This window comes from Corvus cornix, chromosome 14 (genome assembly GCF_000738735.6).
Source record: "Corvus cornix cornix isolate S_Up_H32 chromosome 14, ASM73873v5, whole genome shotgun sequence".
NCBI lineage: Eukaryota > Metazoa > Chordata > Aves > Passeriformes > Corvidae > Corvus > Corvus cornix.
In genome coordinates, this window is record NC_046344.1 from 16,011,233 (window position 1) to 16,078,892 (window position 67,660).

The following is a 67,660-nucleotide window of genomic DNA, read 5'->3' on the forward strand; positions in this document are numbered from 1 at the left end:
GCCCCCGAACAGCCCTGTGTGAGCTCACACACACTGCCCCTCTGACAGCCCCATGTGAGCTCACACACACTGCCCCCGAACAGCCCTGTGTGAGCTCACACACACTGCCCCTGCACACCCGTGTGAGCTCACACACACTGCCCCTCTGCACACCCTGTGTGAGCTCACACACACTGCCCCCCTGCACACCCTGTGTGAGCTCACACACACTGCCCCTCTGCACACCCTGTGTGAGCTCACACACACTGCCCCTCTGACAGCCCCATGTGAGCTCACACACACTGCCCCTCTGCAGGCAGCTTCCATTGCCCCAGGAGGGCAGCTCGGGGACCGTTCTATTCATCTCCAGAGCACCACCTTGGTGTCTGGGGGAGCCCAGGTAGCTGGAGGGGAGCAGGTCCCATGCTCAGCCACCCGGGTGGCCCGGTGCGGTGCCAGCAGGGCTGGCTCTGCAGTGCCTTTCCGGGCCATGTGGTGCCCAGCATCGCTGCAGTCGCAGGCAGCGCTCTGTGGGAAGCTGGGCTGGGAATCCACGGGAGAGTCTGAAGCCGCTCTGTACCCCAGGCACAGAGATGGCACCACTGCCCTCCCCCAAACAGCAGTACCCCACCACCTCCCTGCAAATATAATCATAGAATCACAGACTGGTTTGGGTGGGAAGGGACCTTGAAAGGTCAACCAGTCCAAAATTCTTCAATGAGCTGGGACACCTTCCACTATTCCAGATTGCTCCAAGCCCTGTCCAACCTGGCCTTGGGCACTTCCAGGGATGGGGCTCCCACAGCTTCTCTAGGAAACCTGTGCCAGGGCCTCACCACTGTCATTGTAAAAAATTCTTCCTAACATCTAATCTAAATCTCCCCACTTTTCATTTAAAGCCATCCCGCCTTGTCCCATCACCACAGACCCTGCTGAAAGGTTTGTCCCATCTTTCCTGCAAGTCTCCTTTACGCACTGGAAGGGACCCTAAGGTCTCTCCAGAGCCTTCTATTCTCCAGGCTGAACAACACCAAACCTCTCAGCTTTTCCCCACAGGAGAGATGTTCCACCCTCTGGCCATTTCTGATCCCAAAGTCTTCATCCATGCAGAAGCCTGGATGTAAAGGCAGGAGTGTAGCCTGGCTTTCTCCTCCAGACAGCCCTGCAGGCACACCTTCCCATTAGGAAGTGCTCCCAGCCAGAAGCACCATACAGGCCAGGACTGTTTCCTTTGGTACTCTGATCACTGTTGCATTTTCCTTTTTTTTTATGTTCTTCTTTTCTTTCCCTTCTGTTTTTTCTTTCTCTTTTCCTTTTTTCTCCTCTTCTTATTTTAGTTATTATTATGTTTTATTTTTCCTTTTCTTACCTTTTTCTTTTCCTTCTTTTCTTTCCCCCTTCCCATTTCCCTTTTTTCCTTTTTCCTTTTCTTTTTCCTCCCCCTTTTCCTTTCTTTCTCTCCCTCTTCTCTGCTCCAGCTGCAGGCAATCCATGCAAAGGCCATTTGACTTTCCCACACCCGTTAATCATTTGCCATCTTGCTCTTTGAGCAGGGCCGGCACATGAGCACAGCAGCACCACAGGGCTGCCGGGGGGGGTAACACAGGCTGAGCCCCCAGTGGGGTGGGAGGACCCACGGCTGGGAAATGCTGGCAGATGAGTAAAAACCCTCCCAAAAATGCTCCTGCAGATTGTATGACAATGGGCTGAATGGAACTGCCTCCTCCAAATATTCCTGCTGGGAGTGGGGCCACCAGCAGCCGTTGCCCTGGCAGAGCAGCCAAAACAGCACCCAGTGGGCAGCTCTGCCCACCCTGCCCTGCTTGGGGCCAGGGACCAGCATCCAGTGGGCAGCTCTGCCCATCTTGCCCCAGCACAGCCCCAGCTTGCTGCTGAAAACCATCCAACCCCTGGGGATAAAATATCAGAGAGAAAGAGGCACCTGGACAAAGTGTGGCCTCAGCTCCAGGGAGAAGGAAAAGGGGTGAGAGTAAATTGAGCTCCTGGGTGCCAAGTGACAGAAGGCTGAGGGTTCTCCCTGCCCAGCTTATCCTAGAGCAGGCAGGAGGCCCCAGGGATGGACAGCCATCAAAGGAATGCTTCTGACAGCAAATGTTGAACAAGAAAGGAACGTAGCAATGGCCAACCAGTATTTTCTAGAGTGTTTCTGCATACAGGCTCTGGGGTTCCTGGTGGAGAGGGCAGATGGCACCCAGGTGGCTGTGCAGGGCACATCCCAAGCCCCATGGCAAAGCAGCTCCAGTGGCTGCAGGGTTTGCACCCAGGAGCTCAACCAACCATTCAGGTACCTTTCCCCCCATTTTCATCAAGCCCCTGGTCCTTGCCCAGCACCCATTAGCACACCCCTCCTGGTCAGGGGCCCCTGGGCTGGCATGATACCACCATTCCAACAGCAAGAAACCCAGAGAGATAAAATGCCCTGAGTTCTCCAGGCTGCTCACAGCAGGCTGAGGACTACACCTCCCAGGCATGAGCATGGATTTCTTGGCCATCCTCCATGCCCCTGGAGGCGTCGCACATCCTGGGGGCATCAAAGGGGCTTTGCTCCCCTGGGAAAATCAAGACTCAGCATAGGACAGGACTGGGAGCGGGGAGCACAGCCATGGGAGCCAGCTCACATGCGAACTTCCCAGGCACTTGAGCCACGCTGCAGCGAGGTGGCCCTATGGGAGCTGACAGCTCTCCAGCCACTGGCATTGCAGCTGATATCAACTGGGGTGAAGGAACACCTCATGGAGCCATGGGGTAAAAGTAACCTCTGGCTGTCCTGAGCATCATCATGGGGACACAGCCAAGAGACAACCTCACACCCTGGGAAATGTCCCCCATCCATGGACCATGGCACTCCTGGTGTGACCTCAGGGATGGGCACAACACTGTCTGTTCCCCTGGGCCTCTGACCCTCCCTGACTTCCACAGCTCCCAGCTCTCTCTCTTCTGGCACAAGGAGTCTTCAGAAAGGATCCTGGGCATCCAGTTTGGAGGGGAGCTAGAGCCAAGTGCCTGGGGCAGGCCACGAGGATGCTGAAGCATTTCAGAGCATGGGGGCAGGCCAGCAGGACCTGGCAGGCAATGAGACGGGAGGACAATACAACGGCCCATTTGTGCTCCTCGCTCCCGGGCCCCCTGCCCTGCCCCATGCCATAGTAAGGCTGGTATTCAGGAATTAATTGATGTAATTAAAGTGTGGCATGACTTTGCCACGGCCTCCGAAGGCGGTGGCTGTGGGCCAGGGTCTGTGGGTGGAGGAGGAGCCCCTCGCGTGCTATTCTCCCCATAGAAAAAGGGCAGATCTTGGGTAGATCTGAGGCATGAAATTGGTATAAAGAGATTGTCAGGGAAGCATAACCGTGCCTGTCTTGCTGTCATCAGCAGCTGCAGGGTGATAATTCATCCCGGGAGGCTGCTGCATTCCATCCCACCACAGCAGCACCTCTGGCAGGAGGTGCCAGACCCAACACCAAGAGGTGTGCGGGCATGTCCCAACCCAGCTGGGGTTCCATGGTTGCTCTTCTCCTGTTCTTCACTGCAGCTCTTGAGCATGGACAGGACTTGGTTGTGGGGCTGGGGGCTGCACTGCCAGGCTGGGGACACCTTCCCTCACCGTGGACCACGCACCAAAGGACAGGGATGTCTCCAGCCTCCCGCTTTCCCTGCCCTGGCTCTCAAAGAAGGTAGAATTCAAGCAGTGACAGCAACAATATCCCAACACTGGGCACACAGGGCGAGGGAACAGAGCCTGGCCCTGGTTTCTGACTGCTTGCCTGGGTGGGAATAATTTTCCCACTGGGGTTCTTGTGTCAGAGGGCAGCCAAGCCTGGGATAGCCATGGCATGCCAGCTGGAGCCCTCCCAGCTCACTGCCAGCCTGGCAAGGCTGTAAGCAACCCCCTGTGCTTCCAACAGCCAGGAAAGAATGAAGCGGTGCAGCCCAGAGAAAACGGGATCCCACACGGGGATTGCCTTGTTAAAGAGGTGCAAAAGAGGACACAGACATCCATCCCCTCACCTCCCCAAGCGTGCTGGCTCCGCAGCCATCCCAGCAGTTCCCTAGGTACAGGAGCAGCAGCAGGCTGGTCCTTGTGCTCCATCACACCTCCCCAGCTAAGCACCGAGCACATCCATGTCTGCTGGAGGGAGCCAGCGGGCCAGTTGGGGTGCTCAGCCAGAGGCAACAGGCAGACCCTGCTAGCACCATGGTCTGGTTACTGCAGGGTAAAGGAGTCCATCCCTGTCCCTACAGCACAGTGACAGCATCAGGACAGATCTCTGCTCCCTCGGAAGAGCTCCACAGCTCCTCACACTGCAGCATCTCCTCCATCCACCCTCCTCAGCACGGTGCAGGTAACAGCCCGACCAGGCCAGGAGGAGGTACAGACCGGTCAGCTGGGACACTAACAGCTCAGTGTCAGAATCTCCCTGGAATCTCCACCCCAGCAACCCCTGCAGCCTCAGACAATGGGCTGTGCTTTGCTTTTTCTGGGGAAAAGGACAAATGAGCATGTGCCAGCTTGTTTCAGACAGCCACAGAGAGGTGATGGGGTAGGGTTAGGGTGAGAATGGCATCATCAGCCAGCCGCTCTATCCCGTGTGGGCTCTGGAATAGTAGAGCAGGCAGGACATCCACACAGCCACAGCTGCTGGGCTTACTGGGCTGGGGACAAGCCAGAAGAGTGGCAGCTGTGGGGAATATCCTAGCTTCAGAGCAACAGGAGCCACTGGGCTCCCACTACTGCTCCACCAGTTTGAAGCAGGACGGAGAGCAAACATGAGATCAACCTTCAGAGCAGCCACTGGAAACCCAAACAAGCCATCCAGCTGCACCACAGAGAGCTGGGACTCTCCCCATCCCTCCTTTCCAAACCCAGGAGCCACTTCTTCTGCAAGACACTGCCAAAGCTGTGGAGCAGCTCCTCTGCCTGCAGACACCACAGCTCCCACGCCTCGCACACTCCGTCCTCTCTCGGTCGCTCACCAGACACTGCAGCTTGGCCCACACCCCACAGACTCAGGCAAGCATGCCCAGAGCCCAGGGTAAACAAACAGCCCTTCCTCCAGGGCTGATGCCCCCAGCCAGCACAGCCACCTTCAGCTGGGCTGGCTGTGCCACCTCACGGCTCAGAGCTTCAGCAAGGTCCAGCCCTGTGGTGGCTGAGGGCTCAGCTGCCAGCACTGTCTCCCACCACAGCTGGCACAGAGCAGTGCTGAAACAACTCACAAACAAGGAACATGCACAGCTTGGCTTGGCCTGCACATTGGAAACAGAGATAAGCTGCTCCAAAAGATGAATCCCAGTGAGGCAGTGGAGCAGGAGGAAGAGGACAGTGGAGCTGCCATGCGTTGGTGGGGAGGAGAGAGCCTTGGCAGATGCCTGATCCCACCTCTGGGTGCTGGGGAGGGGAAGCACGCTGAGATGGAAGTGGAAGTGTCCAACTCCAGCCACAGGAGGCAGGAAGGTCTGCTGGGTTGGAGAGCACTGTGCCATCCCCTTGTGTCACGGCCAGCCCTGCCAGCGGCCACGTGGCCAAGCACACACAGTGATGGCAGCATACAAGGGGCAGTAAATCACCAAGCTGCTCTGACCCTCACTTAGACCCTACACTGGAACGTCTGAGCACCTCACCCTGCCTGTGACTGCATGAGGGCTGGAGTCGGTCTCAGCCTCACCATCCTCTGCCCTGCGCAGATCCTTGTGCTCTGCCCCAGGGAGCAGCTGCCTCACCCCTTCAGCTCCTTAGCATTTTCTAATCAACTGGTCTTGCAAGTGCAGCTTGGAGCAGAGCATCTGCTGGGTTATGTCTGCAGCCCTGATTCTTTGGAAACTGCTGAAGCAAGCAAAGTCCCCTTGAATGCACCCAACCTCCCCGGAGAAGCTGGCTGAGTGAGTGGTTTGAGCAGAAGACTTGTGCTTTATTCCCAGCTCAGCCACTGACTCACTGGGTGGCTTTGAATCACTTCCCTCTGCCTGTACTTCCTTGTGGGAAGTGTCAGCCAGGGCAGCTGCTGCTCCCCTGGCAGCGGGTGGATGTACCTGGCTGGCTGCAGGACAGGCAGCAAGGGCACATGTTGGAAAGGGGCAGCTCTCAGCTCCTTCAGGACCCTGAGGACCAGGACACCCCTGCTAGAGGCCCAAGGTAAAGCAGCCTGCCCCCCAGCAGTACCCAGCCTGCCACTGCAGGCACAGAACAGACCGCACGTGCCACCAAAGCGGTTAACTTCCTCTCTCCCTTGTGTCCCCTTCTGCCATCCCTACATCCTTGGAGCCCATCTTGGCCTTGGACAACCTCACACTCCCTCAGGCCAGGTCAGATGGAGTTCCTTCACCCTCCTTCCTAGTGCCAATTGAAAATACCCAGCACACACAGCAGCAGTATCCCCAGGATTTCAGATCCTTTGAGAAAAAAAGAGTCTTGATGCTAGAAATAAAACTATAAATGTTCTGGACGATCATGATGACTCAATGCTGCTAATGCTGCACAAGCTCTGCATCTTGTGGGCTTGCGCTAGCACAGATGCACAGCACCCGAGGTGTCGGGGTCCCTTCCCCTGCCATGTAGCCCTGGGAGAGGGGCCCTAAGGGGACAGAGATGGGGTTCCCCTGCCCCTGGTCAGCCTCGTTCCCCTTTGGTTGTTTTGTGTTCCCCTGCACGGGCAGGGACCCTCGGGTCCCGTGACTGTCACAGTCCCTCAGCAGATCCCAGCCATGAGGCTGGAGAAATAAACATCTCTGAAACATCTATCAAGAATCAGTCCATATATATTTCTTTTCCACGGGCCTCCTTGTTTGATACACGTGTTGCAGTATCCCCACTGTAACACCGAGGAGCTGCACCTACAGACCTGCAGGGCATTGTTCCCACAGCACTCGGCTGGGCAACTGCATCCATCAGGGGTTTGTGGTAGGGATCACCAGGTTTCTGGAAGAACTTCCAGAAGAGTGGCCTCTGGGATGAGGGGATGAAGTGAAGGTAAGAAATGCAGGAACTGGTCAGAAATGTGGACAGGTGTCCCAGGCCAGGGCTGGTTGGGAGGTGCAGTGGGCAGTATTGCGGTTGCTTTGAGAACAAGGGTCAGTCCATGAACACAAATTGTGCATTTTCCTGAAGAGAAAATTGTGACAGGAAGAGGGAAGTCAGGTGTGGAGATTAGCAAGAGTGTGAACATGCAGAGCAAGCTTGGAGCACCCTGGCCAGCACCTCCACCATGTACAACCTGCCCATGAGGGCACTGTTCCCCTCTGCAGGGCACAGAGGTGCCTCAGGTGCACAGCCAGGTGCCAGACCCTCCACAGCACACAATGAACAGCCACAGAAACAGAGAGAGGAAAAATACATGCACCAGAACACAGGTATCTTCCACAGATAATGCACTACTGGGTCTCGGGGGGGAAACAGGATGGGGAGGGACCTGCCAAAGGTAAGACTCAGTGCTCTCAGCTCTGTCCAGCTCTGTCCCCAGGGCTGCAGAGGTCTGGGATCAGCTCTCCTCTGCCCCAGACTCTGCTGCCCTGGACATATCAGCCACAGTGCCAGTGAGGGCATTCTGCAGACCGTGGCAGCCAAGCTCTCTGCCAGGGAGTCTGCAGGCAGCTCCTGGTGCAGCCGTGTCACAGCAGAGCCCAGTGAAGGCACAGGGGCTCCTCCTGGGGCTCCACAGAAGCCACCTCCAGCCGATCCACTCCTGAACTGAACAGTCTGTTCCCTCCCATTCCCAGCTGGCTCCAGGCAAGGTGGGGTTGAGAGTGCATGGGCAGGCAGCTCTGCCTGCCTGCCTGGGTGGGCAGTGGGCAGGACCAGAGCACTCTCTGTTGCTGCTCCTGACCCAGCACCCAGCTCTCAAACCAGAAAAGGAGAGAAAACCCAAGGCCCTGGCTTGTCACCTGTTTAATAGGCACAGCAAAAGGAAGTTTATAAATCCAGTTCACTTATCTAAATGGATTTGCATTTGGTATCTCTTTCAACAGGGACAATGAAAATAGACTTTTTGATATCATATGCTATCATTTTACTAATAAAAACAGACCACAGTTGCCAAATACATCTGAGCATCTTAAAAGTGCTCTGTGAATTAAAGTGACATTGCCAAATTCGAAGGGCAAGTTCTTAGTTTAGAAGCTAGCCTGCATCAGTTAGACGCAGGACAGCAGCAGAGATGGGGGACACAGGCCGAGTACCCCAGTGTGCTCCTGCACACGGCTCTGCGTGCACACAGCTGCTTGCACACGTCTGGCCTCTGCACTGCTTCTCCAGCAGCAGCACCCCTGGCTGCCGAGCGGATGTCCTGGGCCCGCTCTCTAAGCACACCTGCCTGGGAGAGCTGGGCTCCCACAGGAACCTGGGGCAGGCTGCAGGGAGGGCAGCAGCACCGCGGGCTGCAGGGAGCCATGCAGGGAGAGCAGCAGCACCTCAGGCTGCAGAGAGCCATGCAGGGAGAGCAGCAGCACACAGCAGGCTGCAGAGAGCCATGCAGGGAGAGCAGCAGCACCTCAGGCTGCAGGGAGCCATGCAGGGAGAGCAGCAGCACCTCAGGCTGCAGAGAGCCATGCAGGGAGCAGTGCCTCGCCAGCAGCCAGCGCCTCACTGCACACTCCCACGGCTGCACAGCCTCCCGGGGTGATCCCACCTGCAGAAAAACCTGGTGGGTGAGATCACCTCGGGGATCAGCCAGCCGCTGAGGTGAGTTCACAGCTCAGAGATGAGAGCCCTCGGGTTCAATCAGAGGGACCTGCACTCAGGTGGGAGCCAGCAGCTCTCCAGCTCTGAGCGTCTCCTCCAACATTGCTGCCCACAGCGAGACACCAGCAGAGGAGAGCAGCCCTCAAGCTGCTTCTGCCATCACCAACTGCTCCAGAGCCTGGCCCACAGGGGTGTGGATGAGAGTATCAGGGCCCTGCTTTTGGGAGCAAATGAGGACCCAGCAGCTGGGACAGTTACAAAGCCTGTCCCTGCACATTTCCATCTCTCAGTCACTGGCTGATGCTGGCTAACAATACAGGCAGTTATCAAAAAAGCAGTTGTCGAAAGTGGTAAGTCTGATTGTTCTTGTCACTGTCTGCCTAAACCTGTCTGCATACCTTCACGCCATGCCAACACAGTCCCCAAGGCTTGGAAAGGCTCCCACTGCCCAAAAGTCAGCTGTTTGGAGGGCTGCTTTCAGGAGTCCCAGCCTCCATTCAGCATACAGGAATATGCAGGAGAACAGCCATCACTCCTGCTGGCCTTGTCCCCTGGGGAGTGGGGACCTCTGTGCCGACTAGAGATGCCAAACTCTCTGCATTCCAGTGCTCCCAGTCTCAGCTCCTCACAAAGAGGCCTAAAATTGGGAGAGGTGAATCACCCCCTTCATCGCCCTTAGGGCAAAGCTGGTCAGGAATTTTCTGTCACTGTAATTTTCCTAAAGGAAAATCCACTTGTGCCCAGCCACACTTCTCAGCTCTGTGACCTTTAAGACTGACTGTCTGCTGGGAAAGCAGGAAACAAACAGATTTGTTTGGATCAGTTTGATGCGACTCGAAATATTTTTGGTTGTGGTCCTGATCCAAAGTGTTTCATCTCAGATCAGTTCCACATTAATCTGTAATTCCCTGGCAGGCTCCGCTGCCAGCAGCACTGTGGCTGGGATGCTGCTCCCTCCTGAGGCCCTGCTCCTATGCCAGGGTGGATCTCTGTGGCTGCCCCGACCAGCTCTGGCCAGGTGTGCCGTGAGGGTCTCAGGGAGCTCAGCAGGAGCATTTTTCAGGAGGTGCAGGTCCCCAGCTGTGGGTGCAGGTCTGTGACAGCCACCTCACTATGTCCCTGTGCAGTTCAGTGCCCACATCTTTGCACTGGCTGAGGACTTGGCCTATGGAGCATCAGGCTTCAGAGCTCAGCAGAAGGCTCCTCTGAAGCAGCTCCTCACTGTCTTCTCTGTAACGTTTTTTGCTTCTCTCTGCTTTGGGACCATGCCATTTCTTCCTAGTACTTGCCCCACCCCTAGATCTTTGTCTTTTGACACTGTACCCTGTACACTGGGACAGCCACTGTACACTGGCTGTCTCATTGGTGTAAGGCAGTCAGTGTATCACAACACAGGGAAGAAGGAAAGAAGGGGGAAGAAAAGTGAGGGCACCGTGTCAGGATCGACAGTGAACAGGGGCTGCAGACAACCCCTGGCTGTGTGTGCTTGTCCCACACCAGCTCCCCTGGGCAGGCCCAGCCCCAGGCAGACACACCCCCAGTGCAGGTGGCATTGACGGAGCCACAGGCCTGGGTGGGGTCTGCTCCCAGGCAGCTGCATCTGAGACAGCGCAGAGCTGCTCCAACCAAGGGAAACCTCTGCCTGCAGGTAGAGGCCCCAGGCAGGGTCAGGTCCTGACGTAGCATGAATCTTGGGGTGCCACATGGCACAACTGTGCTGTCCTTCTATTTCAATCCCGGGTGTCCTCAGCCACAAGCAGAAAGAGTCTGCAAAGCATAAAGATCCTGTCCTTCCCCTCGTTGGGATGCACCTGCAGGTGTGCATACTCAGAGAGCTGGCCTGTTGCAGGCTCAGCCACAAGGGTGCCTCTGTTGGACAGGCACACCCTGCTCTGCCCTGGAATCACAAAGGAGGCCTCCAGCATCACTCACCTCACTGCCACTTGCTGCAGAAGTTTGTCCATGCACCAAAACATCCCAGCCAGTCTCAGTGGCATTATCTGGAGGGTGGGAAGGAGCAGCCTGATGAACTTCTATGCCACTAGTTACAGTGTTCCCCTCCCTATTTCAGAGCAACTGCAGAGGATGTTGCAGGAGGCAGCTCATGCATGTCCTCAGGGAAGGGATGCAGAAGGCATGCTGAAGCTGAGGTCAAGTTACAACAGTGGCCTTGGGTGAAGGCAAGGTGTGCAAGGATCCTGCTCAATACCATGAACCTCTGTGGTCCAGCAAAGCATGGAATCCACAGCCAGGGCAGTGCTACCAGAGGGGAACCTGCAACTTACCTCAGCATCTCTGTTTCCAACTGCAAAACAGCTTCATATAAGGATAGTTTTTGCCATGGCCGACTGGTGTACACACAGCCTCCAAGAAAGATTTTCAGGTTGGTTCTGCAGAAAAACCTTATAGTGTCTGAGTGTTTCAGCCTGCTCGACTGAAATAACAGACACACTATCATCTCAGGTAGCTGAGGCTCCCAGGAGCAGCATTAGGAAAGCAAACATTTGGTTGCTTGAGACTGTGCTCCATGGACCCTAGGCACATCTTTGTTGTCTTGTTTCTAAAGTGCTCCTGATTTCCGGGCAGGGTCCCACACAGCGCTACAGGACACACATCTACACACTCCAGAAATTTATCACTTGAGTACCCAGCTCCCTGAGCTCATTTCCTGGTAAAAGGCTTGCTGCACTTCTCCTCTTTGAGTCTGAGTACAGGACTACCTGCCCCAGCAGGGGAGCACCACCCCACACTTACAGACTCTAGGTGCCATGCCACCTCCCTACCAGAGCATCCTCCCCTGCACAGAGGGAATTCTTACTGCATAGAATGCCTGAGGGTGGAAGGGACCTCCAGAGGTCACCCACTCAGGGAGGAGGGAAACCCACATGGAAAACACATGGCTCCAGGGCCAGGCTGTTCTGAAGTGTCCAGGGGCAACTACCACAAGACAATGCTGACATGCGCATGTGTTATTGCTGCTTGGCACATTGCTGCCAGCTGCCATCCATGACTGCACGGGTGCTGCAATCAGTGGGAAATGCATGGAATACTGCAGCCATGAGTTGGCTCCACAAACAGCTGCCTGACCGCAATGCACGGAGCTGACGTGCAGAGACTCGTGCCAGGAACTGCCAAAGGAGGCAGACAGCTCACAGACAGTGTTGGCACGGCAGGAACCGTCTCCATCTACCCCTGGCAGCATATCTGCTCTCATGGCATCACAGCACCAGGGAGGCTGCAGGAGGGACGTGAAGGACGGGGCAGAAGGGCAATGGATGGGTACAGAGGGGTGGAAAAATCAGAACCATAGAATATCATGAGCAGGCAAGGGACCCACAAGGGTCATCAAGTCCAGCTCTTGGCCCTGCACAGGACAACCTCAAGAAACCCATTACGTACCATGGGAAAGGGAGACTGGCAGTACGATTGGCCATGATAGAAAACAAGAAGCTAGAAATAGTATTTTTTGTAATGTAAAAACAAGGTCATTCAGTTACTTATCTTTGCTACCTCTGAGGGCTTCTGTGATGAGGATTGAGAAGTAGGAGACAGTCCAAAGAAACAGCAACTGTACCCAAACTGCAGGACCCAAAAACACATTTCAGCACCAGTATTTTGTGGGAATCAAATTACATCACAGCTCCACAGCAGGAGGATAACAGTCATCCCTCCCACTCGATGCCAAAGTCAGTCAGTCCAGGCAGCAGGAGCTGAGCTGTCAGGCACTGTCCTGGACTTACACACAGCCCTAAGCAGTGCTACGCACTGCCTTTAGCAAGACCTCAAGGTGCTGGGCAGATGTTTGCAGAGCATGAGGAATGTGGAGATGATGTGCTGGGGAACTCTGCCAGGCTCCTCCTTCAGGTTCAGAGGAGGTCACAGCCTGCCCAGTTGTTCATGGTCTCTTTATTCTGGCTCCCTTTTAAAATGTTTGCAGTTCTTTGTCTAGAAACACATTTGCTGTTCTCAGCAGTTGTTCTTCCTAACTCAACAGTAAGTCATTTTGTATTGTTCTGTTTATCTTTCCGAGGATAGTTTGCCTGGTTCTCCTTATCTCTCCTGTTCTTAAAGAGCCTTGAATCACACCAGAGCAGCAACTCCACTCACCATTTTTGTGGTTCAGATATGTTGTCTGTGCTAAACCATCGCTCACACCAGCTGCAGAATCTTTCACCTGCCCTCTCCCTTGCTGAGTTTTGTGGGAAGGAAAGCTGGACACAGAGCCTGGAAGGAAACTGTGACATGCTCTAATCCTGCTGATTAGGCATAATTTATTGACCCATGGTGAAGACCCAAAGCATGAAGCTGTGTCAGGGGAGGTTTAGATCAAATATTAGGAAAAGGTTCTTCACCCACAGGGTGGTCAGGCACTGGAACAGGCTCCCCAGGCAGTGGTCACATCCCCAGGCTTCTCAGAGTTCAAGAAATGTCTGGACAAGGCTCTCAGGCACATGGCGGGATTCTTGAGATTATCCTGTGCAGGGCCAGGAGTTTGACTCAATGATCCTTGTAGGTCCCTTCCAGCTCAGGAGTTTCTAAGATTCTATGATTCTGCTGTGCTGCAGAGGGAGACTGCCCCCCAACTTTTATGTTTGTGCCACAAACAAAAGTCCCAAGCTGTGAGTAAAATAAGACCAAAAACTACTTGAGTCACCTCTCCCAGCATCTTCACCTCCTGCTTGTTGAAGTCCGGTGGGAAGGACCTGTCTGGAGCAAGCCCCCCCCACCAGGGCCAGCATACGCACTTTGAAAGGCCCCAGCACTTGAGAGCATGACTGGTCTTACTTCTGTGTCACCATTGTGTCAGCAGGTCTTGCCCTCAGTTGGCAGAAGCCCAAGAGCAAGCATTTCCTCACCCAGTTTTCTCCTCTGGTTGCCTGTTCTTTGAAACCCCAGTGCAGCAGGATCTGCCATGTCAGGCCGGCTGTTGCACATCAGCATCTGCCAGCTGGTTCCAAAGGCATAGAATGAGTTTACACCAACGAAAGATCCCATGCAGGTACCAGGAAGCATGATGTCTGCAGTGGTTTTGGTCAAAAGCAATCCCATAGGGAATAGTGGAGCTGGCTCCTTCAGCCTGGTTTCCAATGGAAATAAAACTTAAGCAATCATGCTGTTTGGGTTTGTTCATCCATCCCCAACAGCTCGGAACCCACCAGCAAATTTCACCCAGATGAGACTGAGGCATCAAGAAGCCAATGGTCTGACTTGACCTGTGACATGGGATTCTTCTCTTTACCAGTTGCATAGGAGGAGTCCATACAGAAAGCTGCTGTAAGAGCTCAACTTCTATCAGACACCAGAAAAGAGTACACAGAGCTTCCCCAAACACCTCTTCATGCAGAAACCTTAGGTGGGACTCACATTTTCCAGGACACCAGAGGATCCACCAGAGAAAAGAGAGCCCTGGGAGGTGAGGTTTCCTTGAACAGGCTGCCCAGGCTTGCTGCCTCTGGTTTTGCACTGAGGATGTCACCACCATAAAACAGCAAATTTAACATTGATAAACAGAATGACCGAGAACACCTGTACCTGATGGGCAGAAGCAGCCCCCCACCTTGTGAGACCAGCACCCAAAAATGTCAGGCAGCATCAGCCACAACCAGGCCCCAGAACAGCATAAGGGTCATGATTTTCTCACCCTTTCAGATAGTTTCAAAGATAATGGTGTTTTTTCTCCAGGCTTCACCAAACACTCAGAACAAAATCCAGGGGAAACAATTGATGTCAGTGACTGATGTGCCCACTACAGTGCTTAAGCTGGTCATAGGAAGAAGCACAAAAATAATACAATTTCACTGTTTATCTAACACCAGCTAAAGGCAAAGTCAACAAACAGTCTTGGTATCTCTCAGGAGACACAAAGCTGACAGCTCCAGCCTACCCTCAACAGACACAGGACACATTGACTTTGGCAGCGCTGACTGCTGCATGCTGTCATGTCAATAAACATACCCATACAGATATCCAGGGGAGGTGAAGAGTCCTGGAACGTGGAGAGGAACAGTGTTTGCTATAAAAAGACAAGGCAGAAAGAAAAATCAGTCTTATTAATAATAACACCTCCCTTTATGATATGCCCATGATTAAGGAAAAGTAGGAACACTGCTGGGGGAGGCTGTCCCAGAAACAGTTCAGAAGACACAGTATTGCCTATACTGCTGTACAGCTGCACGCAGCTAGGGAGGTGGTGATGCTGCTGCTTTCCTGTGTGCTTCCAGAAACACCTTTACCTCACCACACAGAGTGAACCACTCAGGTAACTCCTCTCCAAGAACACAGTCCCCATGTGCCAGTTTGCATGGAGAGGGAAGCAGCTCTGTGCCAGGCTGTGGCTGGAGAGCTAACCTGGAGCAGGGTTCCTTCAAGCCCATACCTCCTCTCATACCCAGGCTCTTTCCCACCTGACTGCCCAGAGGCAAGTCCTTGGCAAAAGTGCATTGGGCTGATGCAGTAGCTTACATGTGACAATGCTGTGAATACATCCTGGTGATACTGTGGGAAACACACAAGCATAGAACTATGGCTCACGGTGCAAATTTCACTCACTGGGGTGTGACTAGTCTAACACAGTCCCTTCAGCTGCTTACTTGGAGAAGGAATGCTTGTTTCCACCATCTTCAAAGAAAGAGGGCTGCCTGAAATGGAAGCAAGAAGCAAACAAGCAATGCAGGCAGCAGAGAAAGCCAGGCCATCAGCCCTGAAATGCACATCACAGCACAGCACAGACAACAGCTTGTTAAGTGCCCTTTGACTAGCAGCTGTGCCCTCAGGGGTATCAACTGGTTGTCCCTAATATCGCTGAGAGTGCACTCTAAGCCATTAAAAAAGGCATTAAACATTATTGCTCCCAGTATCAAAAAAGTATTGAATATCTGCCTTTTTCATGCCCTTTGTTTCTAGGTCCTCTGCCCCAGTATACAGCAAGCCCACGCTTTTCCATAGCCTTCATTTTGCATCTGGCACAGTTGAAAGAGGCTCCTCTGGGTGTCTTTCATATCTGCTGGCCCAGCACTTTGGCTTTGCTCATTCCATTCCTGAAAGTTCATACAATGCCTCAATGCCCACTGCTGGCAACCTGTCCCTGTGTCTGCCACCTGTCTTGTGTACACTCTTGGATTCCCTACCAAACATTACTCTTACATCAGGGAAGCTGGTCCTTGTACAAGATGCTGCTATTTCAGTGGATCCAGGATGAAAAGAAAGGTAAAGTTTCAGTCCAGTCTATCCATGGGGAATCAAAAGTGAAATTCCACTCTTCCTAAAACATCGAAGCTGCGCATACAATATAGGACCATTTTAAGAGCAACAATGCCCCCTGCCTGTCTCCATTCCTGTGCTCTCTTCCCATTCCTTTGAATTTTCCACCTACAAATCAGTTGATTTAGATCTGTCCCTTCTGTCATAACACAGCTAAGATAGTACAACTCCAGGTTTAGGGAAAATGGATCTTCCTGGACTGAATTCTGTTTCGACATGGTGTAGAGTAAGTGTGGCTTCACCGAAGTCTCTGCTCTTCAGCCTGAACCAGTGCTTGGTCAAGGATGAGACATCCTCAGGAGCACCCAGAAACTCAGCTCCTTCTATTTTCAGCTTCATATTACACACTTCATCCTGCCCTGTCCTTTCAACTCCATCACCTTTTCCAAAATCCCACTGTGCCAGAGAGAAGATACTCTCCACCGACCTCACTGGAGTGCTCTACATCTTCTTGCTCTCTAAGGGTAGAGCCATATCCGGACTTACTGCTTTCTCCAGGTGGGGAACACAAGTAAAGATGGTGGAAAGGGAGGTCCTGGTTCCCAAGGAGGCCTGCTGGGTTGGAAAGGGTTTGTGGAGTGAGGGGATACCCTCTGAGCCATGACCTGGCCTTCCACAGTGAGCTGGCTGGCTGAGTACCATCAGAAGAGGACTAGGAGAGCCTGAACCTGGAGCAGATCATTGAGACTCCATGGAGCAGAGCAGGAGAGGTGCCAAAACTACTCTCTGGACAGACAAGGGGCTGTGGTAGGATCACAGACTTCCCTGACGCAGAGGAAACCAGGCGCTGGGAACCTGGAACAAGGGACTGAGAAGCACAGCAAGGGAAGAGTTTGGGGTGATGAGTCAGAGGCTGAGCGCAAACACAGGAACCGGCTATCACGCGGTAACTGGTTACTGCGTGTCAGCCTTACAGTCCATGTGCATTTGCTTAGTCCTTGCAAATAAGGTCACCTCAGCCAGCTTAGTGCGGTTCTGTCGCGTTGGCTAACTTGAACTGACTCGCATGTGCCATGGATTAGGCATGTGCACACACAGCTGCCCCCCACCGCCAGCTGAGGTACAGCAGTGTATTCCTCTGTGACAACTTGTCCAGTCTGTCCACACCTCAGCTTCAGAACAGCTCCATCAGTGGGACAGGGGAAGCTCAAGAAGAAGTACCCGGAATATGGTAAGATAGCTAAGAAGGTCACACAAACAAGGCGGTGGGTGGGGTTGTGCTGAAGCACAGTGAGGACCTATCCCATGCCATTTCAGCCTTCCATCTTGGGCATGCCTTCTCCAGGACCACAGCCTCCCATGTCCCTCTCCTAGGCAGGAGCCTACTGGGCTTGGATGGCTGCTTGACAGAACTGCCTCGTTAGGAGGTTTCGCAATCAGCTCCCTGTGACCATATTAAGCGGCCCGCATCATCTGTTTTGACTTTGCTGGATTTGTCTGTGTTCAATATATTTCTCGCAAGGGTCCCAGTTCAGCCCTCATTGACGTCAATGGGAGTCGGTCCATTCCCTTCAGTGAGAGCGAGAGCTGTCCCTTGGTGCTTGTATCTCGGCTGTTCCATTTCTGTGCCCAGCTCCACACACCCTCCTACCTTTCCCATCCCTTCCACATGGCTGGCTGCTCTACCCTCTCCCGTCTGGCTGAACAGTCCCAAACTCTCTCCTGTTCCCTGAAACTATTTTCCACCACAAATCTTGATTTTTTGGGCACCTTCAGTATCGTATTTCCTCAGCTGGACCCTCAGCAATGTTTCCATTTCCTAATCCTTGACAAAGCAGGTCTTGTTGATTGGCTTCTCCACCTGGCGATGTTCTCCTTCTACAGTACAGCCATGCAGCTGGACAATAAGGAAGGCTTTCCCTTCAGTAAGGTTTATTTCTGCATTAGCTCGAGGGTAAGTTCCAATCCTAACTTAGATCTCTGCGTGGGTGATTATCAAAGATGAAAGCTGAACAGTCACAGGAGTCTGAGAATCTGGTTTCAACACCACACTCTGGTAAGGATTCCCACTGAAATTTCGGATAAGTCATTTAAATTCTTCACTCCCTCCTGTAAAACCGGGAATCATGCTCCCCTCTCTCCAGTGTTTTTTGATGGCGAGATGTCCTCACAGTACTTTTGAGACCACTACTAAAGCTCATGCAGAGAACTTTACATCCCCAAGCCTTTCTGAGTTAGCACCATCTAAGACACTTCAAAAATGGACAAACAAAGATACGAAATATTTGCTGATCACCCACTAGATAAACCTTTCACCACATCCATGGACCATCAGAGAAGAGGCAAGACAACACATGCCATGCACGCATTGTTTCCAGCCCTTTCCTACAGCACTCACTCCATTGATGCTGTGGAGAGGATCCTGTACTCGACAGCTCCATGGCGTGACCCACTCCAGCCTTGCTTACGTTTGCACGTTCGTCCTGGAGCCAAACTGTCTGTCTGATTTATGTTATCCTAAGGAAGATCTTGAGTTAATGGCAATAAATTTCTCTAGAGAAGACCCATCTCATGGCAGAGGGAAAAAGAAAAGGAAAGAGGGAACCACGGGAATTCTTCTCCGTTCACATCCCAGCTGGGCTTGGCTGGAGCTGGCTCCAATTATGCTGGTGGAGCCCAGCACTGCGTGCACTTCTGAGGCTGCCACAATGACTCCCAGTGCCAGAGATGTGCTCTCAGGCAAAGTGGGAAGCAGATGGGCCAAACACATCACCCCCAGCTTGTGCGGCAGGCACGGTTTGAGAGAAGGGGATTGTTTTTATCAATCAAGAGATTCTGCTGGAAGGGGAAGGCTTCCTGTGGGCTTCAGCAGCAAGGAGGGAATGGTGAAGCACTCAAAGAGCAGTCAGCCATGGTTCCAGGGGAACGTTTTCAAGATGTGGTCTGTCACACTGATACACAATCCCAGACAATTCAGCCTCAGGAGCAACCCTATATCTCACCAGATATAAAGAGGAGAAGGAGGAGAGACAACTCCTCAAGGCTGATGGTGTCCAGGGTACTCCTGAACATCATCTCCCTGAGGATCTGCTGAGGTCTGTCAACTCTGTCGTAGGGAAAGCCACTCAGACTGAGGTGATCACTCCCAGCTCCCATCTCACAGGCAAATCCTGGGAAATGAACTGCCAAAGACAAGGCCAGCCAGCTCTGCATTCCCCCAGAAATTCACCTGCACAGCACCTGTACCAGAAAATGGGCGGGGAATGGGGACATGTGGTGACATTGCTGTCAGACTAAGAAGGAACTAGGGATGTGAGGAAGGTGAAGGAGGAAGGATGGAAAAGGGGAACATGGGCTGCCAGAGCCGCACTCAGGTGGGAGCTGGGTAGAAATGGCAGTGAACCCACTATTTATGAGGAGTAAAGTGCTACAGAGCACAGCTGGGCCTGGACTACCTTCACCAACACCACCGCCTGCCAAGCTCCTAGTAAAACCCAACACAGGTTGACTTGGGTTCTCATGCTGTTCCAGAGCAGCAACTTCCCCCTCCCCACCTGGGGCCCACATGCACTGTGAAGCAAGTGCTTCCCAAGCATCTCACCACATCCAGGGTCTCCAGGGCTTACTCACCCACAGCTACAGGCAAGCAGAGCAGCCCAGGAGTAGTGGGTCCATGCCCTCACTGCTTAACCCACCCTCCGCAGCCCCACCTTGCCACACAAGCCTCCCCTCTCCACGCAGGGATGGAGTACGCCCACGGTCTGTTGTTGTTGGTTTTGGCTCAGCAGTAGCAGGCTGCTTCCAGCAAGAGTGGTATGAATAATTGCCCAATTAACTGGAGGAACTTCCAGATGTGTGTTTGCTTTCATACCCATCCAGCCCCCCTCAATCCCACGTGCCTAACGCCATGGAGAGTGGTGGGGGTGGGAGAGCCACGGCTCTGCTAACTCGTGCAGCAGTGTGGGCAGGGCTTGCCCACTGCCTGGCTCAGCTCCCCCTTCCATCCCCACCTCCCTCCCACTCTTTAAATGGGGAAATGGTCTTTTTTAACGACCCCAGGGAGAAGGAAATTTGCCCTGCCTGCCAGAACTTGGTTACACGTGCCAAAAGCCAAGAAAGCAGAGAAGAAAGCTGATCCCATGTTATGATTTTTATCAGGTGCACATACAGTGAACTCTCTTAAGACAGGTTGCCATTTTTTGCCATTTCCCCCCACCTTTTCCCATTGAATAATCTTGCACTCAGCAGAGGTTTTATTGTCAGCTAAATGCTTTCACCCTGCAGGACACTGGGAAACCTTTCAAGATTGTGGTTCTTCCCTGTTTTCAGCAGGATCCAGCACCACCCATCTGCTTCTCACCATCTGAAAAAGGGAACCCTTTCTAGGATCCAGATAGAGATTTAACCTGGGCATGGGGTGTCTGGAACTCAGTCAACAGAAAAAGGCCAAAAGGTGCCTCAGACCCCACAGATAATGAGTGTTTCCCACCATCCCTCCCTCATACACAAAGTGAAGGGGGGGGGAAGGGGGGGGAGGGGTGAGTTTCACTTCTGATTTTAGCGCCCAGTTTGGCACCTAAATGTCTAAGCTCCAGTGAGAAGAAACAGAATCAGCTCCAGAGCAACCTGGTCCACCCAACAGTGCTTAAGACAAAATGAGCTGATTCACTCACAGGAGGCTTCAGTCTCTCCCCACTGCACAGGACAAATGGAGCTCAGAGGACAAAATGACACCAGATGGCAAACTTCTACATAGCTACTGTTTGGGGAAATAAACGCCATCCAAAACACACATTCTGTCCAACCACAGCAGGAATGAAGCAACTCTGGCTCAAGGCATTCTCCCAGACCAAACCCTCAGCCTTGGGACCCTTTGGACAAGATATCCAGAAATAACAGCAGCTAGAGATGATGACTCTGGAAGCAACATTAGCTTGGCATTGTGGGCTTTGCATATCTCCGTATGTCATCCAGCTCCCAAGGCTTCATCTTGCAAACCTTCAGACACCAAGTAGCAGAGAGCATCCAGGACTCAACCCCAGCCAGAGCATCTCCTTTAGCTCCAGCACATGGATGCGCACATGGATGCACACATGGCAGTGTTGAAGCAGAAGGCTGCAGAGACCTGCTTCTCACCCAGCAGCTGGCAAAGCCTGAACCAAAGAAAGAGGACAAACTGCCACGTGATCCTTCCCCCCAGTGTACAGAGAGCCTGGCTCACTGCAGGCCTGCTCCTTCTAACTAGCAGCTTCAGGGAAAGTGTGCTTTTGAAGCTGGGAAATGTTTTGGATGATCTCTGCTCCCATCCTTTGAATCACGACAAGTGGACAGGGCAGACAGCCAAGCTCCAAATACCTCTGAAAGATGAATGATGATGTTTTCCTGAGAGGAGCTCAATAGTCAACATTAACTTTTCAGTAACCAGCAAATAGCCCAGTGTAAAAAACTCTTTCCCATGCTAGATTTCCATACCACTCATCTCAAGACTGGGATATAAAGTCCCATTTCTCACAAATCTCTCTTCAGTCACTGAAAAAGTCACTGCTGCCAGGACTTTCCCTTGCCCCTTAGATTGCTATTCAAATCTAGCCCACCTACAGCAATGACAATTCATTTGCCCCCGTCTCTCCACAGCACATTTTCAGGTCAAATCCAGACATTGAGAATCAAACCATCAGGTTGTTTCTTTCAGACAGGGCATGAACCTGGTTGCTGGAGGGCAGCTGTCCTGCTGTAGTGCCTGCCTTTCAGAGGAGTTATTCACAGCGCCTGTGCTTGGCCTGCTGCACATGGGGCAGCTTCTGCAGACCCTCCCATGAGAGAACAGGGACTTGAAGCAAGGGGAGGAAAGAGGAGGTGACACTTGTATGAGGAACATGAGGAAGGTAGGATCTGAGATCCTGCATGAAGGGTAAGATTGTACAGGACTAAAAGCAATAAAAATGGGGAATTCAATAAATTCCCAAAGGGAGACACTGTGTGTTTCCTAAGGACAGAAAAACCTGGCATCTTTTCTGGGCACTGGTGTTTCAACCCACTCTGACATCGGCAGAGCAGGGTGCTGAGCCCACTGCCCACAGTGCTGCTGTCAGAAGGTAGAGGAAGCCTTTGGACTGTGCAGTATTTTGCAACTGGCTTCCCCTTCCCAGCCATTGCTCTCCCCACCACCCCACAGGCCTCGAAGAGGGCCATAAATGTTTTCAGCATGGCACTTTACCAAGCATATGTCATAAATTACAGTCCCGTGCCGATAATAAGTCAGGTAATAGCGACACTTTTTTGTCCTGCCAACTGCAGAAAAGGTGGTAAAGGGGAGGGAGGAAGGTGGGGGGAGACGCCTATTAGCACCAAACTGGATTTTACACGCGATGGAAAGTGTTTGTTCAGCTGGAAGTGAGAAGGGTCCTTAACCAAAGAGCACACACTAATGAAAACAGAGTGTGCAGAGGGGTGAGGGGCACCAGCACAGAGTAGCAATTCATGCTCTGGCACAGGTGTGAAGGCTGCAAGGACCAGGCCTGGGCCAGAGCACCACCGAGCCTGCTTTTGCTCCAGCTCCATTTCACACCTTCTGGAAACACTAATTGCAGGTTCTGCTTTGCCTTAGAGGAGAACACAGGCAGGCCCGAGAGCACCCAGTGCCATGGATTTTGGTGTAAAGCCCTCTTGAGAGCTAAGTCTGCCCAGGCTGTTTGCCTGGGACAGACAGGAACCCTCTTCAGGCAGAGGCCCTCTGGGCACCATACCCTCTTATCCTTCACCCAGGCAGGTTCAGCCTATTCTCAGGTCTCTAAAAAGGAGATCCATGGGATTGCAGCCTGGTGTGAACTTATTTGTCCAGCCACCTCTGCTGTGAGCTCTGCAGGTCCCTCACTGCTCCAGCTCAATCACAGTATGAGGTAAATGAAGACCCAGAGCCAGCAGCCCAGATAGAGACATAATGCTATGAGGGACCCCAATTCCCCAAAAAAAGGTCCTGCTTTGCCTGATGAAAGCCAGTGAGCCCCCTGAGAAAAGGCAGTGCTGTGTTTGAACTGGTGCAGAGGAGTGCAGGGAGAAGAAAGGGACCAAGCCAACATCAAAGGCAGTGCAGGGCATAAATAAAGCAACATTTAGTTATTCATCCATGTAGCATGTGACTGACTAACAGTCCCTGGAGCTTATAGGATACACCTGCACTTGGAATAAACCAAACTCCTTCAGAATCACCTTCCCAGGAAAAGCCCTTGGATTATGAGTCATTCCCTAAGATCCCAGGTCTTCAGGCAGGTACCCCATGGCAGGAAGGCAAACTGTTGTGTGCCAGATCCTTCTGCAATGAACTGTCCTCCTCCAGAGTCAGAAGTTGGTAAGAGTGCCCCAAAGATGCCCAACAGCGAGAGGAATCTCTGTGGGCTGGACCCTACCAGGTATGGAACACTACAGCAGGACTTGCAGCTGAAGCTGGATCCTAACAAGCAACATCACACTCCAGAATACCTGGTGTGATATGCTGGGAGTGTACCACACACCACCACAGCCTCATGGAGGAGGGGGATTAAAGTCATCCTAAAAGGAAGCTGCTAATTCCCTTCTCACAAATCCTCTCTCCACACCAAGAGGATCACCCAGTACCAGAAGTCAACCTTTCACATTCATGGTACAATGCGACTGCTCAGCCCTAAAAGGCAGGAGCTGCCATAGCTGGGGCAAGGGAAGGGACAAAGAAACAGGAAAAGGTGGCTGCAACCCATCCAACCAAATGGAAAACACAGCGTCCACAGAGCTCTTCTTCCAGTCACAGAGAAATGCTTGGCTGCCTTCATGACCACATTCCGTGTCAGTAAAACATCCACCAGCACTCTCCCAGTTTTGAGACCTTCAGCCCGCCTCATTGCCAGGAGTAACATCAGCAGCTCATCTAGAGGGGCAGAACCACGTCTGGCTGCTGCAAGTGGAAGAGAAGTGATCCACACCATTGAGCAAACCTCTCATTAAGATGCTGGCACGTGATAGGAAAAAGATTTGCTTAATTATCCCCTGGTAATTCCCAGTTTTACCCACAGGAGGTCAGACTTTGCCGAGGCTTATCAGCTTTCCATGCAAGCAGCCCAGGGCAAACCCCATTGCTGTGGGACCAACAAAGCCACTGTTTTACTAGCCCAGCTTAGGTTTTGGCCTAAGACCCTTCTGTGCTTCCTGGCGTTCCCTGATGATCCTCCAGATGCTCCTCTGCCCACCTTACCAGTGCAAACCACCTCTCCAAGGCTTTTGGACACCCACGAGGACAGTTCTCATGTGATGGATCATTCCATCCACTTAGCCATTCCTCACTTGCTTTTCTTTTCTTGCTTTCATGTGGTTTCCCAATCCAGCCTTCCAGTCCCTCCACTGCCCCTGCCAAAAAGCCTCCATTACGTCCAGTGCCTAGTCCATAACACCAGCCTGGTTTCATAAGGAAATGTGAGATATATAACAGTATACACAGAGAAATTTCTGTTCCTGTAGGTTCTGGAAAACGTATGTTCAGGGGGAATAGCATTCCCACACAAAGGAATGGCTCAGTATGAGCTCACTTGCTCTTGTTCTTCAGAGAACAGAGAGAGAAGCCACCATCAAGACACAAACCCAAAGGTCACAGGCTTCACCCAAGACTGCACTTGCGGAACTACTTTATTTCATGTTACGTGAAAGTGTTCCAAAACTCTGGGAACTAGTTTGGTATAAACAAAGATCCTTCTTTCATCCCTAGAAAGCCTTTGTAGACTCACTGCCCTCCATGCCCAGGGGCTCCCCGGGTCTTGCTCTTTATTTGAACCACTGCAGGGTTTAGGACTTAGAGAGCCTTGGCATTCCTTGGCTTCTGTAAAGCTGTCAGCAATGAACATCTTCCTCCAGGAAGAGGAGTAGATGCATTCAAACGTGTTTTCCACCAGCCATCAGACAGCTACTCAAGCAAGGTCTTCACCCTCTCTCACAGTCACAAACAGTCCAACAGCCTGAACACAGGCTGGTGGAGATTACTCATACAGCCATGCAGGCTCCAAAGTTTTACAGCACACAGCATCCACTCTGCCCATATCATCTGCCATTTTCACTGCCCACTGCTGTCTCCTTTTATCCTGCATTCACACAGGCCCCTCTCCTGAAGGATCTCCCCACACTGATCTTATCTCTGTGCCCTTTATCTTATCTCTGCCTCCTTGAACTCTATCCCCCTACAGCACCCAGAATACTGGAATTAGGTAAAACCATCAGGCAATGCAGAGGCTTTAGTCACCATTATACTCCTAAAATATCTCTTGATAGTGCACCACTGAGCATCAGGACAGAAGTTTGGGGAAAGCCTTCAATTATTCCAACTTTCAGAACACTGAGAACAACTGTCTGGCTAAAGAGTATGTTCAGCTCCAATCATGGTTCACATTTCAGCAGAGAAACTCTGGGAGTCTGTTCCCTCTCCCTGTGCCTGCTCTTGCTTTTCCAAAGCATGTCAATCCCCAGCTTTTTTTTCCCCACATGAACACGTTCTCTCTGCCGCAGTTTCCTGGGAGGGACATGAGAATACCAGCACTGCTTTACCTCAGAGGGGCACCATGAGCCCAAGTATACAAAATACATACGTCCCACATATTACAGTGAAAGGATCTATAAATGTTGAAGGCAGATGAAAGTTTTTCATCCTCCTACAAAATCTTAGCAAATGCTGCCCACACTTATCTCTGTCCTCACACCTCTCCCTCTGCTTTCATCCTCTTTTAAACCTGCTTTCCTTGCTAGCTCAGTTTCATTTAGCACAAGGAACATAATGCTTTACATGTGTGGAAGTGCCCTTTAGGACCCTGCAGAATCAAACACCAGTGAACATAAAATAATGTATTATATTTCCAATTTATATTTGGATAAACAAATGATTTCTCAGCACAGCTTTTGGAAATGGCTCTCATGCTCCATGACACGAGTTCATTGGTGTCCACAGTAGCATTAGCCAGTCACAAGGAAGCCTTAAAGGAAGCACATTACCAGGACTGCTTACTGCTTCCCCCCCAGTTTGGAGCTTAGGGCTCCTCTGGAGCAGTGGGACTGCCCTGCCTGACCACCAGCAGAGGATAGGGCCCAGCACTGCCCAAGACCCCACTGACCATTTGTGACAGCACACTGGCTGCTGTGTCTGTCTGCAGGACTTAACAGGGGTCTGTAAGAAAGGTGAGGACAGGCTTTTCAGCAGGGCCTGTAGTGACAGGACAAGGGGGTATGGTTTTAAACTGAAAGAAGGGAGATTAGACTAGGTATTAGGAAAAGATTTATACAATGAGGTGCTGAGGCCCTGGCACAGGTTGCCCAGAGAAGCAGTGTTCAAGATCAGGCTGGACAGGGCTTGGAGCAACCCAGTCTAATGGAAGGTGTCCCTGCCCATGGCAGAGGGTGGGACTGGATGGGCTTTAAGGTCCCTTCCAACCCAAACCACTCTAGGATTTTATTTTGCCTCTAATCACTGCCCAGTAGCTTTAACGTAAATACAAAAAACCCTCTTAAGACCCCGTTTAAAATGCAGCTGCAAATGGCTCCAAGTCCTCTGTGTGTTTAATGTTTCATTATCATGTTTCATACTTTCCTTGTGGTCCTTTGTGGTTTCCTTTAGATTGTAAACCTTCCGGGTAAGGGATGTGTTATCTCTTTGGCAAGATCCTGCCGTACCAAGCTGTGTACATGTACAACACCATATAAAAGATTATGCTTTATTGGCCACTGAAGCATTGCTAGTTAATAATCTTTAATGTGGCAGTTATTTATCCAGTCGTAAACAGAACACTGCTGCCAAGCCAAGTTAAATAAACACTATAGAAATCCTTCATCTTTAAAATGAGCCGATTTCTGTCCTGGACATCACAGGCTTTGCAAAAAAAACTCAATCATATTGTTACTGAGCACAAAAGTAGTCATATTTTAAAGCTTTCCTGAAGCAACAATTGTTTCTAGTATTTGCGCTGAGCTTTTCCCAGCCCCCAGGGCAGAAGCACAGCCCAAGTTCTCCTCACCCTGCACTACTGTCTGTGGGATGATGACCAAGGAGCCAAGCAATATCTAGAGCCTATGCTGTGTATCCTCTGTGGTATCTCTGTGGATGGAGAGCTGATGTCAGGAAAGGCCCTGAAGGAGTAGGTCCTGTGGAGATGGGATGACCCTGCTCTGGCTCTGAAGAATGGAACAAAAGAGAACAAAGTTGTATGACCAGAACTTTGAAGGACACCATAAAAAAAAACCCAAAAAAACCAAAAAAAAACCCACCACCTTTTCCCTGATTAGGAGTCATTTAGATATTAAAACGCACAACCCTGCATATGCTAATAGGCTTAATTAAGTACGTAGTCCAACATACATGACTGTATTAATCTGCTTAGATCATGCTATATGTGAAGAAAGATCAGGGGGATAAGATTTGACTTTATATGAGGATAAAAACTTTACCCAGTTAGGAGGAAGACCCAAAAGGACCTCAGAGACAGTTGATGGGCTACTCTCCTCTCCCTCCTCCCAAGCATTCATTGTAAGCTTCTACATAAGATGATGATGATGATGATTATTATTATTATTATTATTATTATCTGGGCTAACACTATACTATTGTTATTATTCTATCACAGCTAGGGCAATTCCAAATCTGCATTTCATAGAATCTGAGAATGGTTTGGGTGGAAGGGACTTTAGAGCTCATCCAGCTCCACCTCCTGCCACGGGCAGGGACACCTTCCACTCGACCAGGTTACTCCAAGCCCTACCCAACCTGGCCTTGAACACTTCCAGGGATGGGGCAGCCAGAACTTCTCTGGGGTACGGGTGCCAGGCCCTCATCATCCTCTGAGTATAGAATTTTTTCTGAAAATCTAAACAAAACATACTCTTTCAGTTATCTCCCCTTTCCACTCCCCCTTGTATTTCTGCTGCTTCAATAAACCACACTATTCATGAATCTGTGATGGTGGAAGTTCTTATTGAACATTACCAGACTCACAGCGTTGAACATGCTCCGTTTGAGAACCTGTGCTCATGGAAGTTCCTATTTAATACAACCACTTACAGTGTCAAACTGGTTAAAATCAGAGACTAAGCTCAGCTACCCTCACTCTCTTTGATCTCTAATAACCAGCCGGATCACAAGGGGTTTTCTTTTCCACTGAATTTCTATACTCTTATCACAGTACCCCAACCACCCCGTCTGCCAACATTGCCCCTCACTGTCACCCACCACCCCTCACAGCTCCTATCACCCTTCTCAGCCTTCATCACCCTTCACACTCCCTCACCTTTGACCTGCACCCCCTCACAGTCCCTCACTGTCACCCCCCACCGCCCCCCGATCCTTCAAAGCTCCCATCGGCCCTCACAGCCGCCCTCACCACCCCTCCATCAGCTCTCACAGCCCCTCACAACCCCTCCGTGGCGCCTTGCAGCCTCTCACGCTCCGCGTCACCCCTCGCAGCCGCTCACCCCTCACAGCCCGCGCGGTCCCGGGGCCGGGGACGCTCCGCGCGTGCCCGCCCGGCCCGGCGGGACCGCGTGCGCGCGCCCGTCCCAGCGCTGCCGCGCCCTGTGCGCAGGCGCGGGGCCGCTCGCGCCCCCGGTCCCGCCGGACGCGGCCCGGAGCGGCGGAGAGTGGTGAGGCGGGGGGGAGGGTGGGGATGAGCGCGGCTCCGGGAGCCGACCGGGGCGGGTGGAATTCGGTGTCGGGCGGTGACACCTCGGCGGCATCTCCCCGGCGAGCGGCCGGGAGGGACCCGGAGGGGCCGGCCCCGAGACCGGCCTTCGTCGGGCCCCCGTGGCTGGGCCGCGGGTCGCTGGCCGGGCTCGTGTGAGACCGGGCAGCAGCTGCGGGGGAGGCTCGGGCGCGGCCCCAGCGTCCGTGTCTGTCCGTGGGCTCCAGAACGCAGGGCGGAACCTCCGGGGGTGTCGGTGACCGGAGAGCGGGCGCTGTCCCCTGGTCCCTGCGGCGAGCCGGCCGTGGGGGCTCTGGGCTGCGGCTGGGGCCGGTTCGGGGTGTGGGGAGGCTGGACGGTGTTTGTTTAAATGGCTTGTGCGTGCCTCGGGTGCAGGTCAGCGCCGAAGAGGATTCTCTGAGCGCTGGTGACGCTCGCCCCGACAGGCACAGTTTACACCCATTCTGCCAGCCCACCCCGCAAAGAGGCAGTGGATCGTCACAGCTCTCTAAAGCCAGCGCTGGTGTTCTGCAGCCTCTACCTTCAATGGTTTTGAAATTTTTATAATGAAAGTAGAATTTTGTTGTGAGTTTGTTTTCACGTTAGTCTTTCCAGCCCATCCTTCAGTGAAAATTGCTGGAATATTGGGGCTGGCGAAGCATTAGCCACCAAACACCAAATTTAGGGTGCTGGCTAGAACCTGCCAAAATGCTCCTTGGCCTCTCTGGGCCTGTGAACAAGCGAGCAATAGCCGGGTGGATGCAGCATGCTCAGCTCATTCCGGTCCCGGGGCAGCAGGAGGGATGGCACCTCACAGGTGCTGTGTACTTGTGATGAGAGAAAAGTGGGACCTTCTCCTTCGAGCTGTACTATCTCAATCCTTGTATTTTTGTGTCCAAGTCCTACAAGAAGCTGGAGCATCTAAAAGCTTTTCTGGCTTACAGGAAATCCCAGTAGGATTTTCAGAGCGTCCAGGAGTACCCAGAGCACAGAAATAACATGGATCATGTCTGGGGCACAGTATTACCAGAACTGGGAAGTCCCTGTTGTTGGAATGTCCTTCTTTCTGTAATCACTAGCTGTTAAACTGTTGCAAAAGACTTCTCCAAGATAGTTACTCAGGAACAGCAATGATAACTCGAATCCAAGGACTCCAGCAACATTTTATGGTAACTCTTTGCTCCTTCCAAGCAATACGTGATATTTATATCCTTTGTAACGTTCAAGACAGCTGTGGATAGTACTGCACAATAATTATCTGTTGGGAATCCTTGTACTGAATGTCTTTTCTGTCATTAATATTTGAAAGTTTGCAGGTGTTCCTGTAGCCAGAAATTTTAACTCAAAGGAAAACAGCTTTCTCCCTGGGTTTGGTTTGGGTTTGTTTTTTTTTTTGGGGGGGGGGGGTGGGATTGGGTTTGTTTTGGGGGGGGGGGGGAAGGTGGATGGGGTTTGTTTTTTTGAGGTTTTTTGGATTTTTTGCTGTTAATGATTAAGTGCCACCAAGTAAATGTTACTAGCAGGCTGTTTGTGGATCTGTCACATATTTAAGTACCTCTGTTCTTCCCGGCTCATTCCTTTTATTGTGACCTTTGTTTTCTCCCCTTGGTTGTATTTGCTTGTTTGTTCTGTGAACCTGAAATCTTTAAGGGCCTCCATCCTCTGATCCCCCTGTTATTTGAACTGTAAAGAAAAATGGGGGAATAAAGCTATCCCTGTACTAAAATAACTGTCTGTATATTTAAGGCAAGCAAAGGAAACCAGTCCACGCTGCACGTGTGTCTCACCATCTCCAGCACCAAGGTTATTGCAATCTGATAATGCTGCCCTGGCATTTATTTAGGTCGTAAGTGGCTTTGCTGTAGTGCTGAAGCCATATCCAGTCAGTGACAAGCACATTATTGATAACAGACCATAAGTTAGGTCCTTGCTGTTCTTCTGGCTCTGTGGACTCCCCCCTGCCCTCTCTGTTAGGTTGGAGAGGCAGCTGGAACTGCTGCTGTTGGGCTGTGTGGCTGCGTGCTCACAGATAAGTTACCGCTCAAAATAGTTAAACTGTGTTAATGGTCTGAAAGAAAAACAGTTCCTTATATTCTGTCTGTACAGCCTGGAATTGGGACTAGGACCAAAGAACTACAATTTCTCTAAAATTCATTTGGGGATGCCTTTATTTTCAGGTATATTTGCAATAGTCTGACACAATTGCATGGGGTGTGTTGGCAGGTGCAGTGAGTTTTGTCACAGAAGTGGTATTCTTGAGCTATTTCCTGCTTTGGTATTTGACCAGACAGTCACCTGATACAAAAATAGATCTCTTTGCACTATAATTAATGATTGACTGGCTTGGAGTCCACATGTGTTGGTGGGAATATGTGCTGGTGAGGTCCAGTTCTGGACTCAAATGTTTTAAAATCTCTGATGTTAATATATGTGTATCTGTGGTATTCACACTCTTAGGCTTTAACATAACTCATTTGTTCTCCTCCTGCTTTAACTTCTGCAGTTAGGGAACAAGTGCCTGCGCTTTCAGACGTGTTGCAAAAGACCACGAGCTGTTGATTCCCACTGTCTTGGGAAGGAGACTCAGGAGAAATCTAGGAGACTGCGAGTGTCTGTGTTAAGGAGTGTGCTGAATGGTGCTTGGGGTGTAGGCAGCTACATCAGCACAGAACCACAGAGTGGTTTGGGTTGGAAGGGCCCTTAAGGCTCATCTCATTCCACCCCCTGCCATGGGCAGGGACACCTTCCACTATCCCAGGGTGCTCCAAGCCCCCTCCAACCTGGCCTTGGACACTTCTAGGGATGGAACAGGCACAGCTCCTCTGGACAACCTGTGCCAGGCCCTCTCCATCCTCAGAGGAAAGAATTTTGTCCCAATATCTAATCTAAACTTATTCTCTGTCCGTTTAAAACCCTTTCTCCCTCTCCTGATTATGTTGTCAAATAAGTGTAACTTTGGTGTGGCTGCCAAAATCCAACACTTCATTAGTTTGTTATGTTTTTATGGGGAAAACAACTTAAAGGAGAAATAATTTGTACACAAAGTTGTTATAGTGACTGTGTTTCAGGAAACTTGTGCTGTGTTACTGCCAAATCTGCTAGGGTGACTATCAACCTTTGGAAAAGAAAAATAATGTTCAGATTAGTTTGAATTTTTCTACCTAATAGGACAAAGGCCAGATGCCAACTCTCAGCAAATCAGCTGTTCTAAGCCCATAGTCCACTGCATATCTTCAGAGTATAGTTGGGTTTGTTTCAGAACTGGGGATCTCAACACTGCAGAGCTGCAATTCTAAAATCACTTACCTGTGCAGCAAATACCCATTAGTCCCAGGAAGAGAGACACTTTCCAGAGATTGCCTATTTAATGCAGACTTTGTACATCCTGTATAGAATAGGGGGAGCTAAAAGTATTTGTGACACAGCTGCCACAAGTAGTAATCCTGCTTGTGATTTTAGAGACTGAAATGAGTTGTTTATGCTGCAAGCACTTTAGTACTGTGGTTAATTAGCTGTTCTTCTCTTTGGTGAGGATATTTGTCCCCTTGTTTTCTATAGCACAGTTTCAGGTATGAAGGTTGGAAGCTGTGCATGCAGAGACCTTTTTTTTGAAGGTACGGAGGTCAGTGGTGCACCTGATGCATATCAGTGTTGCCCAGTGCATTGTTTAAAAAACAGTCTAATTTTTACAGATTGTTTTTCCCCTCACAAACAGGCCTAGCAGAAGGGAGTAAGTCACAAGAAGATCTGTACAATGACAAGTTCTAAGATGAGGATTAATAAAAGCACTTCAGTCTGGTTGGTGGAGGAGTTTTGGGGCTCTTTTTGCTGAATGTTTTTGTTTTGTAATATCTTCATTCTGTACAGAAAATGTTTCTTTTCTAATCTAGGCCCATGTGGAGACAGGATTCCTGCTCCTGCTTTACATTTCAATATGCCTGTATCCTCCAGGTGAGAGACTTGGAATGCGTTGGCCAGTGCAGTGCCACTGGAGAGAGGAGGAGGTGTGTCAGGTGTGTTAAATCCCTTCAAGTTTGCTCAGAACAAGCACATGGGTACAGAGCACCCTGAAGAGCAAAGCTTCCTGTAAATCCTGTGCCCTGGACCCTGAACTCTATAGCAGGTCCAGTCTCCCAAAGTTCTCTCCCAATAAGACTAGAAAATTAGCAATATACGCTAATAGTAAGATGATAAAGTTGGCAGCTGATATGTTATTATAAATGCCCTTTGATTTTGAAATCACTGTCAAAATAATGCAGGTCTAGTTTGGGATTCCACACTCATCAGCTTTTCACTATGAGGTGCTGTTTCTGTACCTTTGCTGCTGCACAGGAGTGTTTGTTGCTACTCTTATGCTTTTAATAGAGCATAAGTTTAGAAAGATGACAGAAATAAGTACCAAAATAAAGCAATGTGTTGTTCCAGTTCCCTGAACTGGAGCTGTTGGCTGAGCTTAGGTTCTCCTTTACTTGTAAAGTGTAGTTGGTGTCTGAGTATCTCCCCTGTGTAGGGTAATCTACACTTCATTTCAGGAAAGGGTAATCCATGACAGGGTGTACCAGATTACTGAAGTTTTTCTCCTGAGCAATGTCAGAAGAAAGGAGCAAAATCTGTAGGGTTTTGCAGAGCTGGAAGAAAATAGAATTCTGAGTAAAATGTCAGCTTTAATTTTTATATGCTCATGTTACTGTAAATTGAGTTTTGCTTTCCAAGAGAAAACTGTCTACTACTTAGTGTAGACAATAATGAAATAGTCTGAGATCATAAGATTTTCCTACCCTGTTTTTAGCTGCTGGCTGAAATTATGGGAGCACAGATCTCCCCCGGAATAAACAAGTTGTAGGGATAACTGCTGGCATGAATAAAGTGTACATCTCCATTTACTTACTGCAGGGGCAAGGAGTGTGTGCAGTGATTTCCACAGGCTCAGCAAAGATTAAGGATTTGTGTGCTCCATTACACCAGGGTTACTGCTTCATCCACCCATTTCCCAGTTTAGGTACCCCTTAAGCTCTCCAGCACTGCCCATTAAGGCTTTGCGTGTTCATGCATTGCACTGAGTAGGTCTTAAATCACTATAAACATGTCTTATCAGTTAATTTTACAGAAGAGTTAAACTGACATAAGTATCCACACTGATACTTGAACTGTTTTGACTAGATGGTCTTTTTGTTTTGTTTTAAAGATGACTTGGGGAATTGGGACATTGACTGGGTTCCTTAAGAGACTTTAAATGGCACTGTTCATATTTTGAACCTTTTGCAAGAGAGAATGTCCAGCAGTCATCTGTGTGGGTGTATTTTTGATAAATACTGATATTGTGAGGAAAATTAATTTGAGCATTAGTTTTTAAAAATGGGATATATATTTGTTACATTGTATATATACAACACGTACAGTGCAATGTTTATTTTGTGGATGTGTATATATATCTGAGTGGAAAATATATTTGTATTGGCAAGTTACTGCTGAGACTGATGAACTAATTCTGCTTGCACATCCCTTGAGCATCAAAGGCTTCCCTGGAGCCTGCAGATGAGGCTTCTGGTTCTACCTGGCCCGGCACAGCACATGCATTGTTAACTCCTGCATGGAAAAAGGCTACTATTTTGTGGAACAGATCGATACAAAACCCCACAGTTGCAGTATGATATAGGTCATGGCATGGACAGTGCTGAGGCTGTCCACTGGAGAGTGTGTGGGGCTTTGTAACACTTTGTGTCCCTCTCCACAGAGCAGCAGCTCCCACCCTCCTTCCCAGCGCACAGCGGTCTGAGCCGGGGGTGCCTCTTAGCTTGGTAAGTTATAGTCAGGCTGTGAGGGCTTTGGGACCTGCACTTGCTGCACTTGGAAGTGATGTGTTGAAGCAGCTTGGCCCAGGGTAGAAAATCCGTAGAGAAAACTCCCAGGCACACGGGTGTGACACTTAGTCACAAAAACTGGATAAGGAATAATCATGTACTGTGGGAACTGCTCAGGCAGTGGGAGGAGCAGGTGAAGGATGTGATGCTCTTCAGTCACTGACTGGCTTTGTCATGCTAATAAATCCATGGAACATTGCCGTGGACTGGGAAAGGCTTCTTGGCAAACATCTCTCCTAGGGATGCCTTTTCCTGGTGTCTCAGATTGGGTCTTCTGCTTGTAAAAATCTACCTGTGTTTCCATTCGTGCTGTAAGCTGCTGTTCTGGACCTGAAGAAACTCTAAATGTGTAAGAAGTAAAACATAGCTGCATGTACCTGTAAAGTACATGTTCCTGCACCTTCTGGCTTAGATAAGAAGAAAATGAATAAATCAGTGTTTGACATACACCAATGCAGACACTGTGTCTAAGAGGAGAACATATCAGCAGCAGGTATTTAAATATGTTTTTCTGCCAGTAAATGTAGTGGAAAAGAATCTCAAGGTGATAGATGTCAAACTGACAGCATCCAGTGACTGCAACAGAGAGGAAAAAGGGATTTGATGTGTGGCTTTGATACCATGTCACGTTTTTCACTGAGAGTCAACACTGTCTTTGGTTCTACATAGTTGACTGTACTCCCAGACAAAGTTATAAACTGAGGTGTTATGGGGAAGATAAAATAGTAAGACTGAAGCTTGTATGTTCAGAGTCAGAGTTTGCTGTTGAAGGGAGACATGTTTGTAGTTATTTCCAATTTTGCAACAAAGAGAAGAAGAAGAATTAGTACAACATGAAAGATTTTTTCAGTCTTATGGTTTGGAAGGACCAGAATGAAAACTCAGACATACAAATACGATCAATACAAATTGTGTTGATTTTTTGCACTACTTTGACAGATATGTTTTTTTAATGGATCATTTTTTAATGCATCATGTAAAATAGTTTTGCAAGTTACGTGCAGTTTTCCTTTGGTCTGGAGGGAAAAAAGGTAGGAATTACCCTCTGTTTAATTTTAATGTTTGTTTGTTGTGTGTTTTTATGATGTAGGCAGGAGGGAAAGTTACTGACTTATGGCTTTGATACCATTTACCTCCAGTATCCTCTTACAATGCTCTGCTCTTTAGCGTTTTTGAACCTTTGTGGAGCCATTAACCATTTCTTTCCTCTTACATTTTTTTCAACAAAAGTGTGTTGTGTTTTTCCCCAGACCTTTCTCTTGTTTGGTTCTGTGTGTTTACCTTGTACCTTTTTGGTATCTTACTGCTCACAGTGTCCACAGGGACTGGACACCAGAAGTGCTTGTGTCATCCCAACCCACAGGTGGGAAGGAGGGAATGCTTTATATTGAAGTGCTTGCAGCTATGAGGTATATTTAAATTAGATATTAGGAAGAAGTTATTTTCTCAGATGGTGGTGAGGGCCTGGCACAGGCTGCCCAGAGAAGCACTGGCTGCCCCATCCCTGGAAGTGTTCAAGGCCAGGTTGGACGAGGCTTGGAGCAGCCTGGGCCGGTGGAAAGTGTCCCTGCCCGTGGCAGGGGTGCTAGCGTGAGATGATCTCTAAGATCTCTTCTAACCCAAACTGTTCCATTATTCTATGGCATATGCATTCTCCTAAATATAAGCTGCAGTGAGGAACTGCTGCGTGTCTAAATGTGTGTCTGAACTTTAGACTGTAATAAAGTGCACAAAAAATTAATTACAGATAAAGACTGTTTAAGAAGGTGATAGTACATTCCTAAGAAAGAAAATGTGGGATTCTAGGACAAACCCTCTGTTATGGTGCTTCATATGCAGTGGTGATATCCCAAGAGAAATCGTCTAAATGCCTAAAAGTATTTGCCCTGCAGAGAGCTCTGATGTCAGGTCTCTATCAGTTACTTGGGAAATTGAGAGGTTTCTAGACTTTGTCCTAAAAGCATATCAAAACCCAGCAGGAAACATCTAATAATCTGCTGTCACACTACAGCTAAACTTGTAATAGAACATTGTCAGGAATTTTATCGTGGTGCCCAGCCTGTGCTGTACAGAGTGCCCAGGGCAGGCACATCACAGAGATCGAACTGCATTTAAGCACATTGAAGCAATCCATCGAGCTCTGTGTACTCTGCTGGAAGGGATCATCGCTCCACAGTGCAGCCACAATGCAGTGCTCCCAAAGACTCTGTGCATGAGATGAGCTGGTTGCTTTCTAATGCTAAATGGAGTGTTTAATTCAAGCTCTGAAACACATCTGCCCCAGGGAGGGGTGGCAAACTGTACAAGTGACAAACTGTGCTTCTGATCTGCAGGTGCAGGGAGAACAGTGATGTCCAGTCTTGTTTCCAGATCCATGCAGCAGAGATGTCAAGGTGTGCTGCTGTGAGTCTGGGCTTGGGAAAGCTGCAGGATGCACTGAAGTACTGGGGGAGGAGAGGGGAGCTTCCTGACAGTTGTCTTTTGTTCTGCAGTCACTGCTACCTTGCTGTGTTGCTTTGTGCTTCTTTCAGACTTCCCTTTAGGAGGCAAACATCTCAGAGGTGATTGAGTATTCCTCAAGGATGGAATTCATCTGCTCATATTTTTGCGGTTCATTTCCTCTTGCTGGGAAAAGGACTACTAGCCAGCAGTCTTGAGGAAGCAGTTCTCATTATCTCTTCATGTGCTTTCTGCATGGATTAGTTTAACAAGGTTATGAAAAAGAGTAAATTGGAGTCTTTTCCACGCCTACAACACTGCTCAGAAATTTAAACACCAAATGGTGTGGTGCAGGTCTGGAGGATTACATTGGTCTTGATTTGCAGGGCAGCATAAGGGAATATTTGCTTTCTGTTAGCACCTTATAAAAATGCCCGCCAAAATGTTGGTTGTCAGTATCTAACTGTATCTGTAAATAGCAAAGAGCTGAATCCAAGGTGGTGTGATTGCCCATGCACAAGATGAAAAACATCATTTTCAAAATTTGGTAGTTCCTGTTATAGAGCAGCTGCAGTAGATTAAATGAAGTGTCTTAATAAGCTTTTAAAATGTAGCCAGACTTTCAGAACACAAAGTTGCAAGAATACCTAAATGGAATAGGGAACAAGGATCTGATTAATTATAGCTTGGGTTTTTTAGGACACCCTCTTTTGTTTATTAAAAGCAGTATCAAATAATGTAATCTCAGGCTTTAACCAAAGTTGAAATTTATTTTAAAGAAGTTTAGACTGTAAATATTTCACTATTGTGGACTATTCCATGTATTCTCAATTTGAAAGAAATAATTACCCTCTGTGTTAGTTGTAGTTCAGATATTTCAGTTTGTTAGTTCCTGCATTTTGGAAAGAAAAACAAACAAACCCCTTTAATAATAAAATAATTATTCTAAATTATAAAATTATTGAAGTTGCCCTCAGCCTTGTTATCTTTAGAAAAATTGTAACCTTGTATTCCCCATACAGAAAGTAAGTAATAATTCAAATCTTTTTTTCTGCTGATGTGTTTTTAGACACTTTCAAAGAATTTTTTTTCACAGGCAGTATGGGAATTTGCCTGTCACGCTTGGCTTCACTGCTGTGTATTTTATACAGATTCAGACAGCTTTCAGCAGTCTTCTAAAAGCAGTCCAAAAGACAATGGGAAGAGCTAAGGGAATGAAATGGAAAATGTGGCTAGACTAGCAAGCTAAATATTTCCTGAAAATTCAGTCACTGACTTGAAATCCTGCTGGTTACTGTGGTCCTTGCTTGGGTTTGAATTGTAATGATTGCTTGCCTGCTTCAGAGTTTAAATTTAACCTTGAAAAAGCTTTTGCCTGTGCTGCAGCCATTGTTGGCAGATCCTCAGTATGCATTTTTCTAGTTCTACTTCTCACTCGTGTACTTGCCTTTTTTTTTTTTTTTAATATTACACTTACTCAAAGAGCTCCATTATAAGCTAATAAATCTAACAATCTACAGTTTTGGGGCAGGTACTAAGAAAAAAGCTCTTTCTCCTGGTTCTGTTCTTTTGTGTTAATTCCTGCTTTTTTAAGAAGTCATTCTGATCAGAAAGGATAATGACTGCTTACCCTTAGTACAGAACTTTAAAGCTTTGTGGCTGCTCAGAGAAGCTGTGGCTGCCCCTGGATCCCTGGAAGTGTCCAGGGCCAGGTTGGATGGGGCTTGGAGCAACCTGGGCTAGTGGAAGGCAGGGGGTGGAATGAGAGGGACTTTAAAGTCCCTTCCAACCCAAAACGTTCTGTGATTCCATGGTTGTTATGAATAATGTTTTGGTGGGTTTTTTTGCTAGTTATTACAATGCCCTTATGATCCTGTGCTAACACGTACTAGACCTCATTTCAGTTCTGTGCAGTTCAGTTGCTCATGTTGTCCCCATCTCCAGTTAGAGGATGTTTATCATAACATGATGCTGACTTCTCTAAAGCAGGAAGGAAAGAGGTTTGCTGCAGTAAGGGTTTGGAAATGAGTCTCTCTGCCTGCCTATAGCCTATATCTTTATACAAACATTCATTCTGAAATGTTTTTTCTCTTCTACCTGCCTTACCTCGCTTTTATATGGAGGGGTAAGCAAGGTAGTTTAGGTGAGTATGGGACTTCGTGACACAACTGCACTCTCACACAGCCATCTTCTAGTTTTACTCCCTAACTGAAACTCCAGCCTCCCTCCAAACACAAGTCTGTACTGCCTGCCTGCTTGCTTCCTTGTGCTGGGAGGGATGGGCAGGAGACAGCCCTGACCCCCTGGCTCTTGACTGCTGAGGGTGAGACATCTGTCTCCTCTTCCCAGCAGCCCAAAGTTAAATATTGAGGCAGGAAGATTCAGAAAGAGTTGAGGAGGAGATGAAGGCTGGCTGGAATTTTCCTGAGATTTCTTGGGCTCTTCTCCTTTGGCAAGTAAATCCTCCCTGTTGGAGGCCTGCTGGCTTACAGTAGCTGCTGGCACGGTATCAGGAGCTATGCACCATTGCACTGAAGCACACAAGTTCTGTTGGTTTTGCAGGCACAGTTAAGAGCTGGTCATGCTCTGGCAGCCCTGATGATGCCCAATTGCTTTGCTGTCACTTTTTATTGCAGCATCTAGAGCTGTGAAAAGCATAAGCAGCCAGACCTACTTGCAGACCCCACAGATTTATCCCAGCCAAAATACATATAAAACTGTGAGCTCAGATGAAAACTTCTGGCAGTCTGACTGCCATCCTGTAGCCATGGATTTCAGTGAACTTCAGGAGCACATATTCATCAAATTCATTAGTTTCTGGAATGGGCAGTAATTGCTAGAGTGAAAAATGTGTTTGATGCAGCCTGTAAATATGCCTGTGTATCTTAGAAAATAAGACAAGAGAAGAAAGTTTACAGGGGAAAAAAAAAAAGACAGCCAAGGTGAATCTGGGCATCTTAGAAGTTGTCTTGTATGGTGAACATTTTGCCTAACCCTCCTTAATATAAACCTAAGCAGCTCCTAAGGGATGATGGCAGAAGGTGGAAGTGTGCTGGAGACTAGTGCTGCAAGCACTAGTGATAGTTTCTAGTGATAGTTTCCATGCTGAAGTCTCCAGGAGCAGAATGGTTCATCTCCCTGTGCTTTTGCTACTGCAAAGTAGGATTAAATTTCTCTTCTACAAAAAGACCTTATTCTAGGATTTGAATTAAAAATAATGAGTGTTTCTGTGATTCCCAGGTGGAGAATTACAGAAAAATGTTAACTTCCCTGGAGCTGACGTTGGCTCTGCGATGGACTGGTGTCCTGCTGTTACTGGATCTCCAGGAAACACACGCTGAGCTCACACTGAGACCCCACAGCTGAACATAAGATATCTCACTTTCAGAACTGGAGCCAGGACAATGTGTTGCCTCCCTTAATTAGAGTCTGAGAATTAGTTTCAGATGTGGAAGAATGCAACAAAAAGAAATGGTGAGCATTTCTGTATCATTCTTACACTTACCATCACATCAAGAAAGATGATCCAAAACCAGTCTTCTTTTTATAAAAAAATCCTGAATTAAATATGGTAGAGAAAAGCCATCCAAAAGTCTTCTCTGAAAGGCTCCTGTATGTTGCTGCCAAACTTTTAAAAGAGGAGTTAAATTTGGGACTTTCAGCATGTGATTCTGAAATACCCAGGTTAGCATTTACTCAGAATCTAAAACTGTCTGGATTAAATATACAGCTGCTTCAGGCAAAATGTTTTATTTACTTTCTTATGGTGAAGCTATGAGGATGAGATCCTGTCTTGATGGTATATCTACCTTAGGAGTTTCAAATCATTTTAAAGCACCTGATTTATGGAAGACCATGCTGATAAAAGTCAAGTTCCATGCATTTTTCAGTCCATCAATACAGGAATGACTAAGGGTTCTTTGGAAGCCTTTCAGTAAATATTTTCATTGACTTAACCTTGCTATATAATGTCTTAATTGGACAAAACAGTTTTATAGGCCTGTTGCATTTTATAGGGACTGTCTGGCTTTGCAGAGTGTGCAGCATTCACAGCCGTGTTCCCAGCTTCAGTTCAACACTGTGGGCACATGGGCAGAGGTTCCAGCCCTGGGCAGACCTGCTGCAATAGTGGAATTTATTGTGTGTCCCCTTCTGGCTTTGCACTGACTGATTAAAGCCAGTTTGGATATGGCCTTTAGTGGTCACAGCAACACTCTCTGCTGTGACACAGGTGTGCTGTGAACCTGGAGCCAGCTGGTAGATCAGGTAAACATGGTATGAGGCACTAGAGGCCAGAACCTGATGATTCAGCTCCTAGTGCTGTCACAAAGATGTCTGTGGCATCTCCAATGGGAGAGCTGTTGTGTGCCTGTGTGACAGGGCATGGCCAGCATCCAGAGCAGCACTTAGAAAATGTAAGTGCTTTAATGAAGGTGTTTGAAGCTGACTTGACCCTGTACTGCAGTCAGGAAGCAGAGTTTTGTCCTGTACAAGTGTCTCTTCTGGTACTAGTAATGATCTGGCTGACTGTACAGCTGCACACAGAGTCACTGAGGTTGGAAAAGACCTCCAAGACTGAGTCCAACCTTTGACCAATCACCACCTTGTCAACTAGACCAGAGCACTAATGTTACATCCAGTCATTTCTTGAACACTTCCAGGGATATTTCTTGAACGCTGTTCAGGGACAGTGACTCCACCACCTCCCTGGGCAGCCTGTTCCAATGTCTGACCACCCTTTCCATGAAGAAGTCTTACTTACCCAATGAAAAAGAAAAATTGTACCAGATTAACAAGCTAATCTCAGTGACTGTGTGGTCACACAAGTGCTAGTACCAGCACAAAGAAATTACTGAGAGGACATGGCTGTGGTTAGTAGGAGCACAGTATCTCTTCTCACTGGCTGCACAGTCTCAGAGCAGCATACACTACTTGTGAGACTGCATCTCTAGTACAAGTTTCACTTATACTTCCCCAGAGAATTGCAAAGAGAGATTGCAAATTGAACATACTTTGCAATATATCTTTTTGCGGTGGGAGTCTTCTGTTCTCTTAAGTGAGATGTTAACGTAAAGGTCCATGCCTCAGCTTGGGCTTTCAGTTAGGGAAATTAATTTTCTGGGGAGATGTCCTCAGGATCAGCCTCTGGGCTGGCCTTTGATCAATTACTGCAGTAGGAGTTACTGACAGAATGGAAGAAAAGTCTGGCTGAAAAATAAAAAGGCATCTTTAACTTTCTTTGCTTTAGAAAACAGTTTTGCCATTGCAGGAACAAGTATGTACATATGTGTGTTCATAAAGAAAATAAGAGATTATCTGTTACTCAAACCTCTGGTTTTCAAATTTCCTTTTGCAGAAAATTCCAAGAGTCCGTCAATGACTAACTAAGGTCTCTGTTCTCATGATTTATGTGATTTGCTTCTCCTGGAGCCATGGATGAATACAGCCGCTTTGTGGACTGGGACAAAATGGATGTAAGTGCCCAGAGCCAGGATACAAAAGAGCTCACCTGCACGGACTTCCACGAGCTCAAGCAGCTGGCCCGGCAGGGCTATTGGGCCAAAAACCACTCTCTGAGAGCCAAAGTGTACCACAAACTCATCAGCAATATCCCATGCCGCACAGTGACCCCGGATGCAAACGTGTACCGGGACATCGTGGTGAAGATCATAGGAAAACGCAGCAGCAGCTCCCTTCCACTGCCGGAGTTCGTGGACAACAGCCTGATCCCCACGTACTGCCTGAACGCCGAGGGCATCGGGGCCGTGAGGAAAATCATTCTGTGCATCTCCAATCAGTTCCCGGACATCTCGTTCTGCCCCGCGCTGCCCTCGGTGATCGCGCTGCTCCTGCACTACAGCAAGGACGAGGCCGAGTGCTTCGAGCAGGTCTGTCGCATCCTGGCTTGCAACGACCCATCCAAGCGGCTCATCGACCAGACCTTCCTGGCCTTCGAGTCCTCCTGCATGACCTTTGGGGACCTGGTGAACAAGTACTGCCAGGCAGCCCACAAGCTGATGGTGGCCGTGTCCGAAGACGTGCTGGAGGTGTATTCGGACTGGCAGCGGTGGCTCTTCGGAGAGCTGCCCATGGCATACATCGCACGGGTCTTCGACGTCTTCCTGGTGGAAGGGTACAAAGTTCTCTATCGTGTCGCACTGGCTCTTCTGAAATTCTTTCATAAAGTCAGAGCTGGGCAGCCCATGGAGTCTGACAGCATCCAGCAGGACATTCGAGCCTTCGTGAGGGACATCGCCAAGTCGGTGTCCCCAGAGAGGCTCCTGGAAAAGGCCTTTGCTATCCGCCTTTTCTCTCGGAAGGAGATCCAACTCCTGCAGATGGCCAACGAGAAGGCTTTGCAGCAGAAGGGCATCACGGTCAAACAGAAAAGGTAGGACTCAGCACAGGTAACCTGAGCAATCTCCCGAGTTTTCCCAGTGTGTGGAGCAGTCAGGCAGCCCTGGGTGACTGGTGGGGAAGCTCCACTGGTGCGTGCTGGTGTCTGCTGATGCATTTTCTCTGCAGGAAAACTCAGCAGCTCCAAACTCAAGCATTGCTGGGATTGTAATGGGAAGTGTAACTGAAGTGTTATGATACAAGAGGAACAGAAGTTTCTTGCAGCATGTTCAGTACTGAATTTATGCAAGTATATATTAATTACAAGTGTTAAATCTCAAAAGTGTGTTTCATAAGCAGGTTTTAAACTAAAAGGCGTTTTAGCAAAGTTGGAAAAAACACTGATAAATTACTTGGAAGAAACACACCCAAATAAATGTGAAAATTGATTCTTAAATATGATAGTATTTGTATAAAATGTCAATTTGATGCTGCCCAGTACTGTGAATTCAGCAGTTTCTTTAGTGTAAGGCACTCTCACAACTGGAAACATTTTGGCTGACTGAGGAGCTGTTTTAACTGAGCAAGGAAGAAATAAGTCTTATTTACAGGTTACTTTTTAAATTAGACTGCAAGCCTCCTGGAAGTCAAGTGTATAGTACTCACAGGTGGGAGTTAACCTGTTTTGGGACAGGTTCATGTGCTATTAGAAAAAAATAATTTTGAAAGAACCGTGGAAGAGAAGAGTGACTATACGGATCCAAGAAACTGTTCTGGAATCACAAGCTCTTCTCAGAAGTAAGGGGAGGAAGAACCAGCTCTGAAACCAGTGAATGAAATCCTGCTCTGATGTGACAGTAAAAGTCATACTAATAAAAAACTTAGCTGAAAAGCCTCTTGATGGATATAGAAAAGGCAGCAGTGTATTAATCTGAACAAAATTAGCATCTTGGCAAGTGCAAATGTATGTGCAGGTAAGTGGTGCATGTTCTGTTTTTCCAGAGGCCTCTGACAGCAGAAAACTTCTCCCAACTATTTTTGAACTCTTAAGTTTAAGTGTTGGACAGTTTTATGAACTGCCCTGCCCTCTGAAGAGAGGTGACTTCTAAAAGTCCCCTGGGTCAGGGAGTGTGATATCTAGAACCTGATATTCTAGAGGCACAATCTCATTTTCTCTAAATCGTCACTGATGTAGTAGGATCTTCCAGCCAACTGCAGAGTTAGTTAGAGTAGTTGCAAACAGATACCTTTGCATGGCATGGCAATACATACTCAGTACATTTCAGCCTAAAAGATAACATAAATGTTAGCTGAACCTCCCTCATGTGTCTACGTACATGTAAAGATCCCCCTGGTCTCTTCCAAGGGTTAATTTTTTAGACTCACAGCTTGGTTTACAATCGGTTTCAGCATTTTCTTGTCAGTCTCAAATATTTCAAGGCCTTTAGCCACTGGATTGCCACACTGGGGACAGTTCATATCATTGTATTTGAGACTTGTAACAAAATCTTGACTCCCCCATTGTGTCTTTTCTTCCTGTTAGGAAGTTCAGGAGAGTTGTAATATCCTGAGTATATTCTTTAAAACAGAATGAGAGCTTTAAATAAAAATAAAATTTAAAAAATAATTTAAATCTACCAAAAAAAAAAGAAAATATAGATCAACCAACCACAGACACTCCACAAGCTCCTGCTGTGTTAAATGTTGCAGAGAAATTCTCACTCACAACAGTGATACTTTCAAGGCAAAATACAGTAATATACCCAAATAAAGCCAGTAGTTACTTCTATGCCAGGTAGAGCTGCTACTGAAAACATTTCATCCTCTCTTGGCTACCTTTGTAAACCCACTGAAATTTCTCAGTGTCCCCAGGTATGGTGCTGCTGGGAGCTTGGCTCTGTTTGGGTCCCAGTTTGGGCAGATGGAAGGGCAGGAGAAGTGAGCAGTTCTCCAGGGCTCCATGGGGTGCCAGTGAGTTCTCTTCTCCAGCTGTGTTTGGCCTGTGCAAGAAGAAGATAATTTATTTTCCCATCACATAACAAAAAAGGGGGAAAATAGAAATAGAAATGTTTTAACCTGTCTGATTGTTTTTTAGTGCTTGGTGACTCAAATCAAACCTTGCTTTGTTTCTCTCCAGGCTTCTTTCACTCACTTTGTCATGGATGTAAGAAGTCACTGATCTTTTCTATCTTTTTTGTCTTTCTCCTTGTACGTTCTCCTTCTGTCCATTCCATCTCCACCGCACCCCTCCTGTTTGCAGTCTTGCACCTCCCAAAAGGTAGGTTAAAACACTTGAGTCTTTGCACTTTGCTTATTTCTGCTGTCTTTGGCTTGTTATTTTGTCCAAGGCCGTCACATATTCCTAACAGTGGGGCAGGAGAAGCAGAGCAGCAATCAGAGCACCCAGTTGCTGTGCCACATCTCCTGAATACCCTCCTGCAAAGTTAGTTCACAGCACCTGCAAAGCTGTAAGAGAAGGGATAGTGGGCCCAAGGAGTCAGCACAGCACTTCAGACAGCAATACACCTGTGTTTTCCAGAGTGGGAAAGAGTACTGTACATGGTGGGATTATGGTTATGGCTATAAAGGGCCATTACAATAAGAGTCCTTTCTACTCTGGAAGAAAAAGTGTAATTTTTTTAAAACATCTGAAATAGCAGCTCAGAAGAGCTGTTAGGTATCATCCCACATCCAAACCTGGTATATGCTGTTGCATTAGATGTGAAACAGTCAACCTTTTATCTTCTTTGGCAGCTTTCTGCAGTTAATTGGAAAGAATTTGGACTGATCCCAACTTGGCACACTCCTAAAAGTGACCTGTCTCTATTCATAGTAGATTATATTTATTTTTAAGTAGGTAGGGGTTTTTTAGAATCAAGAAGACAAGACTCTTTTTCTGTGTCAAGGAGGTCAGAGTTACTCAGCCATAGAGCATTAATGGTTAATGAAGTCGTTTATCAAGTCTTGGCCTGAAAAGTAAATCTTGAAGAACAAAACCCAGTGAGTGGATTGTGATACCTGATAAGCAGACAGCTTGGAAAGGGAAAGGCTGCCCTGTGAGTATTAAATACCACAGATGTTTGGGTTTGAATTCATGCCTTTGAGAATCCTCTGGCCTTGCTGCAGGTGCCCTGAGTTAACTTTAGTGAGTGATGCACACTAATATTTGTACTAATTTATAAAATCAAAGTTGGAATTAACTTCCTCATGTTTTCATCTTTGAAAGAACATCTTAAGAGACTTGGCAAAGCATGTTTCATACCATAACTTCTGTGTTGAGGATTTTACCTCTAATAAATCAGCAGGCTCTTAATCCCAGTCAAGCAAATCTTCAGCATCTGTGTATTATTTTACTGCAGTTAGGTTGTTCTGAAAGCAGCAGAAAGCCTTGATTTATGCTAGGAAGCAGTTTGGGTTTGAGGGGACTTAGGAGATGCAGGGTGTCTGTTGACACTGATCTGGACACAGGATTAGGTTTCAGGCTTATATACCATAAATTACTTATATTGCTATTTATGACTGAAAAGGAAATCTCCTTTTACCACACAGTTATGCCCTCACTGAAATTATGATGGATTTTAAAGATGATGCATCTCCTCTAAGATTTGACCCAAGCCAGAGAAGAGCAGGAATGTGTAATTCAATGAGTAGTCTTTGGAGTTGGGTATTTGTTGTTTTTTGAATAATACAGGGCACATTCACTGTGGCAGCTGCTGCTGCATGTCCCCAGCCTTGGCTTTACCTTTGGGAACTTTGAGGTCTCTGAAGCACATTGTATTAATGATATAGCTGGAAAAACAACGTTCTTGTGAAATTAGCAAATGCTGCTTTGTTAAACATTAATTGTGCTGGTTTTCAAATCTAATTTCTTGGAATAATAGCAGTTGAACAAGTCTTTCCAACATCAGCAATCATGAGAAAGTTGTCATGCTGATCCCGGTAACTGAGGAAAACACTAATGCAGGGTAAAATCTTCTGAATTTGTTCAGTTCTAGTGGTACACTTTAATGCTGTCCAAATTTACTGTTCTCTCAAGCTACAGTGTTTTCACAGATGACCCTGAAAGGAGTGGAGTGTGAAGGCTAAACTTAATTTTTCTCAATGAATATAAACCAAAACATTTGGATTTTTTCTTAGCCCACTCGGGTTCTGTTCATTTTCACTAATTTACTACTTTGAAAAGCAACTGCCAAACTGAAGGAGATGATTTTCAGTGTCATTAGAGAAATACTGTCAAAAATAAGAGAATTAATACAGATTAGATATTTGTAACTAGTTGCAATTTTCTGGAATCCCCCCCAAAAAGTTGTATTTTTGCTCAGCAGTGTGGAGTTTGGTTTAATAGGTGCAGGCTGTGTGTGGACACTTCTCAACACAGGGTCAGGTTTCGGTCTCAACCATGTGCAACTGTGATTTGTTACTGGGAAATAGCAGGTCATTTTGTTTCACATTCTTTGGCCACGTTCTTTGGTTTAACTAGAGGGTACCATTAAATATAAAATGATTTACCATGATATTCAAAGGGCAGGACCTGTATGCCTGGTTCAGTTTTAAATGGCCAATACAGTGGTAAATGCTTTCTAGTAAATTAGAAAGATCTGTTTGAAAAGGTGATATTCTATCTGCATGGAATAGTTGTGGAAAGTCACAGAGCACTGAAAGGGATGTGTTCAGAATGCTGCTGAACACAGGCTTTGAGTGGGGTTTGGGTAGGAGAGGCTGTAAATCAGCAGTTCAGAGTAGCCAGGAGAAGGAACAAAGGCAAAAGCAAAGATACCCTGAGTGTGAGAGCCTTTTAGAAAAAAGAACTGAAGTTTAGTTGCCCAAACAGCTCACAGAAGTGTGAAAAATGTACAGACCAGGTATGCAAATAATTCTGAGGCTTGCTTGAAGTGTAAATTTAAATCTGTTTTGATGTTCATTATTAACTCTTAGCCTATTTATCATCATTGCTTTTCCACTGGAAATTCATTCTAATGAACAGTTGACTGCCCTGAATATTTTTTAATTCCTTAAGTGTGGGGTGGGGGGAAAAAATCTTAATTTCTGCTGGACTGAAACCAAGGCTTTGTCTCTCAGCTCTGTTCTGTAGTGACACCAGTTTTAGCTGCAGACCTGACAGAACACAGAGGGTGAGACCTAAAGTAAGATTCTGGACATGGGGGTTCAAGGCTTGGCTCATGCTTTGTTTCAATGGATCTCTCCTTTGCCTCAGATTGATGTGTTTAAAAGTACAAATAATTTCCCTAGTCAGTGATACTGTAAGTTTTAAAACCCATAAATTGTTACAGCTTGCTTAAATAGAAGTTCCCACAGAAGTTCCTTGCATTAAATAATGCAGGGTAGCAATGCAAAGACTGATTTCATTCATTTGGCTAAAAGAAGCAGTAATTTTAGTAGTTTTTTGAAATGACCTAAGGAGTCACTTCATTCGAAATGCTGACACTAAGGCACCTCCAGTGAACTCCAGAAAGCAGTTCCCAGTGTCTCCAAGCAAGCACTGCTCTGCAGCACGGTGCAAATGCTGCTGATTTTTTGGTACTAGGAGCATGAAAAATTAAAAAGTTATATATTTTGTGTGTTTTAAGGAGTGAGCTAAGCTATCCAGATCCAGTATTGATCATGAAACTGAGAGAAATGTGTAATTGTCAAAAAAACCCCATCAGAAATAGGCAAATACTTGCACTCAAACCCTTGCATGCAGAGCAAAGTGCTAAAGCTTTATTTAACACCTGGCTGCCCAGTAATTCAGTGGCTTGTGTAAATTCTGTGTCCTTGGCTGTCACCATTGCATTTTAAGCATTTAACATAGACTGTGGAACATTTAATTAACATTTAATCCCCAGGCTCTGGATTTGTGTGCTTGTTTGATCTGAGAAATGAAGGCTGGTTAAGATGGTGGTAATTGTTACCTTCAAGTGTTTAAAAGCCGTGAATCAATCCTTGTAACTGTATCAGACCCTTCTGGGGGATACAGGGATTTCCTTCCCAGTATCAGTGTCTAGCATTCCTTAATGTTTTCAGGCTATCTGTAACCATGATCCCAAGAACATTTGTGGTTCTTAATGAAGTGGAAGTCATTGGTAATGACATGTTTCTAAGAGGTGGAACTTCTCAAAAGCTTCAAATATTTGCCTTGGATTAAAATTTCTTACCCTGGTGATACTGATCCCTCTAAAGTTTCTGAGGGGTTTAGGAATTCTCTAATCCCATGATACGGGCAGGACTTCAGAGGTAGAAAAAATACTACCCCTTCTTCTCAGGTCCTGGCTGTTTGTTTAGGTGTTCTCTGTCCTTAAATACAAGTGCCAGTGAGACTGTAACAAACAGCAAATACAAGGCCATGGTCATTTTTAGTGACTCAGTGTTGTGTCCTCTGTGTGTAAAGGTGCAAGCCACAGCTGCCATACAGAGGAACAGGTATTTCAGTCAAGCCAGATCTCTGCCCCTGAGTATGATGTTAAATTGCAGTAGTTTATTACCTTCACTAGGTCATGGCCGTCTAATCCCGTGGGCTGGAGCTTTGACCAATAATTTATCTACTGGAGCCTGTTAGTGTTCAGCTGCCTTCTCATGTTTCAGTTCTGTAATCCAAAACTTGTTAAATTACTGCTTCTCAATGTTTTGTATTGTATTTCTCAGGCAGAATGTGCACTTGGCAGTTCATGCTGAGAACTTCAAGTCAGAAATTGTCAGTGTGAAGGAGATGCGGGATATCTGGTCGTGGATCCCAGAGCGATTTGCACTGTGCCAGCCCCTCCTGCTTTTCACCACCTTGGAACATGGCTGTAGTCTGAGCAGGTAAGGAAAACCTTCCTCTCTCTTCTCTGCTGTAGGGCAGAAAGGAGCAACTGGTGAAGTGTTTGCTGGATTGACAAAAAGGACATGCTTAGTCAGAACTTGATCTGAAGAATATGATTAACACTGGAATATAAATGTGACAAATTCCTGTTGCTTACAGTATTTGACTGGGATATTTCATATGCCAGAATATTTTAAACTGTTCAAGATCAATTGGAAAAGTCAAACTTGGATCAGTTCACAGATTCTGCTAGTCTGAGTCTGGTTCTTTAAGGGTTTGAATGGTTTAACTCAGTGGCTGCTCTGCAGGCGCTTTTGATAGATAAACACATTCAAATTGGTGCAAGGAGGAAGAGAGCTGGAAACTGGAAATTACCTATGTGTCTGATTGGTTTGATTTTTTAAGTGAGATAAACTAGATATGAGTTGTCCTGGCACTTGGTACAGAAGACTATAACCCTGTAACTCCTAATAATGACTGTGCCATCAGCAGCTGAGGTGCTGAGGCTGGGAGTGACCTGCTCTCCCAGCCTCATGTGCCTATGAGGAAGAGCAAAAGGAAGCAAAGAGAATGCATCCCGGTTAATTTCCATGAACACCTAAAGCCCTTCAGACACAGGCATCAGTCCTCTAGGTTGTTTCACAATCCTTTAGGTTGTTTTAATTCAAAATGCTGTAAAATGCTGCAGTCGATCTAGGTAAGCTTCTAGTTATTCTTCAGACATAAACTGTACAGGGGACTGGGTAGAGAACAACTGCTTAATAGTATTCATTTACACTCAGCTGTATTATTTACATGGACTGTATAAAGTATTTGCAGGAATATTCTTAGTCTTCAGATGTTTTTTGCCATGGCATCAGTTGGAGGAGGTGGTGGTGCCTGACATGATGAGGAAAGGAGCTGCAGCTGGTGGCAGTCAAGTGCTCACTTGTTTGTGCTCTGCACTTCAGGTTCTATTCCCACAGCGAGGGACATGAACCAACTCTGCTCCTCATCAAGACAACAGCAAAAGAGGTGAGTGAGGCAAAAGACAAGTGATTAAGTTGGGGTTTGGGCACTGTGTAATGCTGTATTACAACACACAGCTGTTTACAATAAAATGAATAAGCAAGGTTTGGCTTTGGTTTTTTAAGAACCCATGCTTTAAATTACTCTATTTGTTGGTTATAGGACTATGCCTTCTTGGGTAGACCTTGCAAATCAGGTCTTGGTTAACTGCTTTTTCTCTTGCAAGTAGTGTGGAGTGATGGACTAGAGTAGCTCATTTTGCTCTTGGACAGACTGAAATGCAGAATCAGAGGGACAGAGTGGGAATTGTGCTAAAGTTATGATTCATAAAAGATATTTTCATTTTCTCAAGGACATGAGGAGAGAATGTAGCAGAATTTAAATGGTATGAGTAATGTTGAACTACATGATGTGAAAACAAAAGCCTTAGCTTCATCTCATTCTTGATTGGGAAAAAAATAAGCCAAGGAAGCTCTGAGAACCTGAGGAGGAGTGCACACAGGTGCCTTATTTCTGCTCCTGTAATGGTGGTGTTGTCTGTGCCACTGTACATGACTTCCAAATATTCTGTATATAACATTAAGCTGTTATTGCAGCCTGTGGGCTTTATTCCTGCCTGTATCTCTGCAGGATGACTGTCCATGGATAAGCCCATTTCTACTCTTATTTACATCTACCTAATGCTCACCCTCCGGGCCATTTCATAGTTCTGTGGTTTCTGGCCATTCAGGCCTGTGTTGAGATGCCAGTGGCTTATAGAATGTCCCTGGTGTCTACAGGGTAGAGGGGGAACAATTATTTTGCTTCTTGTCTTGGAGCCTGTCAAAAGTCTGGCTTTATAAGGGATTCTGGTTTTTATAAGATGGTTTGTTTCTTACCCCTCTAAAAACATGTATTAGCCAAAAAAAAAAAAAAAAGGAGAAAAATATGGGGAGTTTTGTTTCGTGCTTATGGATTTGGAGGGTTTTTGCAAAGGGTTGTTCATCCTTTATTCATATATCTATAGTTAACTTTTAGAATGAAGAAAATTTGCCTTCTGATTTTCTGCCTCTCATACGCATCAGGCACATCACATCAAATGGACTTCTGGGTCATTTAGATTTAATTCTAAATCTAAATTTAGATTTAAATCTAAATACAGATTTATCTATACAAAACAAATCTGATCTTCAGTAATTTTGTCCTAGGAGCTCTGCTTGTAATGCTCATGGAGGCTAATCAGCGAATGTACCTTAGAACAAATCTGTATAATCCTAATTGTTTTTCTCGTTTCTGTGGGAAAAAAAGCACAGATGCTTTCATCCCACTCTTGGAGCTTCATTGTTTCCTCTGTGTGCACTTGGCAGGGATGTGCATTGCTGGTAGCAAAAAGTTCTGTGCAAACAGAAGGCTCCAGAGACCAGCTCAGCCCTCGGAGGGTGCTTCTCCTTATTGGGAACTAGTGGCCCCTGTGTGGTTTGAGTGGCTGCTCTAAATACCTGAGCTAGTTCAGCACTAGCTTAGCTAAGCTGGCTTTAACCTACACTTTGAAGTGTAAGAAAGCCACCAAGGGCACTGTTTGACCAAAAAGTGTTCAGGCAGAGGTGCTCATACTGTAACTTGGGACAACACTGCTGCTGCGGATGCCAAAGTGAGGGAGTAGGAGTCAGGCTGTACAGGCCTGGAGTGATCTATGGTTTGGTACCTGGGGTCGTGTTAGAAAATTTCTCCCTTAAGGCATCAGCGGTATGAAATAATTTATGACACTCTTAGGATTTAGAGGTAACCACTGGTAGATTAAAGCAGTTTAAATCTGTCTTTAGATATAAGTACTTGTGCTGCTTTAATCTACTGATACAGAGACTCTGAAACTCAAACTAAACTTTAGCCTGCAGTGTTGGCCTCTGAAATGTCAGTGTCAGTGGGTTGAACACTCTTTCTCCTTCAATGGGAAGCCTGACTGTGCTTTCTGTGCCAGGTCTGTGGGGCTTACCTGTCCACTGACTGGAGCGAGCGCCGGCGAGGAGGGAACAAGCTGAGTTTCTTTGGAACTGGGGAGTGCTTTGTGTTTAGGGTGAGTAAAAATTTATTGTTGCTGCCCAGTACCAAGACAGAAACCCTGTACTGGTTAACTTCCACTTAAAGAGGCTGGATTACATGCCTTCCTAGTTTATAAAGCTTCTTGAACTCTTAATATGGAGGAAAAGTTTTGCTTGTAAGTTTTCTGGTGGCTCTTTCTCCCCTTGCACAGAATATTTTCTTAAAAAATCATAGAATCATCAAGGTTGAAAAAGATCTTTAAGATCATGAGGTCCAATCACCAATGCAGCACTACGGTCATGTTCACTAGTAAACTGTGTCCCCAAGTGCCACATCCACACGTTTTTTGAACGCTTCTGAGGATGGTGTCATGGTTTGACACTGGCCAAACGCGACAAAGGCCGCTCACTCACCCTCCCCTGCTACAGCTGAGCAGAGGAGAGAAAATTTAAGGAAGGGTTCATGAGTTGAGCTAAGGACTGGGAAAGAACACTCCAAAGGCAAAACAGGCTCAACTTAGAGGTACAAAGTAAATTTATTACTAACAAAATCAGAGGAGGGTAATGAGAAGTGAAATAAGCCCTTAAAACACCTTTTCCCCCTCCAACCCCTCCCTCCTTCCCACTGACAGCGGGTGGGGGGTTTGGTCAGTTCGTCACCCGAGGGTTTGTTCCGCTGCTCAGGGAGAGGAGTCCTCCCCCTGCTGCACCGTGGGGTCCCTTCCCACGGGAGACAGTTCTCCGTGAACTCCAACGTGAGAGTTGCCATCTCACGAGCAGCAGCTCCCTGCGACCTGCTGCACCGTGAGTCCCTCCCACGGGCAAACAGTCCTCCAGAAGTGCTGCACCGTGGGTGGGTCACTCTTCCACGGAGTGCAGTCCTCCGAGGCCAGGCTGCTCCAGCCTGGGAGCAGGGCCCGCTCTCTGCACCGGCTCTGCCCCTGGATCACAGCCTCCTGCAGGCATCCACCCGCTCCGGCGTGGGCACCTCCCCCAGGGGCTGCGGGTGGATCTCTGCATCCCCCGGGGATCCCCAGGGACTATGGGTGGATCTCTGCATCCCCCGGGGATCCCCAGGGCTGCGGGTGGATCTCTGCATCCCCCGGGGATCCCCAGGGACTGCGGGTGGATCTCTGCATCCCCCGGGGATCCCCAGGGGCTGCAGGGGCACAGCTGCTCCACCATGGTCTCAACACGGCCTGCAGAGGAATCTCAGCTTCAGCACCTGGAGCACCTCCTCCCCCTCCTTCGTTATCACAGAGGCGTTACCATCATCTCTACCCGGCCCAGCCTTGGCCAGTGCCATGTCCATCTTCAGAGCCATCAGGGACTGACTGCTGGACATGGTGGAAGCTTCCAGCAGCTTCTCACAGAAGCCACCTCTGTGGCCCCCCTGCTACCCAAAACCAGCCGTGCAAAACCAATTCAGATGGTCAATCTACCCCTTCCCTGGGCAGCCTCTGCCAGTACCTGACAACCATTTCAGTGCAGAAATTTTCAGGATATCCAATCTAAACCTTTCCAGGCACAACTTGAAGCCATTTCCTCTTGTCTAGCTCTTGTTCACTGGGAGCAGAGCCTGACCCCAACTGGCTCCACCCTCCTTTTAAACAGTTGTAGAGAGAGATGATGTAGAGATGAGAGATATCATAAGTTAACTCAGAAATTATTGCTTCATTTCTTCAACCACCTAAAAAGCAAAGGAATAAAGGATTTAACATCAGGCCTAAAAGACAGGTTGATCCAATCTTTACTGCTGACTGTGCAGGTGGAGACTGAGGGGCTGGAATGTTCTTTTCTGAGCAGAGCTCTGTAGTGTGTGTACACTAACGTCAGCTCTGCCCTTCTCTGCCTCTCTGCAGCTGCAGCCAGAAGTGGAACGCTACGAGTGGGTGATCATAAAGCACCCAGAGCTGGCCTCGACTGGATCAGAGACAGAAAACCACACCCAACCAGCTTCCAGCACCCTTTCTTCCAGCAGCATCCCCTCAGACCCCTCAGATCGCCTTTCTCCCTTCTTAGCAGCTCGGCACTTCAACTTGCCTTCCAAAACAGCCTCCATGTTCATGGCTGGCAGCAGCGAGTGCATCATTGTAGGTGAGTCAGTGTGAGAATTCGAGCACAGATCCTTCCCCAGCTCTTCCTGTCCACCTTCGATACATGGTAAATACACCTGACCCCTTTATCTATTTCAGTATTACTACAGGTAGAGATAGAATTGCCCAAAACCTGACGTCATTTCCCAACCAAAATTTTCTGTGGGAGAACTTGCATACAAGTGTTTTAGAGAAGAGAGTAACTCATGGCTTTATGCACAGCCATTCCTTCATACTGCCTAATTCACAATGAGAAGTAGTTCTCAAAAAGGAGCTTACTTTGCATCAAAAGTTTTGAAACACAGAGTAAACTATAAAACATGTTAATTCTCCAGGAACTTTATTGGATCTGTGGTGCTGCTGACTTTGGCAAAAGTCTGCTTAGTAAAGTTGTCACCTAAATGGGATTTACAAGGAACAGATCTAAAATCATAGTTGAGATTTTCTCAAAAATCTTTACTTGACATTTGTTAGGAGAGCAACCAGCCTGTAATTTCCTCTGTAATGTCAAGTGTTGGCTAATCTCCCACTTAGCAGCATGTGCTCTAATTCCATAAAATCATGGAATTGTTTAGGTTGGAAAAGCCCTCTAAGACCGTCGAGTCAAATCATTACCCCAGCACTGCCAAGGCCACCACTAAACCACGTCCCTGGGTGTCACATCTGCATGGGTTTTGAACACTTCTGGGGGTGGTGACTCCACCACTGCCCTGGGCAGCCTGTTCCAATGCCTGGCTGCCCTTTCAGTGCAGAAATTTTCCCAATACACAACCTAAATCTTTCCTGGTGGTTGAGGCATTTTCCTCTTGTCCTGTCATTTGTTCCCTGGGAACAGAGCCCGACCCCCACCAGGTTCCACCCTCCTCTCAGGGAGGTGTAGAGTGTCATGTGTCCCACCAGGTCCTCCTCTCAGCCTTAGGTAAGGGAGTTGCTTATATTTACTGCACTGTGGGTGGTAATAGAAGAGATACAGGCTTGGGTAGCAGAGACATAGAAGTGAATGTTGTACACAGCTCCAGCTGTGGACCAGAATGCTCACCCTTCTGATTCTTCACATGGCTTTAGTAACTGTTCTTTGACAGCTGCCCAGTAAGCAATTGGGAATCTTCCTTTTTGTTCTCCTAACACATTTCTGTCTTATTTTATTTTCGCTTCTCTGCGTTTTCTGACTGAGATCTTTGTGAACCTTGACATAGACCCACACATAACAGAAATGCTTTTAACTCTTATGTGTTTTATAGGGAATTAGAAGACCAAGCCAGTGCTGTTACTTACTGATCTTGTTCTTCTCCCAGCTTTGATTTTTGACTGCTAACAGAATTATTTGGTTTTCCTTTACTGGAGGGAAAATTTGCAGTTGTAGCTTCCAATATCCCCCAGCACTGAAATACAAATCTTAAATGCAGGTAGTTTTTGTTCTTACTGAGTTGCATTACTTTTCTTTATTATTATTAAAAGAAATCATCCAGTTCTGATATTATCATTCAAAACCTATGCATTTGATCCCATACTGTTACACCTGAAGACAACAGGCACTAAAGTCTTGGTATAGCTGTTTCCCGTGCCAAGAAATGCAGAGACATCATCACCCTGTCTTTGTCTCTTCCCAGGAGGTGGTGATGGCCAGGCTCTGTACCTCGATGCAGATCTGAACCATGGGAGAACCAGCCACTGCAACACTTTCAATAACCAGCCACTGTGCTCTGAAAGCTTCCAAATCTCCATCCTGGAGGTGTGGGGCTTCAGGGACACCATGAATGGTTGATGTGACTATCATTAATCAACTAGTTTTTCAGTTGTCCAAGGATTCCCAAGGTAAATTCCAATGCAGGAACTAAGTTAGAACATCCTTTCTGCTGGGCTCAGTGCTGCAAGTCATTCCTAAGTGGTGCACTCGGATGCAGGCCTAGTTGTTTACTCTTATTTTATTTAAGACAGGTCAAGGTGAAGAAATGTATCTGGTTAACTCCTTGTCCCTTTACCTCTAGAGATCTGTATTCAGGGACTGTTGGTAAAAATGAAAATGCGATGGGTTCAGACCCATGCTAGATGGATACAGATCCCAGACATGGGACAGGTTTGAGTCCACAGCCCCTCAGAGGCACAGCCCTGGCTGAGCTGTGCTGCAGAGCTCTGAGCCACTGGCACCAGTACCTGGCCTGAGCCAGGAACATCAAATGTCTGCTCACAGGGAGCACTAGTAACCTCAGATTTGACGTAGAACGAGTAGTTCATAAAATCACTGCTCTCCTATGAGCAGACTTTGTGCAGACAAATCAGTATCATTAAGTTAGGAAGCTCTTCATTCACACCAAAACCATGATTGTTGATCTTCTTACACAAAACCTTTGACATGTTCCAGTTGCGTTTGTTTGAGCAGTCTGCCTCTGAGAAAGGCGTCCAAGCTGGACAGTGTTATCTCCCAAGTCTTGATTTTGTTTACATTCCTGTTCCGTATCAGAATGATGACTTCAGAGTGACTCCCTGTGTCAGGCAGCTGAGAGCCAGAGAGTATCTGCAGTGCTCAGAAATATTCCTTTCCTCATCTTTCCTGGGAGCTGAAATGAAGCTTTAAATCTGAAAATAGCTGTGCTGATATCCCTGTGTGTTCAGGGAATTAGACATGGTGATAACCAGAACTTAATTCTCTCCCCACAAGTGAAGAAAGGAAGGCTGGAGGGAAATCTGGGAGTGAACGAGTGTCCCGGGAGAACTGGAGGCAGCACTGTTTCTCCAGATGTCTTCCCAGTGATGAGATCCTTGATGAGAAGTTAACAGTTTCAGTCCTGTATGTTGTGGCAGGGTTTGGGTGATGCAAAGAGGCTTTGCTCATTCCTGAGCATTCCTATGTTCTCTGCAGGCCTGCCCTGTGGCATGTGATGTCTGGAGGCAATTCCCCAGTGTCTTTATCCAAAAATTGCACTAGCTGTTGTGGAACTTCTCCCACATGAAGCACAAATACATAAACATCAATGAATAGTCCAGAGCATACAACAGGATGCCCAAAGCTTCAGTGAGTAACTCACTAGTAAGATTTATCACAACAGGGAAAATGAAGGGAAAGAGAAATTGCTGATTTTCTAAACAGTTCAATCTAAAAAATTGCTGTAGAGTGGGATTGCTACTTAATGTTATTGCTACTTAAGCTTAAAGTTCACTAAAAGGAAAAAATAAAAACTAATAATGTTAAAAGCTAGGCTGGACAGGGTCACATTCATATTCAGAGGTCAGAGGTGATGTTTTGGTCATGTTGGCTTGTCCAGCTTGCCAGCCTTGACAGTACCTCATGGCTTGGTAAAGAGTTGTCTCTTGCAGAGTATGTGAACAAACTCAGCAAAAATAAGATTTGCTGCTTAAGGTGCCATTTTGAATTTTTGTCAAAATAACTCTTTGAAAAATTATCCTATGTGCAGAAAAATTTAAAGATGTCTTTTGCACCATTTGATTTGCAGTGGATTCTCTCACCCTGTCTGAGAGTCAGCACTGGGCCTCCCAAGTTTTCTTCTCTCCCACGCTGGGAGTTCTGCCCAGTTGTGTTTTCTCAGGTTTTCCATGAGCTTGATTGAACTGCGAGAGGTAATTCCGTTATACTGATGTATTTTGATGTGGAAGAACTCAGTCTTATCTGGCTTTTTGCAAACACTGCCTGATGCTGCCTTCTATTTTTCCAAGCCACCCGTGTCACTTTGCCCTTGCAGGTATCCCACAAGCTTCCTCTGACAGAAGAAATCATTCCAAAAGTGTAGGTTCTCCTTAGTGTAGGTAGGATTTCAGTTTTGTTTGCATCTCCTCTTTTGAGCTAGTCTGAGGAGGTGCCCTTGGGAACAAATAACAAGTCAGAAACAGAATAGTATTAATTTCCAGATTGTTGTCAGAAATTCCCTGGAGCTGTGTGTTGGTAGGATTTGGGGGAGTGTAATGTTCTACTCCAAATGAATAAATTTTATCTGCAAAAACTTGGCTGCACCTGGCAGTGTGATGGGGTTGCCTCGCTCCCATCCCTGCCAGATGCCACTATGTCAATACCTTGTCTTAAGCCGTGTCTAAGAAACATTCCTCAGAAACATGTTCCTTTCCCTGCTCTGTTCTTGGTGCACAGTGATTTGGGTGTTTGGAATCCAAAATAACTCCTGGTTGCTCAGAAACTCATCATAGGAAATCAGTGTGAGAAGCCAAGGAGCAGTACTGGACACCAGGCACGGGATTGGTTTGGCTTGATAAAGCACTGCCCTGCCACAGCCACCCTGTGGGACTGCTCTGTGTGGTTTGAAGTGGAGTAGCCTGGATGAGCAGGAAGCTGCAGTAATCCAGGGAGAGCAGTTCTGCAGCAACTTCACACAGTCCTTGTGCTCAGTAAAAATGGATATTCCTTGTCATGTGCAAATCCTCAGCCATCATCCCCATTGTGGTTGTGAGACCCCTTAGAAGAACAGCGTTTTGACTTGGTCATCTTTCCAGTAGCAAAGAGGCATTTTTCCTGTCTGTGTAGTTAATGGTTATTGCTGACCAACTGTATATCAAAGTCTGAACCCTTTGTTTCATGCAAAGCTCTTGAGGTGGAGGCCACAGGCTGGTTTTGAAGACAATGACTACAAGGGGCATCTTATCAGAAAGTGGTTTTCTCAAGTACTCCAGCCATGAAGTGCTTTAGTCGGTTGTTACTTGCAGCTCTGAACAGCTGTTGAAGGAGGCTGTAGTCCCTGTTTGTGGTCCTGCTGGCAGCAGTGAGAGTGCCAGAGTCACAGGCTGGGCCTTGGGCTGGGAGCTGTGGGCTGGGCATTGGCCGCCACAGTTCTGTGAGAGCGTCTGTGTTGTCCTGAGAAGCTGCTTTTTGCTTTGTCATATTCCTTGAAGGCAGAACAGATTAGAAACTCCTGACATCAGAAACCTGACTTGACTGTAAATAGCAGCCAAGCTGTTTGCAGGCCACAGGAACTGTATCCAGCTGCAGCCAGGCTGGACAGACTTCACTGCACCTGAGCTGTCTTTCCTGCAGCTCCTGCACTTTGGCACACTCCTTCTTCTGATGAAGCACGTTAATCAGTCTCCTGTTAATAGAGGTAAACTAGCAAAGGGAAGGGAAAAACTCTCCTTTTCTCTCTGGTGACATATCTGAAGTCAAAATGGAGGGGGAGCCAGTACTGTTCTTTGAAGAGTTAAACCATGCCAATAGAGATCTGTGGTGACCCACAGAGGGGTGACACGTGCAGATCCACCAACTGCTCTTCGTGTGTGTATTGAAATTGTGTACTTTGTCCTTGGAAATCCATCTTCATTTTTGGTGGGGCGTGATCTCCTCTGCCCATAGGGACACTGATGCCACAGCCAGGAGCTGACCCACGACCGTGGCGCTGCGAGAGCTCAGCTCCTGCGAGTGACACTGAGTCAGGTTGTTGGGTACAGCCGAGGCGTGGGCACCTGGCTCTTCTGCAACTCTCTGTCATGAATTTCAGACTATTCATAGTCAGGTTGAGTGTGTGTGTACTATTTGGGGTGATGTTTTTTTCAGATGAGTGGTGATGTGCTGCTGAGTTGGTTTTCTACCCTATCTTGGAATCACTGCCCTACGTCAATGGTATTTTTGTCACTGTGCAGAATCTTGGATTATATTAAAGGTATTTGACTGTGGAGGCTGCTAGCTTTGTCCTTTGTTCTGGTCTTTTCCTTCCTGTAGAGCTCATAGCAAAAAGCACCCTGAAACTGAGAGAAACCTTGGAGCATGTGTTCTCTGACAGAACTCTCGCTGTGATGAGGTGGTTACACAGTTCCTGATCATTTTGGATCTCACAAGACTTCCCCGAGATCAGGTGTCAAACTGACTGTGAACTCTCTAGATTGGCAAATTCTGACGTGAGCTTTCTTCCCTTTGCAGGGCCAGGGAGCATGGTTTGCCCCAGCCTAGGTTTAAAATGGAGCTTAGGGGTGTCCTCTGGCCACCAACGTCTGTAAGTCACAATCAGACCATGCAGTTACCAAGGATGTGAATGAAAAATGTGGAATTCCACTAAATTTGGGAACTTAAACTGCTGTCAGGCTGAAGGGATTTGGGTTTTTCCCCCAAAAATCTCCCACCCCACTCTATCCACCTCGTACACAAATCTGGCCTTCCCGTGCTGCTGTACATTTCCAAGAGCAGAGCTGTGGTTTAAGGCAATGCAGTGTGGAAAAGGGATTGCTGAGCTGGCAGAAACAATTCCCAGATGATTCTCCAGCCAGCTCTGCACTGCCAGGAGGTTTGCTGCACAGGAAGCCCATGGCCACTAGAGGTTCCTCTCAGCCTGGTCTTGTGCCTCCATCACCGGTAAATCCCTCCTTGCAATCCAAAAGGGCTTTCTTCACACGGTTTCCAGAGGTGACCTGAGCCTTAAATACCATAAATCACAATTTTACAGCTCCCTTAAAGGCTGTAAACTTAATCACGAAGTGCTTAGTAGCAGGAAGGTGTAAGTGAGGGACCATGAGGAGCTGAGCAGTGCTGGCAGCTGTTTTGGGACCTCACAGCTGCTGTTAACCCAGTGGCTGAGACCTGAGAGGGGAATGTGCTTGATTGCATCAGGCAGCAGAAGTTTGGTGTCTTGCCTGGAAAGCATGGTGGTGGGAAGGTCCTGGATGATGTCTCAGGGCTGGTAGCAGCTGCAGGAGCCTGAACTGGAGAAGGAGGGCTGTGCTGTGTCTTGCTGTGCTGCTGCAGTGTGAGAAGAGCCTGATGTTTGCCAGTTGTGCTTTTTTTTCTGGATTTGTACAGGCTTTTATGTAAATGTCTCAGAGACACCTGCTTCCTTGAGAGATGTTTTATAACCAGCTGTGACACAACATTGCCTCTGGCAGCAAATTTCAAGGGTTTCCTGCTTTTTCAAGCCCCTCACTGGGTGTTTCCAGCCCTGCACTGCTATCACCCTTCCCAAGCACTGCTGTGGGTGCAGAGCCTGTGCCTGAGCCGCTGGCTGGGTTGTGGCTCCGCTCCTTGGCTATGCTCTGGTGCCAAAGGCTGCTGCTGACTGATTTCAGACCACACAAACAGCTCTTGGGTGGAGCTGGGTCCGGACTTCAGCTGGGGAAAAGCGGAGCGTGTTTGTTCCTGCCTTGCAAACCTGCTGCTGGCTGCTACTGGGCAAGGGCAGATAAGGCACCAGGACTGTCAGCCCTGCCCTGAACCCTCCCATTGCTGACACAGCTTCAGTCCGTGGCCTGCATGTTGAGTCACCTCCCTTTCCATGGTTAAATGTCCTCCAGAGTTATGGCTGTGCCCTCTATGTGCCATTGACTGAGGGGTTTCTGACTGGGCTCATCCTCCTGATCCATCAGCCGTGAGATGAAGGAGGCAGCTCTAGAAACCCATGGGGAAAAGTGAAAGCCCAGCAAGCCAGTGATCAGTACCTCATCCCCCCAGTCTGCATGATGCTCTGTCCCATAAATGACTGGAAGTACACGTTTTCAATCCATGAGCATTCTGGCATTGGCTGCACCAGCTCAGCAGCCCAGCTGGCTGCAGCCAGAACTCTCCCGCTGGCGGTGGCTGGGGCACAGCCTATTCCTCTTCCTTAAGCATCCTCCTTGTGCTGTGAAATCCTCCTCCTTAAACTTCTCCAGGTTTGTGTGAAGACCCACTCTTGCCCCCTCACTCTGTGAAGCTCTTGGCTGTGCTGCAGGGAACCAATCCCCCTCCCAGAACATTTTTTTTTTCCCTTTTGCATCCTTACCTGCTGCAGGGGTCTGAGTACACTGTGCTTGGCACACTCAGCTTGATGAGGCTCTGAATTCAAGCCCAAGAAAGACCACAATTCAAACGAGGTTGGTGGCTCACTGTGAATCCTGAAGAGCAGCAACTTGTCCAGTTTTGTTCAAGGGAGGTTTAGGGCTGAAACTCCACCAGCTGTCACTGCTGAGCTGGGTCGAGGTATACATCCATGGGCTTCTTGCACAGCAAATCACACCTGGCTGAGGATAGCTCTGCCAGCTCCAGCAGCACAAGGCCAGTGGCCATGAGGTTCCTGCTGAGCTGTGGTGCCCTGCAGCCCAGGTTCTGGCAGCCAGCTGGCAGGAGGGGCACATCTGCATCAGTCCTTGGCACCCCGGAGCTTTGCCATGAGCAGCTGTGTGTCTGTGGCACAGCACTCCACAGCCACCCGCTCCCCTCACCTGGACCACAGGGTAACCCTTGGGCACGCTGGAACAGTGGAACTGGGCTTCCTCTCTGCCTCCACAGCCAAAATGCTGCAGGACTTCCCCATGGCCACACTCAAACCAAGTTATTGGGGAAAGGGGCAGCAGTGTCTCAGAGATCTGAATTTCCCCAGGTTTGGCTGCCTGTTTCACAGAACCGGGCAGCGAACTCCAGCACTGCTTCCCACAGGGAAGGGCTGGGGCAGGGCTGGAACCCTGCTGGGGAGCAGAATCCCGCCCAGTTACCCACCCCTGAGCCAAAGCCAGAGGAAAATGGATTTCAGCAGTTCAACAGCTCACAGAAATACTTGTGGATGCTCCTGTAAGGATCTGCCTAACCACCAGTCATAACCCCTCTCTCAGGCTGATTAGACTTTTCTTGTTCTCCAGAACACCAGCCACAGCTCCTGCAGGGTACTGTGCTCTTGTGGGGCAAAGCATTTCCCAGAGTCATGGCTTTCCTTGCAGCCCACCATGTGTTGTGCCCCAGGGTTGACTCCAGCTTGGAAACTGAACTCAGCAGTTCAGCTGAGTTCAACTTAAGAACTGCAGGGCCACAGCTCCCAGAACTCCTGAGACCCATCCTGTGCAGGTCTCCTCAGGATGGCTTGCTTCCCTCATGAGCAATAACAGACTCACGAACAGATTTTTGAAATTGCAGAAGTGGAAACCACAGGAGGAATAACTGACTCACTGAGGAAATCTTATTAATGTCTTTGACAGAGCCTTGGGGTGGAGGCAGGGGCAAGTTAGGGCTTTCCAAGGAAGTGTGGGAGCACCTCTCCAGACCAGCTGCCTGCCTTGTGCTCTGCCCTCTGACAGTGTTGGAGATGCCTCCAGCTCAGGCTGGCCTCTTGGGGAGCATTTCTAGCCCATATTTAGGAGGGAAATGTGCTACTCCTTTGGCTGGTAGGAGCAGATGTTTGCTCCGGCCTATTCTCTGGATCAGAACTGGTTCCAGCTCCTGGGCTGTCCTGAGAGCTGTTTGCAAAGAAGAGGGTCCAGGGCTGCCCAAAGGAAGTGAAAGGGCAGGCTCTTGTCCCACAAACCAGCACAAACACGCTCCAGGCAGAAGCTTTTGGCCTGAATGGTCTCATGACCTCTGCCGAGGTCCGTCCCTCATGCGGCTGGAGCCCGCTTGCTGGGGCTGGATCCGTGTTTCCTTGTACACACAACAAGGGTACACCCCAGTCAGCTCCTGCCCTGCCTTTACGCTGGTGTTCTGAGGCAGGGAATGTTTTTAAGGGTTTAATATTTAATCTGCACCCTACTGAAGAGGAGAACTTGTAGAGGTTACAAGAGCCTGGGAGATGGCTGCTCAAGGTCCTCATCCTTCCCAAGCTCTGTGTTTCTCCAGCCTGGGAGGTTTTCAGAAGGGCGGTGATGTGAAATCCAGGGATGTGAATCCGTGTGAAAAGCCACTTGCCAGGGATGATGAAAGGCATGATGAACATCCCCCTCCAGGCAGGAGAGCTGCACTGCAAGCACGGGGAAGAGGGAAAACCGTGAAGGTTTGAATTTCTGGGCAGTTTTCTGCAGAAACACTGCTCTGGGTCACGCAGGAGCAGCCGTGTCCAACAGCGAGCCCTTGTGGCCCCGGGCACTGCCACAGCAATGCCCGTCCCCCTGGTCACACCAAGGCTGTGGGACCAGCTCTGCTCTTCCTTATGCATGGGATAAGGATCTCCCTTCTCCCAAGGCTGCAGAAATGGGGATTATCCAACAGGTCCCACTTGATGTCTGGAGCTGTCCCCTGAGGAGCCCTGGCCCCAAACAACCCTGGTGTTCTCCAAAGGACCTTATCCTGAGCCCATCCTCCCTGCTGCTGGTCCCTCACTATCACCAAACAACCACGGATGGATCTGTCCATCCCCCATCCTGGGGGCCAGAAATCCCTATATCCTAATCCCAAATGTTCCTTGCTGCCCTTCCTGCGGGCTGTGCACGCCCAGGGCTCCCTGGTGAGATCCAGTGCATCAAGCTGCCGCCTCCCCCGCAGCGGCCCCAGCCGGGAGCTCCGTGCCCGCAGCTCCCAGTGGGATGCAGAGATCTCCATCCGAAGGCTGCTCCAGCACTCAGGAGCTTTCCTGCAAGCATGGAAATGGGGAGGGAGAGCTGGACCACGAGGATGAGAAGTGCCCAGGGAACAAGCAGTAGCTGGGGTGAGCCAGTGCCTCAGCAGATATTACTAATACACATGCACAGGCATTCTGAAATAACGAGCTATTCCTGAGCTCAGCTTCCCCGTGTGATCCTGTGTCAGCTGATGGGAAAAAATCTCTGGACGGAAGAAACGGCTGTTCCTTGGAAAGGCCTGGGACTGCACAGGCCATCCCTCGCCTCTGGGCTCAGCCAGCCTGGAGCCAGCTGTGTGTGAGGGACGGGTGAGGACAGGGCCTTGGGAAGATGGAGGAGGGACCAAACTGAGATTTGGTTGAGGTGTTTGGCTGGGTGGAGGCTCCCTGTCCTGATCTTAGATACGGGGCTGCAATCTCATCACAGTCCCCTGTGCTGAAGGGAGGCATCCTCCCTTTCCCAGCACAAGCCAAGAGTGTCCAGCCACTTTCTCACTCCAGGGAGAGGAGAGTGTTTGGGAGAGGGGAGTCCAGTGCAGGACCAGGCTGCAAGGACATCATGTGGCTGCACTCATCCCGGCTGTCTCTGGTTTCCATCAGGGACTAAAGGTGATGGTGTTTCCCCCTCTCCCAAAAGGAATCACAAAGCTGGTTTTATGCCTGCAGTAAAACCTCTTGGTTTTTTAATCCCTCCAAGCAGTGCTGGAAAACACGGTGCTTGATTGTCACCTTTAGTGTCCCCTGGGCTTTGTGCCATGTCTGTCCTTACCTTTGGCTTTCTGAACAATGCCTAAACTTTCTGAAGTAATAAATAAAATGTATAAAGTCAGCTTCTTTTAATCTGTTCAACATATGCTGCCCTTTATTTCTGTGCTGTACTTAGGGGGTATAGTTGAAAGAGGAACTGATTGTTTTCATATGTCCTCTACATCTTTCCACTGAGTCTCCTCTCCCTCTTCCCCTTTTCTGAGCCAACATCCCTGTATGATCTTTTGTCATCTGCAAACGCTCTTGCCCTTTTCATCTGCAGCCACTGAACTTTGCCATCTTGGCTGTGTCTTCTCCAAAACTCAGTGGTTGATGCAGCCATGGCTCCGCCCCAGCAAGGAGCCCAAACTGAAGCTGTCTCTGCAGTAGACAATGCCCGCAGAGCCTGTGACAGCTGCCTGTGGTCAGCAGTGGCCAGTGACACCTGGCCTGTACCAGCCATGGTGTGGCCACATGTCCTGGGGTCATTTCTGGGCCCCTCATGACACAAAAGACACGGAGGGGCTGAGGCATGACCAGAGAAGGGAACAGAGCTGAGAAGGGGCTGGAGCACCAGGAGCGGCTGAGGGAGCTGGGAAAGGGGCTCAGCCTGGAGCAAAGGAGGCTCAGGGGGGACCTTGTGGCTCTGCACAAGTCCCTGACAGGAGGGGGCAGCCAGGGGGGGTCGGGCTCTGCTGCCAGGGAACAGGGACAGGAGGAGAGGGAACGGCCTCAGGCTGGGCCAGGGGAGGTTTAGGTTGGATACTGGGGAAATTCCTCCATGGAAAGGGTGGTCGGGCCCCGGCACAGCTGCCCAGGTAGTGATGGAATCACTGTTCCTGAAAGTGTTCAAGAAGCAAGTATGCTTAGGGTATTTGGGATCATGATTTAGTGGTGGCCTTGGCGGAGCTAGGGTAATGCTTGAACTCAATGATCTCAGCTGTCTTTTCCAACCTAAGCAATTCCATGATGGATGGGCAGCCTAAAAAGCACTAGAAAGCAGAAGACTGGGCTTTGGAAACCCTGGGGCCATGATGCAGATCTGCTGCTTTGGTGGCATTGAGGTGAGCAGGTCCATGGCACACTAATTTCTCCTATCAAATATCATCTTTCTTGGATGTTTCAGCCCCAAGGGCAGCACATCCCCTGCCAGCAGTGGTGGGCATGGGCTGAGGCCTGGGACGTACCTATAACACAAATGTAAATGGCCAGCAGGAATCTGCAGGTGACCAGCTGCCCCCACTCTACTGAAAACTTGAACTGGAGTCTCTGGTGGTCTCTGAATTTCCCTGTGGCCTGTTCTCTTTGCTAGGATAGGTCTGAATACCCATCTTTGACTGGGCATGCCGGAGGTGTTGGATGCCACAGCCGCGGTCGATGATGAGCTGGGCAGAGGAAATCCCAGTCAGCCTCTGGCACAGAGCAGAGGGGAGAGACAGCCCTGGGGGTCCCGCCTGGGTCTGCCTCCACTTCTGGCTGCAGCAGCCGGAGACACTCAGTGCTCTGTCCCCTCTGCAGTGTGTGCAGGGCTGCCCCAGCCACCTCGGCGGACAAATCCCAGCCTTGG

General features: G+C 48.3%; 1 protein-coding gene across 11 annotated transcripts; it reads left to right on the plus strand.

The window, feature by feature from the left end:
• Window positions 1-28,435: 28,435 nt before the first annotated feature.
• TBC1D24 (TBC1 domain family member 24) lies at window positions 28,436-60,746 on the plus strand. 11 transcript variants are annotated; one of them, XM_039560201.1, is made up of 13 exons: window positions 28,496-28,510; window positions 29,493-29,717; window positions 32,439-32,499; window positions 34,283-34,346; window positions 36,743-36,812; window positions 40,089-40,322; window positions 42,205-43,239; window positions 45,445-45,462; window positions 49,827-49,985; window positions 50,937-51,000; window positions 52,952-53,047; window positions 54,875-55,109; window positions 56,719-60,746. In XM_039560201.1, exons 7-13 carry the CDS (start codon window positions 42,281-42,283, stop codon window positions 56,871-56,873), a joined length of 1,686 nt encoding a protein of 561 aa, XP_039416135.1. In that variant the 5' UTR covers window positions 28,496-28,510; window positions 29,493-29,717; window positions 32,439-32,499; window positions 34,283-34,346; window positions 36,743-36,812; window positions 40,089-40,322; window positions 42,205-42,280; the 3' UTR covers window positions 56,874-60,746. The 11 variants fall into 11 exon arrangements, with proteins under 11 accessions (XP_039416132.1, XP_039416143.1, XP_039416142.1 ...); XM_039560203.1 differs by lacking the exon at window positions 29,493-29,717 and having other exon boundaries at window positions 28,479-28,510; XM_039560199.1 differs by lacking the exon at window positions 28,496-28,510 and having other exon boundaries at window positions 28,605-29,717.
• The last annotated feature ends 6,914 nt before the right edge of the window (window positions 60,747-67,660 follow it).

What these genes read in the sequence shown, in the direction of transcription:
- TBC1D24 (XM_039560198.1), top strand. Translation starts at nt 42,281, where the DNA reads ATGGATGAATACAGCCGCTTTGTGGACTGGGACAAAATGGATGTAAGT. An exon ending in TCAAGACAACAGCAAAAGAG is followed by an intron (nt 51,001 to 52,951) that starts GTGAGTGAGGCA and finishes TTTCTGTGCCAG; the next exon opens with GTCTGTGGGGCTTACCTGTC. An exon ending in GGGAGTGCTTTGTGTTTAGG is followed by an intron (nt 53,048 to 54,874) that starts GTGAGTAAAAAT and finishes GCCTCTCTGCAG; the next exon opens with CTGCAGCCAGAAGTGGAACG.